The 62639-nt window shown below is 32.2% G+C and overlaps 5 protein-coding genes and 1 long non-coding RNA gene across 7 annotated transcripts; 2 read left to right on the top strand and 4 right to left on the bottom strand.

Moving 5' to 3' along the window:
- The first annotated feature begins 5672 nt into the window (after window positions 1–5672).
- LOC139518374 (uncharacterized) lies at window positions 5673–6977 on the top strand. Its single transcript, XR_011663323.1, has 2 exons — window positions 5673–5796; window positions 6679–6977. It is a non-coding gene; the product is annotated as an uncharacterized lncRNA (long non-coding RNA).
- Window positions 6978–8600: 1623 nt separating this feature from the next.
- On the bottom strand, window positions 8601–11209 carry LOC139518941 (neuronal acetylcholine receptor subunit alpha-9-like). Its single transcript, XM_071310634.1, has 3 exons — window positions 10675–11209; window positions 10003–10196; window positions 8601–9118 (listed from the first exon to the last, which is right to left on the bottom strand). Exons 1-3 carry the CDS (start codon window positions 11156–11158, stop codon window positions 8963–8965), a joined length of 834 nt encoding a protein of 277 aa, XP_071166735.1. The 5' UTR covers window positions 11159–11209; the 3' UTR covers window positions 8601–8962.
- A 2520-nt stretch (window positions 11210–13729) lies between these two features.
- LOC139518940 (neuronal acetylcholine receptor subunit alpha-10-like) lies at window positions 13730–25821 on the bottom strand. The gene is made up of 8 exons (XM_071310632.1): window positions 25647–25821; window positions 24297–24386; window positions 21147–21280; window positions 19631–19675; window positions 17733–17842; window positions 15804–16330; window positions 15132–15325; window positions 13730–14247 (listed from the first exon to the last, which is right to left on the bottom strand). The coding sequence occupies exons 1-8, from the start codon at window positions 25708–25710 to the stop codon at window positions 14092–14094; spliced, it is 1320 nt and encodes a 439-aa protein (XP_071166733.1). The 5' UTR covers window positions 25711–25821; the 3' UTR covers window positions 13730–14091.
- Window positions 25822–25878: 57 nt separating this feature from the next.
- LOC139518939 (neuronal acetylcholine receptor subunit alpha-10-like) lies at window positions 25879–34592 on the top strand. The gene is made up of 8 exons (XM_071310631.1): window positions 25879–26015; window positions 29551–29763; window positions 30432–30565; window positions 31248–31292; window positions 31508–31617; window positions 31934–32469; window positions 33197–33387; window positions 34300–34592. Exons 1-8 carry the CDS (start codon window positions 25967–25969, stop codon window positions 34492–34494), a joined length of 1473 nt encoding a protein of 490 aa, XP_071166732.1. The 5' UTR covers window positions 25879–25966; the 3' UTR covers window positions 34495–34592.
- An 812-nt stretch (window positions 34593–35404) lies between these two features.
- LOC139518666 (neuronal acetylcholine receptor subunit alpha-10-like) lies at window positions 35405–42010 on the bottom strand. The gene is made up of 7 exons (XM_071310138.1): window positions 41992–42010; window positions 41209–41351; window positions 40181–40225; window positions 39546–39655; window positions 38338–38873; window positions 37702–37892; window positions 35405–35956 (listed from the first exon to the last, which is right to left on the bottom strand). The coding sequence occupies exons 1-7, from the start codon at window positions 42008–42010 to the stop codon at window positions 35780–35782; spliced, it is 1221 nt and encodes a 406-aa protein (XP_071166239.1). The 3' UTR covers window positions 35405–35779.
- Window positions 42011–44997: 2987 nt separating this feature from the next.
- LOC139518373 (neuronal acetylcholine receptor subunit alpha-10-like) lies at window positions 44998–56495 on the bottom strand. 2 transcript variants are annotated; one of them, XM_071309928.1, is made up of 7 exons: window positions 56441–56495; window positions 51853–51992; window positions 51173–51217; window positions 48152–48261; window positions 46662–47197; window positions 46110–46297; window positions 44998–45172 (listed from the first exon to the last, which is right to left on the bottom strand). In XM_071309928.1, the coding sequence occupies exons 2-7, from the start codon at window positions 51883–51885 to the stop codon at window positions 45017–45019; spliced, it is 1068 nt and encodes a 355-aa protein (XP_071166029.1). In that variant the 5' UTR covers window positions 51886–51992; window positions 56441–56495; the 3' UTR covers window positions 44998–45016. The 2 variants fall into 2 exon arrangements, with proteins under 2 accessions (XP_071166029.1, XP_071166028.1); XM_071309927.1 differs by lacking the exon at window positions 56441–56495 and adding an exon at window positions 55524–55625.
- Window positions 56496–62639: the final 6144 nt, after the last annotated feature.

Below are 62639 nucleotides of genomic sequence, written 5' to 3'. Positions count from 1 at the left end.
TGTCTTCTAAAATAGAAATAAATATAATAAAAATATTAATCTCAATAAATAAAAATACCTTATTTTAAAGATTTGAGAAAAACAAATATGCTTAATGTTTAAAACTTAGACAAAAACTAGGCTATCAAAATAAAAATGTACTTCTTCAATCAAATGTAAATAATTTCCTTCTCATAAAACATTTCTGCAAAATTTTACATAGACATTTCTGAACTTGCTCGGATCTCATTATAAATATAAACTTATCGTCCATATGCATTGTTTCAAAATTCTCAATTAAATAATTACATTCACATTCAAGCTAACTTAAAGATCAAATAAGAGTGCTTTTTCACATATTTTTGGGGTTCTGTGCAGCACACGTTTGTGACATAATAAAATTTAACCAAATGGACAACCTACCTTGTAATGTTGACAGATTCCAGTCAGCAAACAAAAAAGAGGAGTCGGTCTTAAGGGTAAACAGCTGAAAAAGAAATTCAATGACAGTCGAGATAGAATTACCAATTGATTACTGTAACAGACGTATGGAGGTAAACTTACATCAAAAGAACTCGTATTGCTACTTATTTTGGACAAACGAAAGATAACTCATAAAAGTAAAATTACTTCTCGACTACTCTTGTTCACTGTTTAAAATGAAAAAAAAGATAAGGGTTATTCAGATGTTATGGTTCTATTAGAATTAAACAACAGGATCATAGATTTACCGTAACATATTTCTGTTTAGTTTTTTTTATATTTTTGTCGAAATTCCGGCTGTATTGCAACTTATTATTTTCCTTTATCTTTAAAAGAATTCAAGAAAGATTTATGCATATTAAATTTGTTCAAATCAACATGTATACATTTAGATTTACATTGCTTTATTAGACAGTTTAATCCAAAACTTCACATTGTAAACTTAAAAGACACATGTAAAGTGTTGAAGAATGCTTTTCCAATATGTTGTAGTTTTGAGTTTGTCACGGTTGTTACGTAGGTGGCTGTTTCATTGGCATATACGGGTCAGAGTACTCAGTTATCATTCTTTCATTTCTTTGTTGTTGTCAAGAACATATTAGTTCCTAGTTCGGACAGTGTTTAAGTTATAATAATGGCACATTATTTCATACGCTTTACAAAGGAGTAGGTTCAGTAAAACCCCTTTTCGGCCCAAAAATTTAGCAGTTTTAGAAAATTGTGAATATGTAATCGTTAAGATATTTATTGAAAAAAAGAATGCTTCTGCTACATAACTATGGGCTGTTTTTGACAATATAATGCACATATATCGAGTATTAGCATCATTAAGTCATACTAAATTACTGAAATTTTCACAATTTTTGCATTTTAGTAAAATTTTAGACGGTTTCCGTCTTAGATGAATGTGGCCGTATTCGTGTTCATCCATAATATTGAAATGTAAATTGTATTTGATGATTATACATAATATATATAAAGGTTGAGGATGAACACGGATGCGGCCACTTTAATTTTTGACAAAAAAATCTGAAAAGTGACGATTTTTAGCATATATTTGATAGATTTGTCATATTTATGCTTGAATCGAAGCGTTTTTAATGACTTAATCAGTTAAAATCTTGCACATAAACTAACTGAATCAATTAAAATAGACACTTTAGTGTTAAAAAAATGTCTAAAATTTTTCGTTAGATTCACTTAGAAATTAAGGCCGAAATCAGCCCTTACCGGACCTACTCCTTTCTATATATTTCATGCATGAAATATTGAATAAGGGGATAAAATTACAATCATGTTAAAAAAAATGGGTGATTTGTTCCAGTTCAAAAGGTCAAAAATTGGTTTGCCTGAAGATGTAAAGCAGAATTTTAGACCCCCTTAACATAGAATTGTTCATATTTTGAGTAAGAGCTGGTGGATTTTTCTACAACCTTGATTTTATTTTTCCCAATTGTAGTACACTTCACTGTAAATATATTTTTTTAGATAGAGCAAGTGCGATTCATTTGGTTAAATTTGAATGTATTGTCTAAACGAGATCAATTACGAAATAAGTGTGTTCTTGAATCATACCCCACCGTGACCTTTTATTCATATACACATGTATATTGCTGCTGTATTATATAACGATACGGTATCCTGCTGAACAAACCAAAAATAGGCGGATAACTGACTCGGTTCGTTCAACAAATAAAGTACAAGAAAAAGGGACATATTTTAAAATATACTTGTAAAAATTAATAAATATCACTGTCCCCGACTAAATATCATAACAAAACAATGCATACATGTACAGTACTACATAATTGAAATACTTATTTATTTTGTTAAAAAATGATATTACAAAGAAGAATGCTTAGACTGGTAAATAGTCGTGAAACGAAGAATAAATGGAAGAAACAAATCACAAACATAACTATATGTTTCATATATACATACCTTGTTCAACATTTTCGGTGTGTCTTCAACAAAATTATGACATAATTTGGCAAAATTTCGATTGATATAGTATTACTGAGCTTGGCCTCTTCATTAGTGATGAGACACAAAAGACTTTGAGTAATATCATTTCTTTGAAATCATAATTAAAATATTTATCATTCATGTCTTCATGTCTATATCTAGCTGTAAGCTTGGGTAGATTGGTTTGCGGCATAGTTTGATGATATCGACTGATTATTACCGAAAATTTATGATGACAATTAAAATTATTTTTAAACACGTGACAGTGTGATTATAGACTAAGTTATGATTTTTTTTCAAAATACGGTGAATGGCTAAAGATAAATGTAGAGCTTCAGGATATGGTCATTAAATAATAAATCAGTGAAAAAATGAAGAATATTCAAAGTTTTTGCCTTGAATCTAAATACAATACCCGATAAGAAACAATATACATATATCAATTAAATAAACAGACACATTTTACAGGCATCTTTGAATAGCATATTTTTTTCTTTGGAACAATTTTGGGAATAATGTTTAAATAATGAACTATCACATAACTTTCAACCTTATATTTATAATTTATATCGTACAAAGTTTATTAGAAAACAAGCCATGTATACTGGATTATAAATTCGATGGGCTGTGATAACCCGAATAATCCAGTCGTTATCTATCACTTTAGTCTACATTAACCTCTAAAGGTGAAGAGAATTGGAGACGGTAAGAGCTTGGATTATTCGAGTTCGGGCTGTGAATAAACAATATCATATTCATAGCTCTTACTTTTTACTTGTGTTAATTTTAATGTATAAACGATGTTAAACATAAGGCTATGAGATTTTTTATGGGAGTGGGTAGATTTACCCCTAACTTTGCACTTTAGGGAGATATGGGATGGAAACCATGTATTGTTAAACCATGGGCTTTCATATTTAGGACATGGTTACGATTAAATAAAATGTCTAATTGTTGACTTAATAAGAAAAAATTTCTTTGGAGTAATAATATCAGTTTTAATAAAAGAAAAAATTGGAACTGTATCTAGTGAATACAAAGTTTAAAGAACTTGATCTTAATCAGTAGTGTAATACTGAATGTATTTTATGCAAGTCTGTTATTAAGGATATTGAAAACAAACTATGTATTATGTACCAAAATAATTGGGGAGAGATCCGTTTGCGCCAAAAATGCGTCCTTTTGCGCCACAACTTATTTTCTTCAATGCTACGTTTGCGCCACCTGTTTTTAAATTACATGGTATCATTTGCGCCAAAAATAAAACATACGATTGCGCCAACTAGAAGAAAAATTACTTCCCTCCTTCTTTATTCTGACTTGGAACCGATAGTTTACCCGACAAATGTTTCCTTTACTGAGAAATACTTTCTTTTTACTGCTGCTGAATGGCTACCTCCCAATTTAATGTATGTAGTAGCTTGTAACTTTATCGTCCAAAAAGACAAATATTTTTAAGGATGAAATGCATAAAACAGTTCATTATGATTCCTGTGAAATGCTTCTGCTTCATAACTGATACGTCTTGTTGTAGATCGAGTTTCAGCCCATACGGATGATGGGAACAAAGCACTGTGTCATCAACATATATGTGGCTAAAACATAATCATCAAAAGCTTCTATTTTATTCTCTTTTGGCAGATATTGTATTAAATATTCAGCAAGGCAATATGTTTTTTCCCTCTCGGTACATGGACTGTCTATTGCAATTCGAGTCATTTCTCACCAGATGCTCATCTCCGAACATTTGATACTTTTTAAGCCAAAATAAGAATAAATTTTAATCACTAATATTTATGATAGATATGTGTATAGGCAAATTGGCGCAAATGAGTTCCGAATATTGGCGCAATTGATACATTTTGAAAACAAAATTTGGCGCAAATGATACCCCTGAAAAACAGTTATTGGCGCAAAAGGACTGCTGCCAATAATTGGCATTTAAATTTACTAGCTAATGAAAGCAATAAATTGCGTACTTACCGGTTATTTAAATCAAATTATTGTACAGAAAATATTTAAGTTTTAGTATGCCCGGTAAATATAGAAGTGCATATGCTAAATTTAGAGCAGGTATTGCTCCGATTAAAACTGAAACTGGCAGATATGAAGGTATAGATATAAATGAAAGGTTTTGTTTTAATTGTAGAAAAAATGATTGAATATAATTGAAGATGAAAAACATGTTTATTAGAATGCCCAGAATATACAGATTTGCGAACGATATTTTTTTAACAGTGTATGTAATATAGAAAGTAGTTTTAGTAATTTAAGTAATGAAGAACAGTTTTTATTTATGTTTCATGATGATAGAGTTTGTTATTTTACAGCCAAAATCTGCCATGAAGTACTATTTAAGAGAAAGTGTATTTTATACTCGTAATAAGTGTATATAATAATGAATGTTGTTTGTTTTCTTTTGTATAATTGTTTTTAATAGTATATTGTTTTATGCTAAGATATATTGATATATGTTATAGATGTAATATAAATGTATTTTAATCTGTGTTTTACAGTCTATCACAACTCTTTTTAGAGTGGCTCTTTTATAAATTGTTAATATTATATTGTGTTTTATATCAAATGTGTTAAAGAGGTGAGACTCTAATAAATTATTTGTTTGTTTGTTTGTTTGTTTGTGAAAATCATCGTTTGCTGGAAGAGACGGAAAGATGGCAAACCGTTTTCTGAAATAGTAATTGGGTGTCACTTTCATTTTTAATTCATAAGTCCTGCTAAACTCTGTATTTCAATTAAAGTTCTCGAATTTTTTTCTCAATTGTCCACCTGCAAAGTATTTTTAATTTGATCCGAATGATTTTTAGCGTAAACTCTAAGCACATCATGGAATTTGTCATAGCACACTTCATTTAGGGGTAACAATTTTAATGATTTTTTGACGAGGTATTATCTTTACTGTACAATCATGCCACTGTGTACATACTAATTTGATTTTTGTTCTAAGTTATTTTCATAGTTTCCTCAAAGCAAGTGTTAACGACTTTGTCATTACATAATGTATCATGCAATAGGATAGGATTTCGAAAAGGAGAGTGAATGAATTTGTGATCTTAAACTTTTAAAAATATTATTTAATTGAATTTCATTACAGTTCAGTTATAACGGTCATATGGTAGACAGAATGATTTATGTTAATATTCTTATGCATAATGATAATAAACATATCAATCAGTTATAGGTAGATTGTAGTGTTCGGACGTGGAATCAAAACAGATGGTCTGTGTATTCGATATCATTTCCTTCATACATGTACTAATATGTTACAGTAGACAAATCAAAATGTCAGTCTGCATAAAATGTTTATTTTTTCTCATCATTTTTATGGAACTTGATTTTTCATTGCAGCAGGTAAGAATGATAATTATAACAGCACAAGAAATGTGCCTGAACATCGTCATGCATGTACTATTAGTATATTATTTATACACACAATTCAAAAACTAAAACACTGGTCCTGCCTGTCAATTCCAGTCGACGATCAGGTGACATACAGTTGGCGCTTTACAACTAAATGAAAGATTCTATTTACATTTGATTTTATTTCAGTCAGGCCCGTAGCCAGGAATTTTTAAGGGGGGGGGGGGGGGGGGGGTCGTTGGACTCACAAACTCGACTTTAACAGTCACAATTCGAACAGAACATTGACTTTAACAGTGCTTATTTGTTTTCAAACTCTGATTGGCATGAATGTGTATTTAAAATTGAGAATGGAAATAGGAAATCTGTCAAAGAGACAACAACCCGACCATAGAGTAGACAACAGCCGAAGGCCATCCCCTAAGTCTCCGGGTACCCCTTGGGTGTATTTTCATACCAATCCCCTGCTCCTAACCATATTTGTGCAGTCAACCTTAGAACCTTTTAATTGACAGGTTGGTAAATCCCCCATGACAACAATTTCCTAATTTTCAAATAAAACACTAGTAAAACAGATTCGTTTTATTTTGTCCGTTCAAACACATATATTGTCAAGTTTATCACGCTATCAAATAATTTTGTGGATAAAAACAAATGAAAGCGACGACACGTTTAATGGAAACCTAAACAAACAATTACATGTATCATATGAACATGTATGTTGCTAAAATTCAACAAATAAACAAAATAAATACCAACAACTTACATGTATACATGCAATGCACATCTTTTAATTGATTGATTTATCATTGTTTGATGCTTACATGTATATCGTTCTAGTATTAAGTTGTTGCATTTTTGTTGTCATTTTAGGATGTTAGTTGTGACATACATGACAGAACAAATTCTTGTCCGGATGGGTTTTGTTGCGTTAGAGACCAGTTTCTTCCCCAATATGTGTACTGCAAGAAGATAGGTCAGCAAGGATCTCATTGTCGACATGTTCCAGATGAATCTGTGTGTAACTGTGACATTGGACTGACATGTGTTCCAAACTTAGACGTTCCTACGTTTGTCTCTATTTATGGCACGTGTCATAATTTAACAACAAAAACAAGGCAATAAAGAACAAATAGCGGTTAAATGCAGTCACGTTTGGATCTTACAAGAATCGAATAAGCCCCAGTCACACTGTCACGTTTTACTACGGTTTAACATGCTACGTTTTAACTACGTTTTGAATAAAAAATGTCCTGTTATTTTGAAAGATAGGTTTTAGTAGGTTTGTGCGACGTTATAACCACGTTTTGCTACGTTATATAATTAGGTGTAGTCCCACGTTTGATACGTTTCGATACGTAGTTAGCACGTTTTGTTACGTTCCGCTAAGCTTTGATATGTATTTACTAGGTTTCTACTTCGTCTCAATTTTCGCTACGTTTGTTGTTAAATTTTCAAAACATACGGGGCAGGTCCCATTTTGAACAAAGGATCACACTACGTTTCGATACGCTTTGTTACGTATATTCTCGTTTTGCTTCGCTGGCAAAACGTTGTAAAACGTAGCTCTTGAAACGTGACAGCGTGACTGGGACTGAAATCAAAATAACGCTTTTTGAAATTCGTGCGCCTGAAAACAAATTATTTTTTTACCTTCGTTATTAGTTTATTACCAATCAGAATTAAAAATATGAAAGCAAGAAACTCATAGGTACTGGAGAAGTTATGTACAAAAATAGACATACAGTAAATAACCAGATATTGGTCAATTTGATAGTTATTGCTATACATTTACGCTGTTCGTCTGTCGTCGACTGTCGCCATTTCACTTTCACAACAATCTTCTCCTCTGATACTCAATGACCAATTGAAACACAAGTTAGCCACAATTCGTCCTTGTGATATTCGATATAAGAAAATGTGTAAAGTTTATGTATTCCAGCCTGCCAACCGTAAATGATGTCAAGACTTAAGATGAACATAGAGCTAAAATGCACGTATTGTCTATTATCTTGGAAGCAGTTTTAATACGGTAAATCAAGTAGGGTAACCTCCTTGTGTAAATCTTTCAAGGCAGAAAAGTTCAGCATGATGTACTGTTTCTCCATTCGGAACAAATCTGAAACCTAATAGGAGCTAAGGGAGTTGCCAGTCAACTCTCTTAAGAATTGTTCTCCTTAATTGACGAATTTTACCCATATTGGGTTTTGTGCTAATTACCGGAAGAACTATTATAGACGAAGCGAAACTTTATCTAATATGACAAGCAAGTCAGACACGATCTACTAAGTGAATAAAGCGAAATCGGCAAATAGTATAGATAAAGAGAAACGTTGAAACAGCATAAATAATCATCAAAACACGATCCTCAAATAATACGCATACATGTATCTGTAATTTTCAATCTCTTCCTCATAGAAGCCTTTTTCCTTTAAAAATGATATTTTTTTTACATTTTTGGATGTCTTGCAAAACTAGAGTAAAGAAAAACTGTAAACCAGAAATAAAGCAAAAAGAGAACTTAAGTCATGCATCTGTAATGTAGGATTTTGGACATTTCAAAAGATTCAAATAGATTCCGACGAGTGAAAAGGTCATACTTTTTAGAGCCTGTAGTTTGTAAATAGAAATGTAGAACATTATCTTGTCCTATTGAATTTCACTGGACAACACAAAGACCATCATGTAGTCGAACTATTGGGCCTTCAGACGAATTTGTTCGGGCTTTATTAGAATACGGGTAATTTTGGCCCATCATCTTTTGTATACAGACTGGTAAAAAAGATACAAGTCGATTAGGGAGAATCATATTTTAATACAATGACTGTCTCATAATAATAAAGTATTTATGAGTTTTGCACATGTATATGATTTGAGGCAGCTCACGGTTTTTTTTTTTAAAGAAAACGTACACAAAAGTTACAAAAGACAATAACGATTATAGTATGAATATAATATAGCACTACATGAATACAAATTAAAGCACTATAGTTTTTACAGACAACAATTTGAAGAGTACAACTTTTGCATAACATTATACATTTACATAATTCGAAAATGAGAAAAACATATATATTTCGAACTGCATTTCATAATTTCCTGTGTTGAATTGTGGAAAGTATGTGATAGACGTGAAAAAGTATTTGATATATTCAAATTAATCACGCGATACCATTCCATCAAAGGTCACTAAACATCCGATTACAAACATCATCAGAAATATGAAAATACCGACTCTGTCAAGCACCGTGGATAAGTACATCCATAGCGTTATGCCTTCTGGTAGAGCTTCTTTCACCATTTTATCTTCGTCCTGAAATAAGAATATTGAACTATGAAACTTAAATTATTCATAGTATGGATTACAGAACAATAAAAATGATAAGATGTACTATCTGTACAACATAAGGGAAATTCATGTTTCAAAACATTTGCAGGTTTTACATTCCTAGAAAATGATAAGAACTATCAGCTTTGTTATTAAACTACATTATATAAAAACATGTAAACGAAATCATTTGAATATGTATTAATTTGTATCACATTGTCAATTAATACAAATAAAACCACTGACTAATTTAGCATTCAATTGGATTCAAATTGTCAAAATAAGCAAAGAAACATAGCAGATGAATTATTCACTTGCAAGGTTAAAACGAATTCAATTGCACGACGTCGCTACCTATTTATATTTATGTTAATGTTTCTATCGCTCCAGGGTTATGTGACTGTCGGAAGTATTCAGTGGTAATCCCAATTATTAATGAATAATCAATTATTAATCACCAAAGTTGATGAAAATGCGTCTAGATAAAATACACATGAAATTCTTATATAATTATCGAGTACATGATTTTTGTCTGTTTATTTCAAACTTTATACTGGAATTTGAATATACATTTTAGTATGTAATATATCAAATATGAGAATTTAAGTCATGTCGATAAACATATAAATTTGACAGCTTCTAACATTTTATATGCATCTTATTTAAAAACCTATCAAGGCTTTCGCCTTTACCATCACCACAGCATTCTGCATAAAAAGAAACATTTAGTAATAATCATTATTTTTACGTCAGTTTTAAATGGAAATAGCTGCGTAAAGCACTCCCATTATACAGACTCAACTGAAACTACAAAGTTTGAAAATAGCTCGAAAGACTAAATCAGAGAGAATGAGAGACAAATGTCTTACCTCCAATTGACCATCTTGAGAACAAGTACGTTGTAAACCTTGAGTTTGGACACCTGACACAAGAGCAAGAGGGTAAAGAATATATCTTTTCGTCCAGTTGGGCATATCCTTATCTTGGAAATGTACGCTTATAACCAGAACTTGCAGAAGACTTGCCACTCCACATAATATTAGAGTGAAACTCAGGAAGACAGCTGAAATACAAATCGTAATATTTGAACCAACAGAGTTCGGTAAGAGATCGCACTCGTAACCACACATGTCACAACATAATTGATCCTGTTTGTTTGTTGTGATTTATTCGAAATATGATAATTTAATTCACAAACCTATAAAAAGAGGTTAGCATGTTCCAGAAAAAAAATCTGTTCTAGAATATAGCTTGTATATTTTCATCATTTCAAAGTAGGATCTTAGTAAACATTAAAAAATGTGAAAAAATGAAAAGCAATTTGCTGATATAAATAAATTATAATTATTGCACATATTTGACACATCGCTTCCTTGTTTTAATAAATTGCTAAACACCTATAAATGTTAAAGATAATTTTGAAGCAGTCGCGAAAACAGAAATACTATACTGGGCTCTACAAAGCTTAACTTTGCCCATTATACACACTTTTTTTAGTCTCGTCATCTAAATGTATATAAAAAAAGTTTACGCATTCTTACATATCCATGGCGTAGAATCTGCAGAAGGTGGTAATTGGTCTGCTACAAGTACTTGGAATACAAATATTGCCAGCATAACTGTCAGTTGTAGCCCAACTTTCTCTCCCGATTCAACCGGAAGTAAAAATCCAAGCGCCGATATGAGAGTGATCAAAAGTGATGGTATTATGATATTAGTGACGTATGACGCTGGCTTTCGTCTGATGTGAACGTAAAAAGTCACGTCAGGATATGGCTCCGGGTAGAAAACTACATGTCTTACGATTGGAACACTTTCAACAACCCATTCCACGTGGTCTTTTATAGACGAAACATCGGCAAACTTTTTACTCGAAAATACATCTAGATCCGATCCTGAAAACAACACCCAGGATCCGAAAGTTAATAGACATATTTGAGTGTCATATGGAAACTTCAGAGCATCAACTTGACACACGGATTCTACTAAAGTGGGAAAATTATAATATACTGTTCCGTCAAACATTACTCTAGGTCTGTAGTCTTTAAAGCCATAAAACTCTTCAGCTACACTGTAAAATAAAATGTAAACTGTTAACACAGAAACATGCTTCGTCTTCTAGCAGTGACATTTAACAAACAAAAACACAACGAGTAAACAAACAAAAACAATAACAAAACAAATCAAACCAAATCAAATAAAAATAGAAAACTAATATTACAAAGTATGTGGATCGTGGACTGTAAGGTTTCACCGCGAAATAGTTTTCATGGAAACTGAAATTTATGATGAAACAATTGCATTTTACATACCATTGGCTTTCACTGTCTTTTTAAAGTCAGATTGATGCATGTAAATTGTTTTAAAAGCACACTTCATTTTTAAAAAGAGTAGAAAGTAATTTAAAGACACACAAAAGAAAATATGAGGTATGTATACGTCAATGAGACAGTATTCTAACGACAAAAGAAACCAATACCTGTATATATATCTAGAGGCAAAAGACAGTAACCAACAATAGACGGATGTTCTTTTACGTCTTTTGATCGTAAAAACAAGAAAAATGACAATCAATGAAATGTGTCATTTGGTTAAGGCCGTACGTTGACTTCCCGTTGTCTGGTTTTGTTTTAAGTCAGGTTGTTAAAGCCCCAGTCGCACTGTCACGTTCTACTACGGTTTAAAATGCTACATTTCAACCAAGTTTTGAATAAAAATGTCCCGTTATTTTGAAAGCTAGGTTTGTGCTACATTCTTACCACGTTTTGCTACGTATAAGAACGTGTAGAACCACGTTTCCACCACGCATTGATACGTTTCGATACGTAGTTGGCACATTTTTTACGTTTGTTGTTAAATTTTCAAAACATACAGGGCAAGTCCCGTTTTGAACAAACATTTTAAGGATCACTACGTTTCAATACGCTTCGTTACGTATATTCCCGTTTCGCTACGCTTTCAGAACGTAGTAAAACGTAACTCTTGAAACGTGAGTGTGACTGTGGCAACTGTCAAGTTTTACTACATTTTAAAATTCTACGTTTCAACTACGTTTTGAACAAACATGTCCCGTTATTTTGAAAACTAGGTTTTACTAGGTTTGTGCTACGTTCTTATCACGTTTTGCTACGTATTAGTACATGTACGTGTAGACCCACGATTTCACCACGCATTGATACGTTTCGATACGTAGTAAGCACGTTTTGTTGCGTTCCGCTAAGCTTTGATACGTATTTACTAGGTTTCTACTTCGTTTGAATTTTTGCACGGTTGTTGTTGAATTTTCAAAACATACGGGGCAGGTCCAGTTTTGAACAAAGGATCACTACGTTTCGATACGCTTTGTTACGTATATTCTCGTTTTGCTTCGCTGGCAAAACGTTGTAAAACGTAGCTCTTGAAACGTGACAGCGTGACTGGGACTGAAATCAAAATAACGCTTTTTGAAATACAAATTATTTTTTTACCTTCGTTATTAGTTTATTACCAATCAGAATTAAAAATATGAAAGCAAGAAACTCATAGGTACTGGAGAAGTTATGTACAAAAATAGACATACAGTAAATAACCAGATATTGGTCAATTTGATAGTTAACGCTGTTCGTCTGTCGTCGACTGTCGCCATTTCACTTTCACAACAATCTTCTCCTCTGATACTCAATGACCAGTTGAAACACAAGTTAGCCACAATTCGTCCTTGTGATATTCGATATAAGAAAATATGTCAAGTTTATGTATTCCAGCCTGCCAACCGTAACTGATGTCAAGACTCAAGATGAACATAGAGCTAAAATGCACGTATTGTCTATTATCTTGGAAGCAGTTTTAATACGGTAAATCAAGTAGGGTAACCTCCTTGTGTAAATCTTTCAAGGCAGAAAAGTTCAGCATGATGTACTGTTTCTCCATTCGGAACAAATCTGAAACCTAATAGGAGCTAAGGGAGTTGCCAGTCAACTCTCTTAAGAATTGTTCTCCTTAATTGACGAATTTTACCCATATTGGGTTTTGTGCTAATTACCGGAAGAACTATTATAGACGAAGCGAAACTTTATCTAATATGACAAGCAAGTCAGACACGATCTACTAAGTGAATAAAGCGAAATCGGCAAATAGTATAGATAAAGAGAAACGTTGAAACAGCATAAATAATCATCAAAACACGATCCTCAAATAATACGCATACATGTATCTGTAATTTTCAATCTCTTCCTCATAGAAGCCTTTTTCCTTTAAAAATGATATTTTTTTTACATTTTTGGATGTCTTGCAAAACTAGAGTAAAGAAAAACTGTAAACCAGAAATAAAGCAAAAAGAGAACTTAAGTCATGCATCTGTAATGTAGGATTTTGGACATTTCAAAAGATTCAAATAGATTCCGACGAGTGAAAAGGTCATACTTTTTAGAGCCTGTAGTTTGTAAATAGAAATGTAGAACATTATCTTGTCCTATTGAATTTCACTGGACAACACAAAGACCATCATGTAGTCGAACTATTGGGCCTTCAGACGAATTTGTTCGGGCTTTATTAGAATACGGGTAATTTTGGCCCATCATCTTTTGTATACAGACTGGTAAAAAAGATACAAGTCGATTAGGGAGAATCATATTTTAATACAATGACTGTCTCATAATAATAAAGTATTTATGAGTTTTGCACATGTATATGATTTGAGGCAGCTCACGGTTTTTTTTTTTAAAGAAAACGTACACAAAAGTTACAAAAGACAATAACGATTATAGTATGAATATAATATAGCACTACATGAATACAAATTAAAGCACTATAGTTTTTACAGACAACAATTTGAAGAGTACAACTTTTGCATAACATTATACATTTACATAATTCGAAAATGAGAAAAACATATATATTTCGAACTGCATTTCATAATTTCCTGTGTTGAATTGTGGAAAGTATGTGATAGACGTGAAAAAGTATTTGATATATTCAAATTAATCACGCGATACCATTCCATCAAAGGTCACTAAACATCCGATTACAAACATCATCAGAAATATGAAAATACCGACTCTGTCAAGCACCGTGGATAAGTACATCCATAGCGTTATGCCTTCTGGTAGAGCTTCTTTCACCATTTTATCTTCGTCCTGAAATAAGAATATTGAACTATGAAACTTAAATTATTCATAGTATGGATTACAGAACAATAAAAATGATAAGATGTACTATCTGTACAACATAAGGGAAATTCATGTTTCAAAACATTTGCAGGTTTTACATTCCTAGAAAATGATAAGAACTATCAGCTTTGTTATTAAACTACATTATATAAAAACATGTAAACGAAATCATTTGAATATGTATTAATTTGTATCACATTGTCAATTAATACAAATAAAACCACTGACTAATTTAGCATTCAATTGGATTCAAATTGTCAAAATAAGCAAAGAAACATAGCAGATGAATTATTCACTTGCAAGGTTAAAACGAATTCAATTGCACGACGTCGCTACCTATTTATATTTATGTTAATGTTTCTATCGCTCCAGGGTTATGTGACTGTCGGAAGTATTCAGTGGTAATCCCAATTATTAATGAATAATCAATTATTAATCACCAAAGTTGATGAAAATGCGTCTAGATAAAATACACATGAAATTCTTATATAATCATCGAGTACATGATTTTTGTCTGTTTATTTCAAACTTTATACTGGAATTTGAATATACATTTTAGTATGTAATATATCAAATATGAGAATTTAAGTCATGTCGATGAACATATAAATTTGACAGCTTCTAACATTTTATATGCATCTTATTTAAAAACCTATCAAGGCTTTCGCCTTTACCATCACCACAGCATTCTGCATAAAAAGAAACATTTAGTAATAATCATTATTTTTACGTCAGTTTTAAATGGAAATAGCTGCGTAAAGCACTCCCATTATACAGACTCAACTGAAACTACAAAGTTTGAAAATAGCTCGAAAGACTAAATCAGAGAGAATGAGAGACAAATGTCTTACCTCCAATTGACCATCTTGAGAACAAGTACGTTGTAAACCTTGAGTTTGGACACCTGACACAAGAGCAAGAGGGTAAAGAATATATCTTTTCGTCCAGTTGGGCATATCCTTATCTTGGAAATGTACGCTTATAACCAGAACTTGCAGAAGACTTGCCACTCCACATAATATTAGAGTGAAACTCAGGAAGACAGCTGAAATACAAATCGTAATATTTGAACCAACAGAGTTCGGTAAGAGATCGCACTCGTAACCACACATGTCACAACATAATTGATCCTGTTTGTTTGTTGTGATTTATTCGAAATATGGTAATTTAATTCACAAACCTATAAAAAGAGGTTAGCATGTTCCAGAAAAAAAATCTGTTCTAGAATATAGCTTGTATATTTTCATCATTTCAAAGTAGGATCTTAGTAAACATTAAAAAATGTGAAAAAATGAAAAGCAATTTGCTGATATAAATAAATTATAATTATTGCACATATTTGACACATCGCTTCCTTGTTTTAATAAATTGCTAAACACCTATAAATGTTAAAGATAATTTTGAAGCAGTCGCGAAAACAGAAATACTATACTGGGCTCTACAAAGCTTAACTTTGCCCATTATACACACTTTTTTTAGTCTCGTCATCTAAATGTATATAAAAAAAGTTTACGCATTCTTACATATCCATGGCGTAGAATCTGCAGAAGGTGGTAATTGGTCTGCTACAAGTACTTGGAATACAAATATTGCCAGCATAACTGTCAGTTGTAGCCCAACTTTCTCTCCCGATTCAACCGGAAGTAAAAATCCAAGCGCCGATATGAGAGTGATCAAAAGTGATGGTATTATGATATTAGTGACGTATGACGCTGGCTTTCGTCTGATGTGAACGTAAAAAGTCACGTCAGGATATGGCTCCGGGTAGAAAACTACATGTCTTACGATTGGAACACTTTCAACAACCCATTCCACGTGGTCTTTTATAGACGAAACATCGGCAAACTTTTTACTCGAAAATACATCTAGATCCGATCCTGAAAACACCCAGGATCCGAAAGTTAATAGACATATTTGAGTGTCATATGGAAACTTCAGAGCATCAACTTGACACACGGATTCTACTAAAGTGGGAAAATTATAATATACTGTTCCGTCAAACATTACTCTAGGTCTGTAGTCTTTAAAGCCATAAAACTCTTCAGCTACACTGTAAAATAAAATGTAAACTGTTAACACAGAAACATGCTTCGTCTTCTAGCAGTGACATTTAACAAACAAAAACACAACGAGTAAACAAACAAAAACAATAACAAAACAAATCAAACCAAATCAAATAAAAATAGAAAACTAATATTACAAAGTATGTGGATCGTGGACTGTAAGGTTTGACCGCGAAATAGTTTTCATGGAAACTGAAATTTATGATGAAACAATTGCATGTTACATACCATTGGCTTTCACTGTCTTTTTAAAGTCAGATTGATGCATGTAAATTGTTTTAAAAGCACACTTCATTTTTAAAAAGAGTAGAAAGTAATTTAAAGACACACAAAAGAAAATATGAGGTATGTATACGTCAATGAGACAGTATTCTAACGACAAAAGAAACCAATACCTGTATATATATCTAGAGGCAAAAGACAGTAACCAACAATAGACGGATGTTCTTTTACGTCTTTTGATCGTAAAAACAAGAAAAATGACAATCAATGAAATGTGTCATTTGGTTAAGGCCGTACGTTGACTTCCCGTTGTCTGGTTTTGTTTTAAGTCAGGTTGTTAAAGCCCCAGTCGCACTGTCACGTTCTACTACGGTTTAAAATGCTACATTTCAACCAAGTTTTGAATAAAAATGTCCCGTTATTTTGAAAGCTAGGTTTGTGCTACATTCTTACCACGTTTTGCTACGTATAAGAACGTGTAGAACCACGTTTCCACCACGCATTGATACCTTTCGATACGTAGTTGGCACATTTTTTACGTTTGTTGTTAAATTTTCAAAACATACAGGGCAAGTCCCGTTTTGAACAAACATTTTAAGGATCACTACGTTTCAATACGCTTCGTTACGTATATTCCCGTTTCGATACGCTTTCAGAACGTAGTAAAACGTAACTCTTGAAACGTGAGTGTGACTGTGGCAACTGTCAAGTTTTACTACATTTTAAAATTCTACGTTTCAACTACGTTTTGAACAAACATGTCCCGTTATTTTGAAAACTAGGTTTTACTAGGTTTGTGCTACGTTCTTATCACGTTTTGCTACGTATTAGTACATGTACGTGTAGACCCACGATTTCACCACGCATTGATACGTTTCGATACGTAGTAAGCACGTTTTGTTGCGTTCCGCTAAGCTTTGATACGTATTTACTAGGTTTCTACTTCGTTTGAATTTTTGCACGGTTGTTGTTGAATTTTCAAAACATACGGGGCAGGTCCAGTTTTGAACAAAGGATCACTACGTTTCGATACGCTTCGTTACGTATATTCCCGTTTTACGCTTTCAAAACATAGTAAAATGAAGCTCTTGAAACGTGACAGTGTGACTGGGACTTGATACATTAACATATACTCCGCATCTAATTGTATATACTTAGTAAACAAACCTTTCGTATAAGGTTAGATCTGGAGTCCATAACAAATCAAAAGGCAAAACAACTTCTGTGATGTTTCCAAAATCCTCAGGATTCCAGTATAATCTACAATCTGTCCATATCTGAAAAATGGCAAGGTCACCGTATCGTTATAAACCTAAATATCTGCATTGTACATGCTTTTGTGTTGTTCCTAGATAATACCTTGAAATCAGTATAATTATGTATTTTCAGAAGTGTAGTTTTATAATCTGTAGTGTGTGTTACTCTATCATGTTTGATAAATATTTGAAATATAAGATCATGATAACCCACATTAAAGTTTTAAAAAAGAGGCATAGCTGTCAGGGTTAATCTTTTGAGATGTTATGTGAACTTAATTTCAGAGTGGTCTTTGTTTTGTTCATCACATGCATTTATATTTTGTAAATACAAGATGAGGCTTAAAGTCATGCAAAATTATAACAAAGACAACGAACTCCTAGGTAAATTAAAACATGAATGTGTCCCTAGTACACGGATGCCCCATCCGCACTATCATTTTCTATGTTCAGTGGACCGTAAAAATGGGATAAAAACTCTAACTTGGCATTAAAATTGGAAAAATCATACCTTAGGGAACATTTGTACTAAGTTTCAACTACCTCGACCAAAAACTTTAACCTGAAGCGGGACAGACGGACAAACGAACGGACGAACGAACGCACTAACCAAAAAACATAATGCCCATAAATGGGGCATGAAAACAAGTAGTCTATAAAACTACTACAATCAAACTTAATCAACTTAAAAGGACGACGAGTGAAAAACAACTGTCATATTCCTGTTTCTGTACGGGTATTTGATAAAGAAAAAGGAGGATGTAACCTGGTTTTACGTAGCTTAACCTTCTCCTTGTATTAAAGAAAAAGGAGGATGTAACCTGGTTTTACGTAGCTTAACCTTCTCCTTGTATTAAAGAAAAAGGTGGATGTAACCTGGTTTTACGTAGCTTAACCTTCTCCTTGTATTAAAGAAAAAGGAGGATGTAACCTGGTTTTACGTAGCTTAACCTTCTCCTTGTATTAAAGAAAAAGGAGGATGTAACCTGGTTTTACGTAGCTTAACCTTCTCCTTGTATTAAAGAAAAAGGAGGATGTAACCTGGTTTTACGTAGCTTAACCTTCTCCTTGTATTAAAGAAAAAGGAGGATGTAACCTGGTTTTACGTAGATTAACCTTCTCCTTGTATTAAAGAAAAAGGTGGATGTAATCTGGTTTTACGTAGCTTAACCTTCTCCTTGTATTAAAGAAAAAGGAGGATGTAACCTGGTTTTACGTAGCTTAACCTTCTCCTTGTATTAAAGAAAAAGGAGGATGTAACCTGGTTTTACGTAGATTAACCTTCTCCTTGTATTAAAGAAAAAGGAGGATGTAACCTGGTTTTACGTAGCTTAACCTTCTCCTTGTATTAAAGAAAAAGGTGGATGTAATCTGGTTTTACGTAGCTTAACCTTCTCCTTGTATTAAAGAAAAAGGAGGATGTAACCTGGTTTTACGTAGCTTAACCTTCTCCTTGTATTAAAGAAAAAGGAGGATGTAACCTGGTTTTACGTAGCTTAACCTTCTCCTTGTATTAAAGAAAAAGGTGGATGTAACCTGGTTTTACGTAGCTTAACCTTCTCCTTGTATTAAAGAAAAAGGTGGATGTAACCTAGTTTTACGTAGCTTAACCTTCTCCTTGTATGGCAGTTATTTATAGTTCCCTTATATTGACTAAACTGTTTAAGCAAGCTAAACCGACATTATATGTTAATGTGGAAATAATTGGTTTACTACAGTCACAGATGTGTAAACATACATTACAGACATACAACACAACAGACATAAACAATCAAACAAACGTACAAATAAGCCTAACATTTGACTTACCAAGCGCATCCACATATTGAATTTCGCAATTTGTTCGGGTTCATCCTGCAAAGTATCATTGAAATAGTATTAGATTTTTACAAATAATTAAAAGGGATCAAATAACATTAAAAATGCAGCCAATGTCTCTTACACAATACATTTGACGAAAACAATCAGCTCACAAGGAATCTATAATATTGTCAAAAATATGACAATTCTTGTCCATTCGTTTTTTATGTGTTTTGTCATTTGAATAGACAACTTTCGAGTTCGATGCATTTCCGTCAAAAACTCTGGTTTTAGTGAACGTCATTTGTGCGTTTAGGGGCGTCGTCACTTCCATTCCAATGTTGAGCGAGTGGTTGGAAAACTATAATTCTATTGTACGAATTATACGACAAATTGAATTCTCAAAATTGACAATCAGCATTGATGTCATTAGGGAATTGTCATTAAGTACCTACAGAACAACCATTATTTCTAGTTTATCCTGCACAATGACGATCACCAAGACGCTTGATGAAAGTAAATAGTGCAGGGATACAGGCGACCCCCTCTATCTGGTAAATGACGTCATAAAGGCGCGTATAATTGACGAGATTTTTCCGGTGACGGATGAACTCGAAAGTAGTCTATTTGCCATGTGATTAGGGACTTTCCGATTTGATTTTCCTCTTAGTTCGGTATTTTTGTGATTTTACTTTTTAAACGAAGAGTTCGTCATGAAAAAGATATGAAGACATACCTGTTTTACCACTGATTAGTCCGTTTGTTGTTGCTACATTTATTTTATGTTTTAATGCACTTGAAAAACAACAGATGTCAATAATGGAAAAGTTTCTATTCGTGTTCGAATAACATGAGTTCGTATTCCTCAATCTTAACTGTTTATGGTTATATTTTGGGAGTTGTTGTTGGTCTTTTTCACGTTTCCCAATGTCTAGTTTGTCCTTTTCTATCTGGTTATCTCCGCCTTTGTCTCAGTACTAACCATGATAATGTTTTACGTATCTATTTTTAAAAATAGTGTCAGCCTTATTACTTGGATGTTAATAGTATAAAGAAAACACGTCCATTTTGTATTTTTAACAATGTATTTTCTTGTAACAGAAATAAAACGGTTATTTCTGCATAGCATACACTAGTTCCCACAGAAAGTAACCAAAAGTTAGCGTGCAATAAATTACGATATTGCTCTAATGCAATAAATCTTCAAAATTCATGACGTCAAATTCTTAGTTTAAACATTTTTTACTTACAAATATTATATTGCTATACAATAGAAGGGTTATTGCATGAATATTGGGGAATATTGTACCTCGTAGAACATATATTGCACTCGCAAGCGCTCGTGCAATATAAAATTCTACTCGGGACAATATTCCAAAATATTCATCCAATAACCATATAGATCTAATATTGCTTTGTTCTGCAAATATTACAACGGTGCATCAGTTAATACTAATTTTGATGAATATAAAGTCGATGATACTGAAACAACTATGAACTTTAAGAGGATGTATAATGTACTTACGAGTAATATGAGTTGTCTTACGGCCATTTTTATTTCTAATTGTACTTGCTCCCGTCCGGTACATTTCGGTAAGAGTGCTTGGTCATAATTGGTTAATATTGTTGCCGTTAAATTTGCTAACAAAGAGGCCTCACCTGGAATAATGGAATTTTATGTTTAAGTCCATATAAACGTATGAAAGCCTTTTTATGTTCTGTATAATATATTTGTTTGTAACTTGTTGACATGATGTTATTAAGAAGTCAGCCAGTAATACTATACAGTACTGTTACAGTAGTTAATTTTCCCGACTGCAGTGAATATTCTGAATTGGTTGAATTATGAAACTGACTGGGAAGGAGTTTTATTACATTGGTTGCAATGAATTACATTGATTTCCCAGTTAAATAAAAACCGATAATTTCACATGTGAAATAAACGTGGTTATTTCACTCTCTGACGTCATACAACAATAGGCGATGTCAAGACGTCGATAACGTCTGATCAAAACAAATTGTCAATGCGTAGGAAAAAGATATAGTTCCTTACATTTTCTACATTAATTTCATAAAAAAAAAGCCATTTGCCAATGTAATAAAAAGAATGACTAATCGCCGTATTTGAATATCAAAAATAAGACAACTTGTGACCGAACGCCGCTATGGATTAAACTCAACTTGTGACCGAACGCCGCTATGGATTAAACTCGTGCTGCGCACTCGTTTAATCCATGCGTCGTTCGGTCACGCGTTGTCTTATTTTTGATATTCAAATACGGCGATTAGTTATACTATAAATAATCACTTCCACTTCTCGGAAAAATGTTAATAATATATTATGATTTCTGAAATTATAATCAAATGTTGACAAGTGAAAGAATGTTACTTTAGAAAAAGAGACAAAACTTAATTCTACAATAAAAAAATTTGGTGAATTTACTGTCTTCTGATTGGTTAAAAGTATTACTTTTATTTTCAATGTTGTCAATTTTTATGGCGACACGCCCACTCTGACGTTGTGTATTCATACGCCAACATGTGTGTACGTTGTTATTGTTAAAATAAATAATATAAAAAGTTCTTTGAGCCTTATTTTTGATCGAAATTTATTTATAATGAATGACAATAAAACCATAAAATTATTTTTTGACTTTGACATTGAATAATCCGCGAAGCAATAAATCCAAAAATAAATAATAGCCATTCAATTATTAAATATAATGATACATTTTACTTAATATATTGGCCTATATAGAATCGATAAATCTTTAATATTTCAATTTTCATTTCTTTTTAAAGTTAATGTCTCTTTTGTCTATCTTCTGTTGTACACCCCCTCCCAAAAAAAAACAAGAGTGCACAAATTGAAATTCTCGCCTTCTTTACTTATCATTGATATTATGTTGATAGTCCTAAGTATAAAGCTTTATTACAACTGTCGCATAAACTTAACATTAACCAAGATAGCTAATTAATTAAACAAAGACCAATGAACCATGAAAATGAGGTCAAGGTCAGATGAACCATGCCAGGCAGACATGTACAGCTAACAAAGCTTCCATACAACAAATATAGTTGACCTATTACTTATAGTTTAAGAAAAATAGACCAAAACACAAAAACTTAACACTGTGCAATGAACCGTGCAATTGAGGTCATGGTCAAATAAAACCAGATCATAATATATTTCCATACACCAAATATAGTTGACCTTTGGCATATAATATTAGATAAAAAGACCAAAACTTAAAAACTTAACTTTGACCACTGAACCATGAAAATGAGGTCAAGGTCAGATGACATCTGCCCGCTAGACATGTACACCTTACAATCATTCCATACAACAAATATCGTAGACCTATTGCATAAAGTAAGAGAAAAACAGACAAAAACACAAAAACTTAACTATAACCACTGAACCATGAAAATGAGGTCAAGGTCAGATGACACCTGCCAGTTGGACATGTACACCTTCCAGTCCTTCCATACACCAAATATATTAGTCCTAATGCTTATAGTATCTGAGATATGGACTTGACCACCAAAACTTAACCTTGTTCACTGATCCATGAAATGAGGTCGAGGTCAAGTGAAAACTGTCTGACGGGCATGAGGACCTTGCAAGGTACGCACATACCAAATATAGTTATTCTATTACTTATAATAAGAGAATTCAACATTACAAAAATTCTGAACTTTTTTTTCAAGTGGTCACTGAACCATGAATATGAGGTCAAGGACATTGGACATGTGACTGACGGAAACTTCGTAACATGAGGCATCTATATACAAAGTATGAAGCATCCAGGTCTCTCACCTTCTAAAATATAAACCTTTTAAGAAGTCAGCTAACGCCGCCGCCGCCGCCGCCGGATCACTATCCCCACGTCCTCAATCTGTTGTATATTGTTGATAATATTTGGATTTATTTTACGTCACATTAAAATGCCATATTTTGATTGGCTAAGACGAGGATGTTAATTTACTGCTCCAATGTACAATGTACATGGCTGAGCGGGTGACAATTTTTTTAGTTACCCTCTCGTCCAGACCAATCAAAAATCGGTAATTTAAAGGACGATAAATTGAATTTACATCAAGTAATTAAAAATACTAGTTCTACGTTTTGGCTCAGATCTTATTATTTGACGTAACGTTGTTATGTAAATATTTCACGTTATAGAAAACACTTTTAAATAAAATTGATCTGTAAAAGACAATAATTATATGACATTCAGTATACTATAATAAATTAAATAACACATAGCTGAGAGGGTGATTGCCACCGATCGAAAAAGCATTGTCAACCTTGGCTTTGCCGCGGTTGACAATGTTTTCTCGGGGTACCAATCTGCTATATATCACCCTCTCAGCTATGTGTTATTTATTAAATGTGATGTTTTATTTCAATTTTTCTGTATTACAAATGTTATCAAACATTAATTTGTGGATTGAGGCAATTCAGTATGTAGACATCTGATGTCGACGTGACCAATGTCAATTGAGGATTTTACCGTAAAATTTAGCAAAGTAATTGTTTATTCAAATAAAAAATTGCGTTATTAATATTTTAAGGTTGTTACGCTTCTTTTTCTTAAACTTTTTTATATGAATAAATAATATATGAGGAAATAGACGCTTTAAACAGTGATTTGTGTCAATCATACAGTACCGTTGATATTTGCTGTGTTTGTAGAAGAGTCGTCACTTTTAGATGCTCTATCATTCTTTTCCTTGTTCAATAACTTCTGATCTGTTAAATCTAAAATTAGATAACATTTTCTTAGTCCACTTCAACAGATCTGTAAAACCTATAATCAATGCGTTCGAGACGTTTTGCTGAATTTATCTTCACCAGAAAGACTCAAAGCCGAATATTTAAAAGCCAAGGATGCATTAGGACCAAACATGTTGAAGAGCTATAAACCAAAAAAGGACATAAGAAAATAACTTAATCCATCTGATGCCAACTTTGCCTGAGGAAGTGTCTGTATAATTTAAAAATCTATAAACGGACAGTTTTAGATAGTTGGTTATAAATCATGGCAGTACCAAAGTACTGTCTACTGGGCTGATGATATCCTCGGGCCTACAGAAAGTAATCCTCAAAAAGTTGATGGTATTCGGTAACTAAAGAAGAAGAAGAAGAAGAATGATAGTCCACCAGCAAATTAAAGGTATCGACATCGCATACACCAACAGCGTATTCTCAAAGACTAACACAGATACATGTACCACCTCTCCCCAGTATCAACTAGGGAATGGAGCACTTTATCGGAAAAAGCCACAACTTCAGCTACACTAGAAGAGTTCAAGGCCAGTATCATTGGCAATCATACCACATCTTCTTTTTTATGTTACCATCCTGTCAGAGGCCTTGTCAGGAGCTTATCACATCATAAACTCTAAATATCTTAGATGAACATAGTTTTAATTTGTAAATAGATATTGCAAATACCAGCTACTGTTAGATTTGATAATGGAAGAGGAAACTTTGTTAAGGTCTTGTGTTTAAACCAGTCGGATCACTTTCAAGTTTCGCTTTTTGCGACAGAAGTCTCAGGCTCAAAACAAAAACTGAAAATAGCCAAAAGCAGAACTGCTTTAGTATACAAAATATAAAAGCAATTTTTGATAAATATGTTGAAAATTTTGAGAATTTGATAGAAATGTTATAATGAGTTTATTAAAACTATAAAATTTGCATACAAATTATTATAACGCTTAATGTCTGTGCATAACAAAACAGACTTTCATAAATATAGGAAGATGTGGTATGAGTGCCAATGAGACAGCTCGCAATCCAAGTCACAATTTATAAAAGTAAACCATTATAGGTCAATGTACGGTTTTCAACACGGAGCCTTGGCCCACACCGAACAGCACTTATAGTAAGTAGGCGACTTCTTCCGTAATTCCAACCGGTGTAGGAGCATTCGGATGAGACAGATAAATTATATATACAATATTAAAAAATAACAGAAGAGGTAAATTGCAAATATGACAAATAATTATTACTTACCGATTTTCAACAAAAATATAAACGCCAATATTGCTATGCTTGCCAAATTCTGTTTGATAAACATAGTTAGTTTGTCACAGTTTAATTTCGCTGCAAACTTCAGAACCTGTTGTAAATTTGCCAGTGAGTCCCGAGTACTTTTAAAATCCAAGACTTAGAAATGATATATGTAGCTTTAACTGATTGACTAATGTTCAAAGGTTGACCAAGAAACCAATTAAACCTGAGGCACATTGACTGTAAAGTGTGTGTTGAACATTACTCTACAAATCTTAAAGGTCACAAAACAAGTTTATATAATTTTTCATTGTGAAGAAGCAATGTTTTCGAGAAAAGTTTTTCTTGCTTTCTATGTTTTGATGTTACAAGGTAAGATTTTTTTGTATACACATTTAATAATTCATATTTTAGTTTATTATAATTTTATACGCCGGCGAAAATTGAAAAAAAACCAATCCAGTCTCTAACGTTGTCAAAGGGGATAGCACTTTTTGCGTTATATCTATCTATACTATTAAACGAGAAGACCTCATTTTTGGTGTCGCTTCTCTTCTTTCCACAATAAATTAATCAACACGACTCTGTGTCCTATATGTACAGTGCATAGTCGCATTTGTCATCCATTCATATGATTATTCAGATTGAGTTATTTTTGGAGAAAAACGAGAAAAAAGGCATCCGGATATTGTCCCGTCATTGGACGAAATTTTAAGTCAGATTATACTTCCGGTTTGCGTTTTTCTGTATACTTTGAACAAACAAATAGTACGAATAAAGTGTATTTTAATTCTGTACAGAGTTTATTAAATGGAGAGGGTCTGTATACTATGTCAATTGACCACCATGGATCGATTACTAAACTAATAATTGAAAGTAAATACACTTTATTTATATAGTAATATACAGATAAGCGCTAAAACTATTCATGTGAACTTTTGATACCTTCTTCTGAAACTCTCCATTCATTAAATATTTTACAAAATTCATTGATTACAAAAATAAAGATGTGGTATGATTGCCATGTTGAGACAACTCTCCACAAGAGACCAAAATGACACAGAAATTAACGACTATAGGTCACCGTACGGCCTTCAACAACGAGCAAAGCCCATAACGCATACTCGGCTTTAAAAGGCCCCGAAATGACGATGTAAAAAAATTCAAACGAGAAAACTAGCGGCCTTATTTATGTACAAAAAGGAACGAAAAACAAATATGTAACACACAAACAAACGACAACCACTGAACTACAGGCTCCTTACTTAAATGTTCATAACATACTAAATGTATGTTCATATTGAAATTGATAGAAAACCAAAAATTGGGAATTTTGGAAATGAAGGAGGAGGTATAAAACTTCTAACAACACTTTACATACTTTTAACTCCGCTCTGAATGCCCGCGATTTCGCGGGTGTGTTCTAGTAATACTAAAATGACGAGGTCCAATTTGTCAGCCGTCATCACGTAAAAACGATGAATCAAAGAATTCAACTTTATATATAACTAATATAGTACAATGCTGTTGATTAAAAATTGCACCACTCCAGATCCTTTTGTTTTCCACATAATTAATATTGCCAATAATTAAGAAGTTCCGGGTCGAATCCGATACCGATACCAATAGTATATTAACCTGTTACCTATTACCTTATCTGTACGTTCCGCATCTGACAGGCGCACCACCAAACGCTGTACTTTGGATTTTGCTATATTCACGGTTTGTCATCACAGGGTTGACACTACTTAATTTGATCATTGTTACATTGTTTCCGATTTTAGTATTTTAATCAATATGACTTTCTAAGACGACAATACGAATAATAAAAATCTGGACTTAACTTGAAATAAGGCGTATAGGTACAGCATGTACAGTTTTCAATTTGTTAGCCGGAATGACGTAAAACAGCAAATCAAAGAACTCAACTTTATTTATAACTCATAAAGGGCAATGCTGTTAATTAAATAATACTCCTTTCCAGGCCTTTTTGTTTTCCAAATAAAATTAATAATACCAATAATTGATAAGTTCTAGGTCGACGGGTTCAAAAAGAAAGATTGTGAAAGCAGAGAAAACTCTTTCTAAGATGACAATACGAATAATAAAAATCTGGACTTAAAATAAGGCGTATAGGTACAGCATGTACAGTTTTCAATTTGTTAGCCGGAATGACGTAAAACAGCAAATCAAAGAATTCAACTTTATTTATAACTCATAAAGGCCAATGCTGTTAATTAAATTATACTCCTTTCCAGGCCCTTTTGTCTTCCAAATAAAATTAATAATACCAATAATTGATAAGTTCTAGGTCGACGGGTTCAAAAAGAAAGATGGTGAAAGCAGAGAAAACTGTGCATCTTTAGACTTATAATCGGCATGACTTTATCAAATGACAATACCAATACTAAAATAAGGCTTACGCATAGTTATATTCTTTAATTCAGTCACAGACCCGCGATATCACGGGTGTGTTCTAGTATATATATAAGAATATTTGAGCCATATATGAGAGACAACTCATAATAAAACTTAACATGAAAAATGACTCAATACAACCATTAACCTTCTCGAATATTAAGACGATTGATTTTTTTTTAGTATGTCTTGCGGCTTATTTGATACTTCATTTTAATTTGTTTTCTGAACAGCTTTATGTGAATTACAGTAAAATGAAAACCAAAACCAAAACCATACTGTCCTACATTCTACACAAGTACATTTGTGACTGACTGCGTTTCCACTGAAATTGAGAATACTTGAATATCTTGGAAAAGTACAACATACACGGTCACAATGTCCATCATTTCCCAAAACAGGAAATGTTATACATGTATTTACAATTTTTCAGCACAACAAGTGCTCGTACAAGTAATTCACCATACGTACTAGCATAGTCTTCATATAAATAGAGAGAGTCAGAGATTATAAAGCTCTTTCCTGATTTTTTTTCTAATTTAGTGGCAAAGAACTAACAATAAAAATAAAATGAAATATAAAATATGTAAATCTATTAACCTTATTATTCTCATTCTAATCCTTAGGTCAATATGTGCATGTAGTTTAACACAACTGGTGACTTTGCGTTTAACTTAGCTTAATTCATCTCGGTACTATAGTTTCTCTGAGTTATGTCACACTCTATGCTTAGGTTAATTTGTTTAGGCGCAGGATTGGAATTCTTTAGGGCTAAATGTATCTTAGAATTGCCCTGAACTCTTTTAAACACTCTTATTATACCCGCTGTTCTTTCGTATCTCTCTGTCTTTGTTGGTGGCATGAAGGAGATCTGAAGTTCTATTGTGATGTTTTGTTTCTCCAGCTGTCTTTTTATTTCTTCTCTTTCCTGGTGTTATCTCGTACGATTAAGTAGGAAGTGTTCTGTGCTTTCTTCTTCACCACACTCGAAGTATGGCGTAAGGGATTGGCCTATCTGATGGCGGTATTTATTTATTTTATTGTAGCCTGTTATAAATTGTCCTGGTTTTCCTTATAACTGGATTTTGATAATTAAGTGGATGGGTCTTACCTACAATATAGGAACTAATTCATGTAGTTGTCTCCCAGTTTCACTTCTAGTCCATCTAATTTGCCATTTAAGTTTTGTTGACATCTTAACTGCACTTTTCACATCTGACATTGTTATGACGTTGTACTGGTCCTGAAGACTTGGGGCCTTCTGTGATGCATCTTTTGCTAATAGGTCCGCTAGTTTGTTCCCGGCTATAAAACTCTGACCTGGGATCCAAGATAGGGTAGTTTGTATGCCGCCTCTCATGGGGAGTCCTAATGCTTTCTTTATTGTCTGGGATAGTGTCGAGGTAGTTGGTTGTATTTTAGTTGAGTGTCAAAAGACCAACAAAAGGGGTGACAAATTTTATTAGGATATAATTTACCTTTCTTGCAGCATTATCAACAGCCGATGAAAATACTTCGACAAATTCTTGCATGACGACTGAAACTTCAACTGATGCCAAAACGTCTACGTATACAACTGATGTCAAAACGTCTACGTATTTGACGTCAACTGCTCCAATGACAACCACTCGAATGAATTCAAATAACAGTGTAAATCTAGAAGACAATGAAACAGAAGATCAAGCTTCGTTTAATTTCCGAGGTAAATTAATCGTATTTTAGTGTGAGGTAAATTTTCTCGGGAACGGGACTGTTAATGTTCATGCATCAATGATTGTCGAATCAGAATCTATGCTGTTAGACTATCAGTCTGGAGGTATTGGCCACATTTCACAAAAAAATTACGCGAAAAATATACTCGAAAGTAGTAAAATGTTTAGTATAACTTACGATCGATATTATTGTAAGATTTTTGTGTAAAAAGAGGCCCTGCGCGATTTTAATAGTGTATTTCGATCGAAAATTTTCGGTTTATAAAAACAGTGTTTTCCTCAAAATTAAATTTTGCAACAACCCAATGTGACGTTCACAATATTTAGCTTTTATGCTTCTGTTTTGCTCATATCATTATAACATGAATCTGTACAATCTCGAACATTTATCCCCAAAAAATAAAGCGAACAGAGCAAACTATTTATTTATGCATACAATTTCTTCAATTTCTCAAATCCTACTCTTGTTTAGCCATCGACAAATATAGGAAGCACAAAATTTTATCATTCAGGCAAAGTTGGACCTCAAGTAGCAAATAATTACGAATCCAAGGTTGCATTTATTTATTATATGTGAGTGTTTTTGATGAAGGTTAACCCCAAAAATGCAATTCGGAAACACAATTTAAAAATTAAATTACTAAATGTCTTTATGTAGGTATGGACGCCGGTTATACAAATTTGTCACTTGATATCGGAGACAACTATGAATCAAGCGTGATTCCATACTGTGAAGGGTCAGATAAGGTCACTGTTACCATAGACATGGTAATACGTCAGCTGATCAATTTGGTAAGTTAATGTTCAATACCATACAATAAGCTATTTTTAAAACGTTCTTAATACTAGTATGTTGAAAGCAAATAAAAAAACAAATACAGGAACCAACAATATCCACTGAGATACAGACTCTTGATAAATGGGACATGCACAAAACGAATGTGGTAGGGTATAATATGAGCGTTCAATCGCCCCCCCCCCCCTTCTTTACCTTAGAAGGTTTTTAGAACTTTTATATTCTGTCGTAGAAGTATTGCATGTTTTCATACATAATTTATTTATAAAAATAATAAACTTACCTCTGGAAATGATGCTAACAAAACAACCAGAAGCAAAGTTAAGAAGGAATATTATTCATAATTTACATTGTTTGGATTGTCGGAAATAGCCAGTACCAAATTTAAATTTGATGACCAGGCAAAATGAATTACCAGTACATGATTATTCAACTCTTGAGAATGATACACTTGCAATAGCCAGGTGTGGTATTCTAATATCAATTACATAATAAAAAAAAGGATATAGCACAAAAAGCAAAGGAACAGCGCTTTTATTGCTTTTCGTCATATCAAAGTCACAGTGCTTCAACACGGAGCAAACAAAAAATTGCCCAGTCTCGCTTACCTGTGTACATTGTAATTTCACGAAAGGCAAAACTATAATAGCTCTACCTTTATTGTTTTCTTTGTTGTAGGACGAACCAGAACAAATATTAGTACTCAGTGCATGGATGCGATGGGTAACTATATAATTGTTTTTCTGAGCAGTAGATAGATAGTGAAAAAAGAAACAGCAAAATAACAAAGAGCAACCATATAAAACAAATAAGCCTGTCTGATGTGTTTCCTTTTTTTAATCATTTATATTATTTCCATTATTGACTTAAATGCAAATTAAACCTCTTCATTTTAATTAATACATGTATTTACTACACAACCTTCATCATTCACACAGGGCTGGTTTGACTGTAATTTGGTTTGGAACGTAACAGACTATAACGGTACAAATAAAATTATTTTACCCATAGAATCTGTGTGGATGCCAGATATCACCCTGTATGAAAGGTACGTATCTTTTTTCTACTTAAACTTGCTTTTTTTTTTTTACAATTATTACTTAAATTTATAAAATGAGAATACTAATAGTATCTTAAGTTGCATTCCAATTATATCAAACGCATTTCGTCATTAATGCCAACAGTGTATAAAAATTATGTTCATGATACTGCCAACTCTGTAGATAAGCCGATTGCAAACGTGAAAAAATTTTCCAACCTCAAAAAAGAAATTAGCTTGTTAAACTAATTGGATATCTAGAAATGTTACTTGTGTTCTCTTACTTATACACTTAGATTGCAATGTAAAATGTTGTATTTTTCAGTGTTGCTGAGGAGTTTTTTGGATTGCTTGATTACAGAGCTATAATTCATAGCGATGGTACTGTGAAATATACGTTTCCCACAAAACTAGAAACATTTTGTCAGTTGGATGTGTCTCGATTTCCTTTTGATTCACAAATATGCACGTTAACATTTGGTTCATGGGTTCATAATGGATTCGAAATCGATGTCACATCACTGGTTGGTAAGGTGGACCTGTCCCAAACTAAAGAAAACGCAGAGTGGACTATCACTAAAGGTGAAATCGTCCGCCATGAAGTTATTTATGGATGTTGCCCAGAACCGTACCCGGATGTGACTGTTTATGTTTATATGAAAAGGAAACCAACCGGTTATGTAATAAACATTATCATCCCGTCAATGCTGGTTACGTCTATTGCCATTTTAGGGTTTATACTTCCGGTTGACTCTGGAGAGAAAATAGGATTACAACTGACTGTTATGTTGACCATTTCCGTTTTTCAGATGTTGGTTGCTGAGAAATTACCACCTTCTGCTGACGTTGAACCTTTGATATGTATGTAGTTCTTTTTTTTTTCTTTTGTGCTGATTTAACGTCCTAGGCTCGGCTTCCTCTGTCAAATGAAAACCTGCCTGCCAAGGCCACACAAAGTGACAAGCTTGCTGACTTTATTGTCAACTGTATATGTGAGCTTTGTGTGTGTAATTTTATTGTATATGACAAGACAATCAAAAGCAGAAAGTACAAAATATTTAAATAAAGTCTCTAAGTGAAATATAACATTACAAACATTCATTCTAAAAGACTGACAAGAGACTATTTTATATATTTTTTTGTTTATACATAATCTTCAACATTCTTTAAGAAAGAATATTTATTTTAACCATTATGTTAATTCGTGATTAAAGTGTGTAAATAGACTCATCATATCTCTATATATATATAATATATAATACTCCTCGTCTAAACATCAACCCAACAATGTTAGATCTGTAAATTTGCTTTCGCAAATTTTTGGTTCTTCCCTCGCCGGGATTCGAACCCATGCTACTGTGATATCGTGACACCAAATCGCCTGCACTGCTGCCGTCCCGCTAGACCACACGACCACCTGGGCTCTTAAATATATATATATAAGGTTTAAAATTATGTAAGATAGACACACGTTTCGTATGCAAACGACTCATCAGTGACGCTCCAATAAAAAAAAATCTAAAAATGCCAAATACAGTTCATGGTTTATACTTTTAACTTTCAAAGCAATGTTTTCCCTTTGTTTCAGCAACGTTCCTGAAATTTACACTTGTATTAAGTGGTGGATCAACTCTAATGCAGGTCTTGGTTTTGAATGTTTATTATAAAGGACACAACAAAATGCCAAAGACGATCAAGTATTATATCTTACAGCCTCTGTCAGTTTTAACGCTGGTTCCAATACCAGGAATGAAAAACCATATCTGTAAATCTAAACCAGTAAGTGTTTTTTAGTTGTTATTTGTTGTTTTCTTTCTTTTTTTCTTTTTTCTTTTTTTTTTATCTCTAACAAGTGTTCAGTATGTATTTATTTAAGGAATGACTGCAATATTTTTTCTGTCTACGAAGAAATTACATAAAAAAAAATTGGTGCACACTGAATAACGCGCGTAGTGGGTTATTTAACAGTGTGCACCACATTTTTTTATGTTATTTCGAATTTAATTCTAAATTCCATTTTAAACCGTAGAAAACCATAAAAAAACGTTAATGACGTCACGATCACATGACTAAATTATGTCTATGGGCTGATAACAAAATAACGTCAGAATCAGAAGACGCGTTACATCCAAAATTAAATTATATAGAATTGAACACTTGTTTGGTGTTTTTTTTTTTACATTATCAGTAGTGGAAGCAATTTAAGTGTCCTTTTTTTGATTTTTGAAATGAATAAAATCAGATATTTGCGGAAGCCCGTATAGTTCCTTGGTATTCGAGATCACTTCATTTGTTTTAAAACATTTAATCTGAAAACACAAAATTACGACAAAAGTTGGACAGAGTGAGTGGAAGCAGTGAGTATCATTTCTACGTGGAATCAATTGCAATATGGAATCTGAAGAAGTTAGCATAATGAAGACAAGATAGTTATAGTAAAATATTTATTACAATTATTTTTTATTTAGTCAAGATGTATAATATTTGTATATCATAGGATATAAACTCCATTGCAGATTGACATAGTTTGTAATTCATTACAAGGAAGATAACTTAAAAGAGTTCTACCGTGATTTTCTTTTCTTGCTTCAGAACATATTCAGTGATCAACGCTAATATAAGCACTGAACAAATCACTTAGTAACGATATTGAAAAATACAATAACATGATTATTCATATTTTTCTTTAAGGATACACAGCTGGTAAAACTATTCCATGGAATGACTGGTCGTAAATCGCCATCAGACGACATAACGATGGAACCAAATGACCCTGACCTATGGATGTACCTGTCTGTCATACTTGACAGATTAGGCTTTGGCTTGTTTGTTCTTGTTTTGATTAGTGGTACAGCCCATATTTTTGTGCGTATGAATACAGAATAATCCTGATCGGAGGGTGAAAAAGACAAATTGTAAATTGTACATACGTATTGCGTGTATCTTAAAATCAAAATTATTATTTTCAAGATTTCAGAAGAAAACGTGTCTTTGAGTTTCATTTCAACTCTCATGTTATGGAGAAATTGTTTTACCGTCACTTTTTACAGAATAAGGTTGTGTTTCAAATAGCATTGACTATGCAAAAATAACACTTTACAAAATTATGATTTATTCCGCTATAAAAACAGGTACCGTACATAAAAACTTTGATATCGATTTCAGTATGAATCTCGGACGGAACATTTTGGTTTTAATCTCTCAAGCATTTATATTCCGGGTTACTTGAACTTATGCATGGTCTCAATAGAACATGTACCGGATGAAATTTATTCCAAATCAGTAAATTTTACGATTAGTTATGTTTCTTGAAATACAATTAGGGAAATAAGCAAATTAAACATCATATGATACAGGCCAAACACTGAACTCTTTGAAAATTTGAAGATACTACCAAGTGAACAATTTCATGGAAAGAACCAAAATAAAGGATCATATAAATAAACATTAATGATGTGTAAACGTCAAAAAAATATTAAATATAACACGTTAATCAGGCACATGAGATCGGTTCAGTTTATGACGGGGTTCGTGTTGTTCAGTAAGCAGTTTTCTCAGATGTGTTTTGCATACTTATCTACATGTATTATTTTTTTTAATTATTTTGATCGTTTTTTTTTTCCTTTCTTGTTATCGTATTGTCAGTTTGTTTTCGGCTTATCAGTTTGGATATTCTTCTGACGCCTCTCTCTTGAAGAATTGTGATGTATTTAGGTTTACGTTAGTTCAATATGAAGGTCCTAAACGATAAACTTTTAATATGTATCATACAAATGAAATTGCCCCCCAAAAAACATCTTCATTTGAGCCTTTGTGTTTTAATTATTCGTTTAACTTACTTGGAAGTATTTTTCATATACACATGCAATCCGATAAGCATTGCAATTACATGATTAGTAAGTACATTGTACAATGATTTAAACATTCCAAATAATCATTCATTTAAAATTATCTATCTATATATAAAATTGAGAATAGGAATGTTGAATGTGTCAAAGAGACAACAACCGATAAAACAGCAGAAAAAAGCCGAAGGCCACCAATGGGTCTTCAACATACGAAAATCCACACCCGGAGGCGTGTTTATCTGGCCAAGCCACTAGCTCATATATATTTTATCATATACGTTAGGTTATTGCATACATGTTTTATATAAAAGTTTCTGTAATCCTCATTCAGACTCCGCGTTTGTGATGTTTCCGAATACAACAATACAACCAATCATCAAGGTCGAGGATAATGCTGCTAGTCCAAGTCTATCTATAGCGTTTGAAAAACATTTCCATATTGTAGCATTGTCAGAAGTTTCTGTTTCCAGTTTTCCTTTAGTCATTTTTTCGACATCATCCTAAAAAATAAAAAAAAAACAAGGTAAAGCTATTTTGCAGTATTTTGGGTCACTGCTTATTGTTAGTTTCGATTTGTTTGAACAGTCCAGTCTGTCGATATCTTCTTTAGTGTTGTAATGCAGAATAAACACTAATTTTAAAACTTTGCATAGCCAAAAAGGTAAAACAAAAATATCAAACTCCAAATCCAATAAAAAAAAAAGGGAGAGTCCACAAAAAGTGACAAAATAAAACGCTCACCTATCAAGCAATGGAATAAGTAACAACACAAATGAGGTATTCATTTTGATATTGACATTTTCTTAAGAAAAATGGTGGGGTTAATCTGGTTTTATAGCTAGCTAAACGTCCCACTTGTATGGCATTGATGTATCGTTTGTTTTATTGACAAAACTGGGTGAGCAACCCAAACAGACATAATAGGTTGATGTGACGATAAATTTGTTCCAGTAGCCAAAACTGTGACAACATACAACACAATTGACAACTATCTAAGAAATTCAAACACACATACAAATAAATCTTACAAATACGCCAAAAAAAAAAGGCAAAGTAGATAGTAAATTTTAACTGACAATGACGTCTATTGCCAACAATCAAAGTGCTGAAGTACTGAACATCGAATGACCGCATGTTCTGGTGGATAGTCCCAGTCGCTTGTCTCAGAAAAAAATTACATCTCTTATACCCGAAAGTTAGGTTAAGGTACCATAGATATATTTTTTTTCCGATACAAGTTCCTGTGTGGATGATGAATTATAAATTACAGGGAATTCTACCTCACCGTAATAACTATTATATTGTAGTGATATGATAATGTTTTATCAGTATACTCTTGTTTGTTTTTATAAATTAAATTAATATTTGTATGACAGTTATATATAATTTTCATCCATTTGTATATCATTCTATTCTACTATGCTAATGACAGTGCAGTGCAAGTGCATGGTGGACACTCTTTTGGTTAGATTTGAGTAGGCATTCATATTTTCCCACGTTAGTTGCAAAGGTTCTTGAGATATTCTTCCGCATGTGTTAACACAACTTTTCGGTTTTTTTAATATGCTATTATATATTTCTCATGATAAATTTTTATATATTTTCATTTCATTTTTCTATGTTCTTAAAAATTATTTTCATAAATATTTATTGATGAAATCAAAAATATTAACAAGCGACAAGAATGTAAATTGCACTCGATAATATCTGCATAATTATACGGTTACCAGTCAAAAACGAAAACCGCGTGTGTAGAAATGTCTGAGGCAACGATACTACAGAATACCCTCATGTTCATCCGATGTTAAAACACCCGAATTACAAATGTCTGAAGAAACTTTACAAGGTTTGAGTAACATTAAAGTTGCAGGCGAATATATAAAACGATCCGGAGGATGAAGTTTATTTTTGATAGTTTTTTTTTAATCTATCAATATATTTTAAAAAGATATAAAAAAAAAAACCACAGTCAGTATTAATATAGGATCGTAGCTTACTTTTTAATTCTTTCACTGTTTGAAATAAAATAGCCACTATTCCCTGACTGTATCAGAATACAGTTTTGTCAATTATTCTTTCGAAATTATCGCAAGAGAAATATCATACTAATGTCTAGATCCAAGACCTTTTATTTATTTTCCCGCCAAAAGCTATTAAGGCAACGGTCGTTAGAAATCTAAGCTAAAAATCAATTATTCATTATCCTGTCCATGATACAATTCAAATGAGAAAAAAAAAGAAATACCTTTTTCGCACAGCAGTTGGTTCTTTCCACGCCGGGTAGAGTAACAAACGTTATAAGACATGCGGGTGTTATCACGCCCTTCATTAGCCAGTTTGGAATGTCTTTTTGACCACGATAGAACACATTGATTACAACTCCCTGGAGTATGGTTGACACGCCAGATAATCCAAGAATAAAGTTGAAGAAAATCACTTGAACAAAACATAAATAGGGTTAATATTTAACAGATGACATTATTAATTCCACCTATACGTGTTGAAAGATGACCTGTGCTTTAATATAGAGAAAACACGCGAGCACTCTTACTTTAGACAAACCCGTTAACTAGTTCCGAGATTCGTCGTGTAAGTTTTCTTAGACAAATTTCTTTTTTTTTATATTTCAATTGCCAAAAAAATACATAACTTTTGATTTTATAATGTATACGTGATATTGCTTTTGTTCTAACCCGACAATTCATATTCCGTCTCTATTTAAATAATTAAAAATGCTAAACAAAAGCCAAACAGTCCTATCGAAATTATTAATTATTTACTTTCTGTATATATGTAAATATTTCATGTGTTCGTTATGTAAACCGTAAATATGTATTTTTAAATGACACATATTTTATCATGGCTATAATACAATACTAACCGATCCATGGTGTTGCTTCAGCTGACGGAGGAAGTTTATCCGCTACAAGAAGCTGGAAAACAGACATTGCTAACATAACGGTTATCACTAGCGATACTTTCTCACCGGAACTAACCGGAAGTATAAATCCAAGGGCCACTAATATCGTAATCATAATCGACGGTATAATTATATTCGTCACGTAGAAAGCTGGTTTTCTTTTCAGATAAAAGTAGAATGTAACATCTGGATATGGTTCTGGGCAGCATCCATAATAAACAACGTGTCGTTCTACGGTTAGTTGCGGAACCTCCCATTCAACGTTTTGTTTCATTGATGATAAATCGACAGCACTTGATCTTGGAGAAAAGTCTAGAGAAAATCCATGATAAGCCCAAGAACCAAAAATCAACTCACATTTTTGTGAATCGAAAGGGAAGTTTGCAACATCAATTGGACACAAGGCTTCAATAACTGTTGGGAAGTTGTAATATACTGATCCATCATTGTAAATAGTTGGTCTGAAATCTGCTAATCCAAAGAACTCTGATGAAATACTGAAACGGAAGTTGACAGTGTTTTCCATCAAAACAAATAATCATAAAATTTTACCCTGTTTTATGTACACATGTGCATGCATTTCAAATAAAAATCCCAAAAGTCAAAATAATAGTAAGTGGTAAAAATACAAACAATGTAAAGGTTTTATCTGTTCATATAAATTTTTGTGTATTTTTATTTTAATATATTGATCTGATAGTGCTACACTTTGTAAAATTAGTTCATTGATTTAAAAAGCAATATGTTATAATAGATAATGCATTTTTAAAGAGTGTTCTTGAAGTATAACACACCAAGGGCTGTCAGGCTTGGTCAAATGAAAGAAGGGATGTTTTTATTTGTGCAATCCTGACACGCGAAACGGAATGCCATCAAGTTTATAGAGAAATTTCACGTTCGTTAGTGCAACGTTTGCATAAAGTTTGCAAAAGGTATGAGTTTAATTGAATATATTTTATAAATATACACTAAGAAAATTGTAAAATAATCGTAGGTATAAGGTACTATGCTATATTTTTATACAACTGAGCCGACAACGAAAATCACATCGCCCCTTGCATTTGAATTAAATGGGTAAAACATTTACTGCATTGAAATAGTACCGTATGTAAAGCTGTAGAGGCATTTACGTCATGACTGTGAAACTTTCAGTTAGGACTGTATTTTACCTGTCATAAAGGGTTAAGTCGGGCACCCATATCTTTTTATAAGGTACGATTATATTAGTTATTCCATCGAAATCATTTGGATCCCATTGAAGAAGGCAATCATTCCATTTCTGAAACATTCATATATTATTATTAATCAAAGCGACACTGCATTTATAATGAATATGGAACATAATTCAAAAATTTACAAGAATTATTTCAACTTAGGAGTAATATGTGTTTTTATTTTCATGGCATTTCATTGCTTTGACCTATAATTGTTTATTTTTACAAATTATGACTTGATTTAGAACTGTTGGCATTGGCATTCATACCACATCTTTTTATATTTAATAATAAGAAGAAAATTATCATCAAAGATGCCAACATACCATACCATATATTTCATTTTCATGCGATGCACGTGATACTTAAATTATATATACACTTTGTCGATCCCTCCTTTTATTTATTTAATAAGTACAATCAGCCATGTGTAAATGCTAGAGCCATGTATCGGTCAAATATTGAATTGTGTTGTTGTTAAGTTTACAAGGGTGAAAGTATTTATCATGTTAAAGTGTTAACCGATTTCCAAAAATGTTTCCATTCATGCCCAAACGATTTGAAATGCTCATAGTTAGAACAAAACATACCAGACGTATCCATAAATTAAGCTTTATAACTTGGTTAGGCTCGTCCTGTAAAACAAGTGAATAATCTTTACAGATATTATAAGATAAAACGGGAGTAAGCCACGTTTAATGTTTAGTATACCAAGTCAGTCTATCTCTGTTATTTGCTCTCTGTTATATTCTCTTTTTGTTTGTTGATCATTGTTTTGGAAGTCGGGTGTTGATGGATTGTTTGATCTGCTCTATTGCTCAATATTTTAGTAAATTTAGTAAAATAGACTGCAATAATATATAAAAGCCATAGTAGTATACCGCTGTTCAATAGTCATAAATCGATTAAGCGAAAACAACTCCGGGTTACAAACTAAAACCGAGGGAAACACACCAACTGGAATAGGAAAACAATAGAAAACAGAAAAAACTGAACTGCAACAAAAGTAAAGAAAAAACACAACATACATAGAAACGGGCTATATTTGCTAACACTTGCCATATTTAGGAATAGGTACAGGTCGTTTTAAGAAAAAATACTATGTTGAACCTGGTTTTATAGCTAACCAAAGCTCCTGCTTATATGGCAATGTTAAGAATACGTTAAAATACTAACACTGCGTGGCAGGAATACAGTACAAGTTTTAAATAAACGTAAGTACATTGAGGACAGAGAAATACATAAATGAACGATATAATAGTGCATTACAACATGTAAACTGAAAATCAATAACGGACATCTGCCATGAATTTACGACATTACACAAGGACACCACAAACGAAGTATAATCTGTTGAGATATGAATGATTATTATTCCTCTTTGATTGACTAGCTTATTGAAAGTGTATTTTAACCTAGAAATCTGCATCGATTTGCTTTAGAAATCGGTCTGAAGCTATCATTTCGTTTGATGTGTTTTACCATTAATTTTGATAAGGGACTTTCCGTTTTTCCTCAGAGCTCAGTATTTCTGTGATTTTACTTTTTTTCGATGTCTGTTTGGCTTCATTTAACACTACTCTACAAACTATCAGAAGTAGCCTGTTATATAACATACCAATTCTATAACTTGTCGCAGTGCAATGCCTAGAGTAGCATTAACTTGTGTAGTCCCATTACATACTGGTCTTAAGCTGCTATCATAGTCTGCAAATATCACATCACTGACATTCTTCACAGGGCTTGTAGTACAAAAAACAGCTAGAAATACAAAAATACGATGAGTGTTTCAACATGATCTAAATCATTCTCTGATGCAAAACCTCTACGAGTGACTTATTTAGGGACGAAAGACATGTAGGTAGTAGCAACAGGATCAATCACGCTGGAATTCCAAAACATTTTTTTAATTTTTTTATCTATTGTATGCATTGTATATATATGGTCTGTTCAATGGTAACATTTGGAAAACCATCATCGTAGGCAAGGTCATAGACAGTTTAAATTATTTATAAATTTAAACATTCATGAACATTGTTATATAACAACGCTTAATATATGGGATATGGTTTGATATAATTTATACTGGTGCATAGATAAAAAAAAAATTCACAGGAAATCAAATAAAGGTAATTAGAAAATTAATGAACTAGAAAATAATAAGGATAACGTATGTTGTCGAGTAAATGCACGTTGCTTTTAATAAGACCTATACATTTTGTGCATATTTATGTGAAAGAGAGTTAGAAGATAACGTTGTGACATTTAAAACAAACATACAAGTGGAAGGGAAACCGATTATGGCATTGCAAAATTGACAACGTAAAGTTGAATAAGACCACAAAACAATACATAAACGGGTTTGATGTATTCGTACTGATCACAGCTTAACACAACTCACTCACTTTTTGGACAATCATCATGGAAATCCCCGATGAATTGAATGCTTTGTTAGCAGCCATGAAGTTGACTGGAAAAGAACCTGCCTGGAAGTTCTCGGCAAGTACTGACCAGGTGACAGTACAGTTGACGTGGACCAAGGCTAAGGAACAAGAGGTATCCTCCAGTAAAGCCAAGCCGGTCCTGAAAAACAGTAAACCACCATCCACCAGGAGAAGGTACGCCAAGCGTTACAACCAGTGGGTGCAGGCAAAAAGCTCTGCTGCAACATCGGCTGAGGTCATACCACACACCACCAAGGTAGACCAGAACCAACAGACAGAAGCCAAACCAGCACGAGAGGGAAGCAGGGAGATAGTACCCACAAAATATCAAGGGGAACCTGAGGGCATTTTCATCAAGACGGACACTGTCATCAGTCCGTACAACCCCAGGAAGGCATGCCATCGCCAATACTATCTCCAGCCAACTAAAGACAGAGGCAAGCGATGTCGGATCGACTATGACGAGGGATTCGACCTAGATGATCCCGAGTTGCTCCGGACACCACCTCACACATCGCCACTATTGATGCCATCTCCAGAGGCAATTACAACAGCACTTATGTTCTTGGAACGGCCAGATACACCTTATCACACTCCTAGAAACAAAGTAAAAGCTAAACGGTCAACTGAATCAGAACCAGACAATAAGTAGAAAGTCCGCAATATCCAGACAGGATAGTCGGATAGAAAAACCCACATATCATCAACATAAACGGGTTAAATGTGAGCAAAACGAACCTCACCAAAATATTGGTGTGATCTCAAATTACAATCGAGTAAAAAAAGATCGAATCGTATTTAGTAAATAATATATTTGGTCTTTAGTGACACCGACATTCCATGACGGTCAACCATCAATGTTTAATAAAGTCATCCTATTGATAACGCTTGATACTCATTTCGATAATTATTGAAAATCTGCTTTGTTCTATTGTTCGGTTTTTCAAGGCTGGTTCTTTTAAGTATTTAAAACATTTGAAAACTCTTAATAACCTGATCTTAATTAAGGTAATAGACATTTTTATAATTAAAAGGTAGTACCAATTTCATTCTACTTTCAAAAAGTACTTCAATATTTAACTAAAATACTTCGGGTTTCAAATTTTATTTTTTAGTTTATATCTGACCAATTTGAAATATAACTTTGACAGAATTTGCAAAATGGTAGTATCGATACAAAAAATGTACAATGAGAACTTAGTATCATTGTTTGGTATTGTTGTGTTTACTTCTGTGAGAAATCCAGGTCTCTGCTACATTAAGGTAACATTCATTTAAGGTTGGTGCAGTCTATTTCTATTTCCAAAACAAAAACAGAAAGAAAAAGATACGTATTCATTTTAAATGTCCAGACAGCAAATACTGAATTAGACCAACGTGCAGTATTGAAAATAATGAGACAAAGTGACCAGAAAGTAATTTAGTTAATTGTACACGCAGGAATTTGAACCTTAATTATTCAGAACATAATTTAAATTCACACCACACAATCATCATTAAGTATCGAGTAACTAAAGGAGAAATTACTGGGCGAGACAAAGAAACTGAGACAGTTTTTTTTTATCAAGAATAAATCAACTCAATCTCAACAAAAAAAACCCAGGGATGTTCAAATTGACAAATATATTTACTTAATAAGAGACTATGCCTTCCAACTTGAAAGTAGTGTAAAATAGAACATTTTGAAACGGACCTGTCTGCATTTTCAAGCGTCTTGACACAGACAATTCAGTACAGTAGATATTGCCCGGTAAATGTAATTATGGTCTCAGGCTTTTACCTAGGTTTTGTTGAGAGACAACTGAGCTTTGAAGTATTTTATTCATAATATCAAACAACTAATGAGAAAAAATAAAAAAAACTAGTAGTCAAATGTGAAGATTGCTTAAGCTAATTAATTATATGAGAACCCGAGCGGTAAAGAACGTTTACGATCTGCATAAGGTATGCGAATAACAAACTGAAACAACATAATCACGGTTAATTGTCTTTTGCTCACCAAAATTTTATGCAGACCATAACAATTTTCTGATTATCGTAAGATGAAACAACTGACACGCATGCTTTGTTGTAAGCCACAAAGTTGTCTTGATAGATACAAGTGACTGGAATGGAGTGTCACACTATAACATACTAATGGAATCATCAAAATCATTTGGTAACTTTTATGTTCTAATTTTAATATACAAGGCTTCTTCCTGACGATATCGTTTTTTAGCCCCACTTACCTAGAGAGAACATGTGTCTTCTGTGTTACATTTAACCGCACTAGTCTCTGTACCAACTACCCAGCAACATTAATTGCAATGGATTTACTGCAGTAAAATATTGCACGTTTTCGAGACATTTTCTCGATATCATATTCTGTGTTTGTTATACTTTACTTTTATAACTTAATTCCTTATACAAGAGATGGTTTAGTTTAGTGTATGCTGTGGATTGAAGGAAGAGGGCATACAACACATTACTAAATCTGCTCTGCCACAGACTATCTTTCGGTAGTCTGTTAATTTTGGATGAACCTATAGTGTTGCGTCACATTAATATAGATCAAACTTGATTAAATCATATTTTATATTTATATACAATTACGGGACATTACCAATTTGTATTACAGACAGTGATCAGGTTCACAAAACAACTGTAAGTATAGTCCTGCGTGTTGTACTTAAGATTCTTATAAGAGTTGTCTTAGGAGATATTCACAAAAGTATATCATAGGTTTTAACCTCATGCTTAGTACCACTCTTACCATCGAGTCATACGACTACTATTACGAACACACTTAAGATACATTTACGCTAGCAATGCTACTTTTATTTTCCGAAAGCATACGTATTGGAAACTTCTTTTATAAAAAAACCCACATCGCCTGCAATGGAACCATGTTCAGACGTTCTTTGATTGATACATATTTATTGTCATGAAAACTATATACATTCTTAGAATTATCAAAAAAAAAAGACCTGTTGTCATACATTGTTATGATGTTATTTGTCCAAATACACAGCCACATCCTACAGTTACAGTGAATACAAATAAAAGTATGCCAAGTCTGTCTATTGCAACAGAAAAACACTTCCATAAAGCCGTATTAGTCGGTTCTTTGTCTTTCTCGAAAATATCTTCAACTTTGTTCTGCAAAACATCAGAAAAGAAATTAATCTGCTTATCAATTATATATGTACTAAATTCAAAGTGCAAAGTGGAAATCAACCATTTCTCTATTATATTGAATTATCACCATACAATGTTGATGTGCTATTCATGGATCCTACAACATGCTTATCCACGCCAAATTCAGGCATGTACGTATTTTTAATAATAACAAAAACCTATACATTGACCTTAAGGAGCATTATCAACGAGCTGCAAAAAAAAAATGAAAATGTGATTTTTTAGGGGTTCAATCATAATTAAAAATGAAATTGTGTAACAATAATTCACTTTAGAAGACAGTTTGGTTTAATTTTGTCAAAATAAGAAAGATTAATTGAAACCGTATTCATATGACCTCCAATTTAACCCTTTAGCTAGAGACGGTTTACGCATGAATTCTCTGTTTTCGGTTATTAAAAGGAAAATATTGTCATTATTGATGTGTAACAAAGGTAAACAATTTGATTGGCTCATGCGATAAAAAAAACCTCATTCTCATACAGGTAAAAATGACGATTAAAATTTATTTTAAACCTATAATATGAAATCAAACGGACCAGAAAAATCCAATTGCACGAGTTTGCTATCTATTAATATTAATATTTATGTTGATATCGAGTTATCTTAGTACCGTCGGCAGTATTCGGAGGTCACCTCGATTAAATGGCGTCTAGACTAAAATGCACATGACATGCTGATATGAATTATCAACTCCATGCATTGTTAATCGCTTCTTTTAGACTTTTTATAATTTGAGTATACGTTTGTTATCAATCAAATATGAGAATTTGATTCAAATCGGTGAATATGAGTTTGACAGCTTATGTCTCTTTAATGTCTCTGTCTAAATTATTTAACCAGGCGGCATTTCAATATGAATTTAACATGTCCAGTACTTTTGATCAACTTGAATTACCTTTTGGCGACAGTTTGGTGAACTGTATCCCGGAATCTGAACCATTGTAATGAAACATAGTGGTACTATAATATACTTTGCCATCCACGCTGACACAATCTTCTCACCACGGTAATAAGTATTGATAACAGCTACCTGTATCATTGTGGAAACGGCAGACATCCCGAGAATAAAATTGAAGAAAAACACTGAAAAAGAGATGAATAACCAACAATATTGACAACTAACAGCTTGATAACACAGAACAAAACAATTTTAAAGCCAAGGATGTTTAAGCGCAGAAACACGAGAAGAGCTATATGACTAACAAAGACATAAATTGAAGGCCGTACGGTGACCTATAGTTGTTAATTTGTGTGTGATTTTGGTATCTTGTTGAGAGTTGTCTCATTTGCAAACCTACCACATCTTCTTTTTTTATATGAAAATTAGACTGGACCTATAAAAAATATGAAAATACCCTATTTTTAGGTGAAATTCAAGATTATCTTATACTGCATCAGTATTTAACCGTTATTATGAAACTGTGGTGATAACATTAGAATAACTTACTTAACCAAGGTGTTGCGTCAGCGGATGGTGGTAGCTTGTCTGCTACAAGTAACTGGAAAACTGACAAGGATAGCATGATTGTGATGACTAAAGATGCCTTTTCACCAGATTCTACCGGCAGAAAATAGCCAAGGATAGCCAGCACGGTAATTATCACTGACGGTATAATTATGTTTGTTACATAATATGCTGGTTTACGTTGCAAGTAAATATAAAATGTAATATCTGGATACGGTTCTGGACAGCATCCGTATTTAAGAACATGTCTTTCAACGTCAACATTTGAAATTATCCATTCAACATTCTTCTTCATAGATGATAAATCACCAGGATTGTTTCTTGGCTGAATGTCAAGCTGCAACCCATGGTATACCCATGAACCAAAGACTAGAGGACACATCTGAGAATCAAACGGAAAGCTGGTAACGTCTATAGGACAAATAGATTCAATAAGCGTTGGGAAGTTGTAGTAGACTGTTCCATCTTGATAGACAATAGCTTTATAACTCTTCATACCTGAAAGTTCTATGGTGATACTTAAATAAAAGAAAAAAGACATAGGTAAAAACCCTATAAATCGCATTCGACTAATTTATGTCTCTTTTTAAATATTCAATTCCTTTAAGTACGCTTTTAATTCTTACCGCAATCATACATGAACTTCTTGTGTTTATATATTTCATATTTATTGAAAGACATTAATGTAATCGACTACAGTAGTATGTGTTACATTGTTGAGATGCCGAATTTTAGCCGTAATCAGACGTAATTAGTCTAAATCACGTCCTTCATTCACGTCCGCTTACTTAAAAGAACGTCTCTTTTTGATTTGGCTTATTTATCACATATACCCAAACAATAGTCCATGACTCAAAGTTTAAAATGTTTAATAATGTCAACACTGCGTGATGCATAATATATTCACTTGAAAACTTGTAACGTATTTTTTAAAACGCGACGTGTGTCACATGTGAAGCACCCATCTCAACGAACAGATATCAAGCTAAGTTGTTGGTGTTGTTCATGGTGTACAATCCACAGTTTTTATGAAGCGTTTTATAGACTCGTTTGTCTTTTGTTGTGTTTCTGGGGTTTGTTACGTGACATCGTCATTTCCTTCGATTTAAGAGTTATAAATGACTCTTTGGTATCTACAGCGATGTTTTTGTAACATGATTTATATACGACATTCAGTATAACATGGATATCTCTATATATAAATATATCCGATTTTGAAAGGGTGGACAATTGAACATCTAACAGTTTTTTTCTTCTTTCTCTCATATTAAGAACAACACACAGTTAATATATATGACAAGATTGCATACTATTCCGAGCTGACAACCTTAATCTTGTTCTTTAAGGTAAAGCACTGGGCTCAAGGCAGACAACAAATGCAAATGCAAACATTCTGTTACTATATACTACCAAGGCGGTTAAAATATATATGACAAGTAGTGTTATGAACGGTGATGACCACAAGATAATACCTGTCAAAAAGTGTAACATCTGGCACCCATATCCTTTTGATCGGCACAATAATATATTGGGTATTATTGAAGTCGCTAGCATTCCATTGTAATAAACAGTCATTCCATTTCTAAAAATAATATTCAAAGGTTACTGTTTACAAGAAATAAAATTGAAATAATGGATGTTTTTTATTATAATGACTTGCTCTTATAAAATGTGGTCAGATTTATATAAATAAATGTTCAATAAAGACTGGCGTTGACTCATTATTAGTAAGTGGATAATCTCATTCCATAAAACAGTCCAAACGTTTCTGGTTACGTTCCCCCAGAACTAGAAATTGAAGAAACAACAGACACGGCTTCATTCGCCTTATTTTTTAACCTATACCTCGAATTGACATTTACGGTCATCTCAGTACCAGAATCTATGAAAAACAAGACGATTTTTATTTGAAATTATCTATTTCCCCTTGTGTTGATCTCTTAACACTAAAACGAAGACTTATACATTTTGAAATCATGTGTTCTTAAAACAATTTTTTTCTAAAAAAAATCAACCAGGTTTAATCCACTCTTTTTTACATACGGAAATGTGTTTACCAAGTCAGGAATATGACAGTTGCTTACCATTCGTTAGATGTGTTTGACCTTTTTTAACCAGAATATATAATAGATTTGGCGACGCGTAGCGGAGACAGTAAAACGGAGATTTCATTGCGACCGTCAAATCAAAATTGACGGTGGCAACTCTTCAACTACAGTACTGTTATTCCGATTCTAATGCATTACAAAAAGAAAAAATCAATAAAACTTGAAAAAATGTCTAAATTTGTCAAATAACAAACAATCCGCGAAACTTCATGAACGATTTTGGCACAAAGACGTCATGGCTAAACATGACGTCATACAAATGAAAACTTACAAACTGGAGGTTGTAGTAATCGAACATTTGTTGATTCATCAATTCAAAATGGCGGGTCCCTCCTTAGTTACTCCTGGTCAACTGTGGATTTGACGGCAACTTTTAGCCAATGAAAAAAGTTGTTACATCCAAATTGCATTAGAATTAAGGAATAACAGTACTGTATGTGGTTTTTTTTTCATTCATATTGCCAAGTTTAGCATTCAATGTTTTGTTATAACTATGTGTGGGCTTAAATTTTATCTAAATCATTGTATTAATATGTTCGTCGTCATAGTATTATTCTATTGAAGGTAAATTTCAAATGATTTTGTGAAGTAATCTCTTTGGAATTTTTTTTTATATATATTTAACTTAATATCATCAAATTTCCAAAACACACAAAAATAAAGTATAAAGCCACTGAATTCTGCGTTTAAACAAACAGATTGAGTTCATGATATGTCTTGTTTTAATCATAAAACAACTTTGAAGTGTTAGATTCGACAAACAAATTTAAAATTGCATTGAAGTAGGTGCATGACAACTAAGGAATTCTCTTGGGATTTATGCATATTTGCATCAACCTAACAACATTAGGTTCAATAAACTTAGTGATTAATGTCAATTATCATAAACAATAATGGAAATATACAATATACCGCATGACAGTGTACAGAACTAGTAACCGATATATTATAGTATTTAAAATATCTATTCAACAACTAATAGAAATTGTGTTTACTTATTTCAAACAAAACACAGCATTTGTAGGTAATAATTGAACAAAGGAACCATAAACTTAAATGTTATTGATTAACTAGTTGGGCAAAATTGATCGCGTAAAACTACAAGTTTATAACAATAAGTTATAATTGTGCTTTTGTATAATTTCATCTTTGTGTCCAGTTTTAATTAGAACTTAATTTCCCGCAAATATCATAAGTGAAAAAAACAAATGTAATTTACTAGTAAGTGAAAAATCCATAATTTTTAGAATGTTAAGCCAAATGCAAAAATCTTTCTTGACATGACAACAAGCTATCTATTATGCTAAAAATTTTGTGTTCTAACAATATAATTTTATATAATAAAGTCTTAAAAGCAAATCAACTGGTATATATTCTATAACGATATGAGGTGTATAAGTCAATAAGATGCAATCCCAATACAAACTAGATCCAGAGAATTAAGTTGAGATTCATGATTTAAAAGCAGGATACAATAGAAATTGTAACAGTTGCGATCGTGAATGGGACATGAAAATACCCGCTTCCTTAAAAGAGGAACATTATGCATACAATGTATTTCTTAGTTATCACAGTTGATTTGAATTAATTCACGATAATGATATTGAGTAACGAGGTCGAAAGTTTTATAACATCAGTTGTAGCCGATATTGACATTGACTATATAAAGACATAGTATTACATACATATTGACTTTTTTGAATATTTGTATCATTGGCAGTAAAATTACGATAGCTTCTTATTCATTACTTTTAAAATAGTCACATGGCATACATAATTACGTTTTAGCAAACCATCAAAAACGTTACTAACTGATAGAAAAATATGGACTTTTTGTGGCAGGGCCTTAATTTCGTGTGAATCTTTTATTGCATAGCTTTTTTGTGGACTTATTGTCAATATATAAATAAGTAATACATATATTTTCTCTTTAAATGTTTGACTAAGTCGGTTTTTATATTGTTTTCTATTATTATTTTGTTGTTGGAATATGTGTGATTATTTCCTTGCATGGTTTGTTTATCTACGAACAAAGTAAACGTACATGTATGACACCTATCTCCATGTGCACGTGAAACGTTTTTTAAATATCTTCTTTTTACTTTTGTCTATATTGTCTTACATGTGTCATGTCCTAATATAGCTCGCTATGTGATATTGGTTTTGTTCATTGTTGAAGGTCATACGATGAACCAATAGTCGAAACTTCTATGTCTCTAGTGGAAAATTGTCTCAATGGCATTAACGCCAACTCTTCTCTTTTCTATATTTGTCACGCATCTTCGTGAAGCCTAAAAAGTATAGGCAGTGAAATTACTTGAAACCTTTGCCTATTATAATTACTACTACTAACTATAAGGTATTTATTAAACATTTGTAACTTACCAATCGTACCCATAAGTTTAACTTCACTACTTGATTTGGTTCATCCTTTTAAAGAGAAATATAAGATATTATTGGCGTTTAAAAATTAAAATGATTCGAAACAAAAAGTTCTATTCCAAATGGTATGAAATGTTATTTTCTATTTCTTTATGGTCTGACCTCACATCATTGTTGTAGCTCTCATAAAATTTCGTAAAACTTAGAATGTATTCTACACGGATCTTCAAGAGCAGTAGAATACAATTGTTCATTCTCGATCCGCTAAACGTCTGCTATATCTTTTTTTTTAGCAAATGCATGAATGTTGTTAAATGAATTGACTTTGAAAACACAAATTTCAGTTTCATTGACTTATTAACTTCAAAATACTTGGTCAAGTTCGCAAGTATCTGTACTAAGTCATGATTATAACAGTTGTTTTTCATTTGTTTAACGTTCGATTTTGTTAATATTTTGTAAATACTTTTATTTCGCGTGGTTTGCATAAATTCTGGTGCTTTTAAAAATAAGACCAGAATATCAAATGAGATTGTTTAACGAACCGACAAAGAGTCTTACACATCTTGATCGTTACAGTCTAAAAGAAGGGCGAAAGATACCAGAGGGACAGTCAAGCTCATAGATCGGAAACAAACTGACATGATGAGAAACCATGATGTATAAATGATGAAAAAACATACCAAACCTATCAGTTGTCTAACAGCTACGCCCATTGTTAGATTTACTTGTGTAATCCCGTCACATACTGGTCGGAGTCCTGTGTCGTAGTCAGTAAATAAATACTCAGATATCTGCTTTGAATAACTGCTACAACTCACATCTAAAAATTGTAAAAAGTTAGATACAGTCAAAAGTTTACTACTTATTGAAATGCTTTATTGAATTCAAATTCGTTCCATGATTTAAGTTTTCCTGGAAATATCTAGACTTTTTGATCAGGAGACTTAGTAATTTCAATTCAAACTTAGGTTTGGTGATAAAAATAAAAGGAGGGGTAGTAGTTGGTGTTTAGAACTTACGAGTGAAAATATATACCTGTAACACTGGCAATCATACCACATCTTCTTTTGTATATGTATATACCCAAGACGTTGTTTCGATTTAATTATGGTGGTGTAAAATTAGTGAGAAAATCTGATGTTTGTCTCCTGTGTAATTTTACTGAATTTTCTGCGGTTCGCCATCACGTCTTTCCATTACGCATGCTGATAGACCTGGGGTCAAGCTGTGACCTGCTTTTCAATTGTCTACAATCTTTGACTTATAATTGCATGTATTAAACATGGACATATGTGTCTCTTCGGATCAATGAGCCTCCGGCAGTCAGTGGCCTAGGTTAATGTCAATAAAAATCAATTTTCAAAACGATTTAAAATTTCTAAGGTACTCTATTTTAGATTAAGTCGGTCCATGACGTTAATTCCTAATTTCTCTCTCCTAATCTTACTTCGACTCATTTATCACATCAATTTTTTATTGGTTGACAAGTTGTGCGACAAGAAAATGGAAATTAATAGCAGTAATTATATACACTATTCCATATTAATTTCAATTTGTTGCGATAAAGTAAACAATCTTAAATATCATAATCCTCCAGGGTCCTTAAAATATTAGATTTATACTATTATGATAAGTTACAATCAGTTTAGGATCTAGTTATACAGACTTTACATGTAACCAATTTGGCCAGTTATCTCGGTTTACTCAATATTGCACAAAATAAAATGTATCTTTTCAATCATTTTGTATAGTTCGTTCAGTGTATTCAATCTAATTACTTTACGCGAATATGTTAGTCTATACATTAAAATTGTTTTGTCTTTGTATATTTATAATAAAATTAGAAGGTACATGTAACACTTCAGTTCAGTCATTATTTTTCTTATAATTTGAAACTATTTTTTGCATTTAATAGATAAATATATAAGCTTATTCCTATATTGCATTGTATTGAAAAGAAAACATGATCATACAAGGTTCAGTGGCTTTTTTCATAAAAAAAATTACTCGTAAGTCATACACATTTCAGTATAACTCACGATAAATTTTTATCGTAAGATTGTTTGTCAAAAAAAATGGAAGGCCTTTAAATAGAGACAACTTTGCTGAATCGGAACTGTTTTCAAACCATGCAATATCAAACTGCCAATAGGTGTATTGAGAAATTTTTTAGAATAAAATTGTTTGTTAAGGAATGTGTCATTATTAAGCTGTGGTTTTTTTTATAGCACAGAGTGATTTTTTTTTTCATTTAAAATTGAATAAATTTTCTAATGTATAAAATAATAACATCTAATTTTCACCTTTTAAAATGACGAACTGTTACATCTCACTTAAATGTTAGGGCTAATTAGGAACCGGATTTTAAAAACAAAAGTGTTGTTTGATAAAGACAGATAAGATCCCACTTGAAACAGGACGAAATATCTTTCAAAGGGACATTGGCATTGATTCTTAGAGATGATTGAGAAGTAAGTGAATGTCTAATAGTGACATAGATTAAATTGTCTTTTTTTTAGAAAAACTAATTATACAGCAACTATCACAAAAAGACATATCAGGCTATCGTGTAATTATATTATTTATAATACATTTGTATATTACAGTTCATTAAACTAAATGTTTTTGAATGAGGTTTGCAATTTAAAGAAAACGACTCTAAACGATATAAAAAATCCTAGAATGATTATGAAAAATACAAGATATCCCAAATGTTTCAAATCACCCTCGAAAAGACTTTAAAAATTAACTGTTTAAGAGAGCTATGAACAATATTGTATTTGTTACTATTCCTCTTATTGATTAATAAATTAAAGTAAAACCTTGGGGTTTTCCCTCAACAGAGGCGGATCAAGGGGGATGTTGAAGACCCCTTCACTGATTTGAACATTAATTATTTTTATTTTTAGCATATGATCATTCAAAAATGTTTATATTTTAAAAATAAAACCGTCCCATTTCCAAAATCCTAGATCCACCCTCTTCAATATTGTAAAATCATTGAATGTGCTCAGTATCACTGTCCTATCGAACACACTTATTCGACTTACTTTCAAGTCATAACGATCATTCTTTGATATGGTTTGTTACTGGTTCTTATCTATTATGATTTGTGTTATCTGTTCAATCGTTATTTAAGGCTCACTTGATTTCCCAAAACGGATTTTTGTTATATGTTGGTACTTCTATGTACGTTTTGTTTGTCCATTGACCGACATTGAAAAGGAGGAGATCGGTTGAGACTTTACAACAATTTTTGAACGCCTTGACATATTCATATGTCAGTCCCAAGTTATGATACTAGTCATAGGTTGTCCGTATAAATCAATATCTTATCGTATTGTTATTTTTTCTTAAATAAAGAATTTGTTGTTGATGTCTGATTATATGGTGCAGAATTATTTGTTAACATCTGTTTATTGTTGAAGACTGTATCTTCTTCGTACTTAATTTGTCCTTTTTAACTTTTTTGGATTGGTGAGTCTTTTGTAGACGAAACGCGCGTCTGGCGTAAATACAAAATTTAATCCTTGTATCTATGATGAGTTTATTTACAACTACTAGGTCGATGACACTGCTGGTGGAGTTTTAATTCCCCGAGGGTATCACAAGCCCAGTAGTCAGCACTTCTGTGCTGGTATGAATTGTCTTTGATATGGTCATATTTATAAATACACTGTTAACAAACATTTTGAATTTTTGAAATACTAAGGCTTTATTACCTCAGGAATAGATTACTTTAGCTGTATTTGGCAAACGTTTAGGAATTTTGGTCCTCAATGCTCTTCAACTTCGTACTTTTTTTTTGCGTTTTTAACTTTTTTAGATTCAAGGGTAACTGATGAGTCTTTTGTAGACGAAACTCGCATCTGGCGTAAATGCAAAATTTAATCCTGGTATCTATGATGAGTTTATTTGCATTCTGGATGTTTCTGTTTGTTATTTAATTCTGGCTTATGTCACACTTTCATGCACGAAATTCATAAAAAAAACTTTGAAAATTACCACATCGCTTATTGTTATCAGTTTAAAAAAATAATCATGTTGTCTATGGAGCACATTATAATTTCTAAAATGTGTACATATTAATGTGAAAGCAAATAGTGTTAAAACTGTTCCTTATAGTAACAATAATGATTATAAAGATAAAACAATAACAACATGTATGACATAAGAAATACTAGAAATGTATAAAAATATCATGAACACACCCACAGATACACAAATTATAAAAAATAACTATATATATATAAAAGAAAATAAAACAACAAAAACATGAATAAAAAAGTTACAAATTTAAGATATGTACTTGTAGTAACCGTGCAACACTTATTTAAATAAAATTACTAACCTGATAATGAAAACATGAACGCCACATGGTAAAAAATATAGCAAACTAAAGATTTCATATCAGATATTTTCTTCGTTATGGCCAATAGAGTCTAAGAGAAATTAAGGAACAGCACTGTTAAATATCGATATGGAAAGCAAATATAAATATGCATATTAAAGTAAAAGTAACACATAAATAATTAAGAAACGATTTCCAATAATTCATTAAGGAATTTAAACTAACATTGTTGGCGGTATTTGTCATTCAATACATTTCAGAACTGAAATACCAGATATAAATATTTGAAATTTACTTTTAAAAATTTAAACATTGTTTATCATGTCAGACAGACTTCAGATCCAGAAACAGTAAATGGGCGATGTCAAAGATTTGTTTTAGATTTCCTTTTAACCTGGAAAGGCTTTGAGTTAACTGTTTACATATAACTGAATTTAAATAAGAAAAGAGATCAACGACTTCGTTTTTTGGTGTGTTGGTAATTGAAAGTGCAGTTCTTAATATAACATCAGCAGAGCAGTGAAATCTTTTTTAAATACGAACATAGAAACAGAATAGTTGATAAATATGTATAAAACAAAAGAATTTGGTGACCGTCTTAACAAAATTTCATTGTTACATGTATCAATTGGAACTAATATTCTATTAGACAATCCATTGATTTGTTTTGCATTTTCTTCAAATGTGAAAAGTTTTAAAATGTATTGAGAAAAACAGTATTTCAAGAAAAAGAAAAAAAAAATCATTGAATTTTCGAGTTGAAGTAAACTACAAAAGTAATTAAAAAATGATGCTAAATATTATCAAACGATTATGATCACTCATTTCATACCATTCAACCTTAAGACATCCTCTAGTATCAACTTGATAATAAATCATTAACAGTTATATGTATGTACTCAATAAGCAGTACTTACTGTTTGTTGTGTCACTATCACTGGAACTTTCGAAGTAGTCCTTTCATAAAAACAAGCACGCGACAAAAAAGATTGCGAATAGACCATCACGTGAAAAAGTGCACGAAATATTACGAATAACAATTATACATTCATCGCAATGTACATAATTTGTTTATTTATTTCTATCATTTCTATTGACAAGATAATTGAATAACATTCACTCTTATAATATGATATGGCCAGAAGTACGACGAGTGTGGTTGCATGCAACCTTGACTACCCATGAGGTGTAGCTGGGTCGTCAGAAGCAGTATATAATCGGCAATAAAGAACCTTATTGTGAAGATCAACTTGTTTAATCCACCATTGTCTACTAAGAAAATACCTGTACCAAGTAAAGAGTATGACAGTTGATTTCCATTCGTTTGATGTGTTTGACCTTTTGATTTTCCCATTTGATTAGGGACTTTCCTTCATCAATTTTTGGAACTCAGAATTTTTGTGATTTTACTTTTTGCACAAATGAATGCTTTTTGTGTCACTCGCTTGATGTTTCGTCAATTAAAAGGTTAACAGCTTCATTATTTTTTATATACATTATCACAATAAACAACATCGTCATCATAAGTGTGTTTAAATATTAAAATTTACATCTTATATTCAAACAGATGACGATGATGAGACGATAATGGCGACTGTGTACAATGTAACAGGCCAATACGAGAGATAAAACTCTTCCCGAATGTATTATTCCAACCATATAACGACTCATTCCGCAAGCTTACCAGAACAGCATTTTGTTTGTTTGGTTTGACCACGCCGGGAATCCAACTCAAAACCTTACACGCTACACTAACCCCAATGAGATGATACTGCTATATTAAATTATGCTTTAATTCAGTTGGTTTTGAATAAATGTATAAGAGGTATCTTTTTGCTTGTCAAATAATCAATCACTCAAAATTTAAAAAAAAATATACACAAAATAATTTTTACAACATTTGACTTCAGTGTTATACAGCACGTTCAAATAATAAACTCTTTGCGGTTAAAGCGTCGGAAATGTTTATTGGATGAAAACTTGGGAGCATCTCATGCAAGCCATATAATACCAAAAAAAGGCATGTCTTCACAATGATATGATCAAAACATTTGTATTTTTATCTCAAAATTCAATAACAGACTGGTCATATCACGCAGTATATTTTTATCTAGCAAACTTGTGACACAGGGCGAAATCTCGAGGATAATGGTAAGATATGTTATAAACCCTATTCAGTAGTATTCATGGACAAGGACAAGATAATTAAGTCATTTTGACTTGTGCATTGTACATTTCTGTATTGAGCAGAACAATAAATAACCGGAAGTTTTTTTTTCAAAATGAGATGAAGAAGAAAAAATAATACAACTAAGACATTTTTCTTTTGTTTTATTGAGATCTATAATTGTTAAACTCCTTTTAATTAATTTTACTCTACGTCTGAGTAAGGCGAGGGTATTGTTTGATAACATGGACAGAAAGATTTCTTAGTTGTGTTAGTGTTGCGTATCTTTTTCATCCACTTCAATGCATTTCCTATAATTTTGTTTTCACTTTATTCTATTTTGAACTAATGAAATGACCGTACGAAGGTTATTTATCAATTATTATATTGATCTACAATAAGGCCAACAACGAATGACAATTATTAAGTGTAAATGAACTCATCATAAACGTTAACAAGATCATCAAACCATAATGAAATAAATAATTTATCAAATATTGGCCTCTATTCCGTAATTGTATGTGTAAGAATCTTATAGTTAATGAAACAATTTCATTAATACTAGTATATTTAATAAAAATAAATTTAATCATAACCAAATAGAAATTGTTCAAATGCAATAATTTCCTATGTTCCTGCTTCTGTTTTTGATAGGTTTCCAAAACTTTTTCTATTTTCTTTTCTTTTTTTTTAATTAGAAAAACAGAAGGTTGGGATGTACAAAACATCTTTTTTTTAATATAAAATGGTGACATGTGGCAAAGTAACAGTTCTGATCTTGTATAATACAACCCCCTTTTCCATTTCTATGCCATTTATAGTGTACCACCCTTAACTTTTATTTACTTATTTAGTCTCGTCGTGAATATGCATGACATAATCGACACCAGACATTAAGCAAGCAACATTTAAATTAAGATTATTTGGTTGTATAACTTTTAATTGCGTTGAAGATTGATTATGCTTCTTTTCTGGAGTTGTGTTTTGATGTATAAAACGTAGTACTTATATCTGAATTCTTACTCGATTTATGCCTTTCCTGACATGTTAATTTTTTAATTTATAAACGTGTGGTTTTGATTTTAGCTCAACATTGGTCGAAATTCGATTATGACGTCAACATTTTTTTGTGTGCAAATATAATGCACACCACATCTTTTTATTTTTATAATAATTATTATTTTCTTTAATAACTGGATTTTCAAAGAAAAAAATGAAAGATATATATAATTTTTTTTAGTATTTCTCTAGATTTCATTACTGTCTATACTGTATGCTTTTTATGTTAGTGAGACAACCTGATAGGAGCAAACAAATGTATATCAACTGTCGTCAACTAGAGAACTTACCTGAAAACAGTAGGAAAGCTAACCCTACAGAACTTTTTATCTTTATTTGCTGAAGTTGCATTATAAGGGGTCCAATCTTCATTATATTCCACAGTAAATCATTTTTGTTTGTCTATACTTTGTTATTATACAAAATATTATTCCTGCAATGTTTAAAATTTATTCGAAATCGTAACTTCAATATGTTTGTTTTAAATGACGTGTTGTTTATAGAGAAGATCTTACAGTTTATAGTTACGAATGTAAAAACGAGAGTTGAAAGGTAACGCAAAGTAAGTTAATGTATTAAAATGACCGAAATATATGCGATATTTTTTCAAAAGATTTTAAATGTATCAATCACTAAAGACCAATAAACAAAAGTTTAAAATATCCCTATTAAGTGATAGAATATCATCTTTAACCGAATTTTCATTATAGTAATTTTGATAATTTTAAGTTTTAATATCACTTTTGTGTCAGTGTCTGAAAACTGATATCTAATAATTATGTATTGTGATGTATATGTAACAACACAAAGTGCATATGCATTAAAACATTTAGAACATTGTTGCAATTATACACCTGTCAAGTCAAGAAACAAAAATAACCAGCAATTGAACTTTATGCAAAACAAATTTGCAAATACGAAATGGTATTTCGAATCTCCTCCTTAAACGCAAGGAATCGTCGGTTTTTATTTCAAAATTTGAGTATACTTTATTTATCAGTGTCTTATAATTTTGATTTCCTTTGTTTCAATCTTCGTCGTTTTGATTTTGTTGACTTATTGTTTGTTTATTGAGTTGTGTTTAGGTTCTTTGTTTATTTTAACGAACAAAAATCATTCAGAAGAAATTTGAACTGTAATAAATAAACAACTGTAACATAAGAAACGATACCATATAATTCGTACATATGACTACCGCTGGAAAATTGATAGTATATCGTATTACTGATAACGTACATACCAGCCAATATAAAGACTCTTACATTCATGCCATATATTTCGTCGTGAATCAACCCTTCAATTCTATATTTTAATCTTTTTAATTAGAGGCGATATACTTTGTATTCGATTACTACTTAATAAGAGGGTTATTTTTTTTTAACATAATTTATGTCTTAAATATTTTTCTCTAATCAAAATCAGACATTTTACTACTATAGTTTTTAAACACACAAATGGTTAAGGATGACACCGTATTAACATACAAAAAATGGAAATTTGCCTTTATCTGTAAATTTGAATATTTCCTAATTTTATTGTTAACAAAACAAATACGAAGATGAACATATATGGCTATCAACCAGAAACCAAAGAGCGAATTGTCGAGAATACCAACAACTATAATGGACGGTAAGGCATGCAACAATGAACAAAACCCATATCGTAAATTAACCTCCATGGGTAAAAGGCCACGACATGACACATAAAGGCACCAGTAGTATACCGCTATTCAAAGTGAAATAATTCAAAAGTGAATGGGCTTGGTTTTAGAACGTTTTGCAACAATCTTTTACTTGAAACAATTCATAAAAATAACATGCACGAGTTGTTTTCTCCGGCTTATTCTTCAAACCTTCGAGATCTTTGGATTTTTCTCGAGATTACCACTCATGAGATATTAATTCTTAACAATAAGACTTTATACATTTATTTTATTTTGTTACAAGTACTTTTAAATTAATTCAATATTGAAACATATTTGCTGTAGGAATGATATTTGATCAAATTATGTGAATATATTGTAGTTAGATATATTATGTACAATGTAAATAGTTTAAATTCTTTTATAAATAAAGACAGAAAATTAATAAGTTGCCAAAACACTCCACAAAATAAGGTTCACTTCAATGTAATATCAATAAATATTGTTGCAAGTTTATTTCATACTGGATGTTTATATAAGGAATCTGACATATTGTTTAGACACTTGTCTTTTGTTTAAAACTGAATGTTGTTGTCTGAGTGTCGTTTCTTTATTTTGTCGTCTGGTTGCTGTCTTCTTTAGGGAAATGTTGGCGTGTTTTCGTCTAAAACAAAATAGTCTGCTCTTGAACTGAATGAAGAAGAAAAAAATAGTCTAGTCAAGCAAAAAAAACTTAACCTCCTTTGACGATAAATGGTTGCTCCCTTTGGTACATTTCAAAACATCTCCTTTTATTGATACTTAAAGTCTTAGATGTACCATTGCTGAAAGCACTGTAGTAATATCTTATTTGTCTTTTGTAGATTTATTGTCAACTAAATGCTTAATGCCAATTTAAGCATGCACAATTGAGAAAACCTTCTACAGATTTGTTCTTACTATATAAATATTTTAGAAAACCAGATAGACAAAACTAAATCAGAAATGCCACATCGGTCAAAAGACAAGTTTGCCTTAATGAATTGTAGTGTTTATTTTATATTTGCTCCGTTAAATTTCTGAGATATTTTTTTAAGTTATATCCTTTAATAATGCGACAATTCAATTGAGAAATGGTACCTTCCACGGCAAAGTCCACAAGCAGGGGGAAAATCTAGTTGAAATATAAGTAAGGCGATGATTCAAGTATGCATGACGTGTGTAAAAGAGAAGCAGAAGTTATCAAAAAGCTATTCAAACTCATTAGTAGAAGATAAACTAACATTATACTGACAAAAACCGAAAACGACAAAAAAACAAACAACAACCTACAAACCATAACCATAACATAAAAAACAAAAGACTGAGCAACACAAATACCACTAAAAACGGAAGAGTAATCATGCGTAGCAGAAAGTTTAGCAGATCATGCTTCACATTTGTTACTGAAACAATAAACATGTATGTACTACAATAAGTAAAATAACGGTTAAAATCATATGAAACTACAAATTAAAAAAAAATTGCATAAATGGCTTGTTTGTATTATAAACCTTGGGTACATATACTTTTTTCTCAAGAAAATTCCAGCAAACAATTCGTCGACATGTTTTCCGTATGCAGAGTGGCCTTTCTCGTAAAAATCCGGTGATCGTAGTACGCAAGTGCGAATGGAAAACAAAACATAAACATCAAGATAAACTATATATTATGGTACCTGTAATACACGTGCTTACCTGAATATTAATGCTTCTTTGTTGATTGTTTACAATCGTTAAACTTCGGCTTCAAAACACGACCATTAATTAGCTGCCATATTTTCATTACAACACTGACCGATTGAAATATTTATTGAATATTTATTGACGATTATACGAAATTTATGCAAAACAAATGATAAAATCGTGAACAAAAGATAATGTTTATGATATATATATAAAAAAAATATGTGTTATAATTGCAAATGAGACATATGTATAGTAAGGTTCAAGAATTTGATTAACATTATTTTTCACCGGTCAATCGTTTCATATGGCTTTAAAGATAAATACAAATCATGCAGCTGTCTAAGGGAGTAGCTAAAATGGCATAACAATTATTAGTCTTATATTTTAGAACACAAAATACAGCACAGTTACATTAACAATAAATACAAAATTAACCACAATATGTTTAATATTCTCTTTTGAAGGTCAATAGATCACATTGTTTATTTGAAATGAAATCAGCTGGGCATGTAAATTTATAAAAGTAGGAGTATTTTCATGTC

This window comes from Mytilus edulis, chromosome 4, assembly GCF_963676685.1.
Source record: "Mytilus edulis chromosome 4, xbMytEdul2.2, whole genome shotgun sequence".
Lineage (NCBI taxonomy): Eukaryota > Metazoa > Mollusca > Bivalvia > Mytilida > Mytilidae > Mytilus > Mytilus edulis.
Note: the sequence above shows the minus strand (reverse complement) of the source record. Positions and strands in the feature narration are given on the sequence as shown.

Bases quoted from the DNA above. Each gene is read 5' to 3' on its own strand.
- LOC139518941 (XM_071310634.1), bottom strand. From the start codon at position 11,158: ATGTTTGACGGAACAGTATATTATAATTTTCCCACTTTAGTAGAATCC. The intron at 10,197-10,674 runs GTAAGAATGCGT...TTTGTATTTCAG, and splicing joins AGATTCTACGCCATGGATAT to CTGTCTTCCTGAGTTTCACT. The intron at 9,119-10,002 runs GTAAGACATTTG...TTCTTATTTCAG, and splicing joins CTCAAGATGGTCAATTGGAG to GACGAAGATAAAATGGTGAA.
- LOC139518940 (XM_071310632.1), bottom strand. From the start codon at position 25,710: ATGTTTATCAAACAGAATTTGGCAAGCATAGCAATATTGGCGTTTATA. The intron at 21,281-24,296 runs GTACTGTATGAT...CCATTATTCCAG, and splicing joins AAACACAGCAAATATCAACG to GTGAGGCCTCTTTGTTAGCA. The intron at 16,331-17,732 runs GTTTGTTTACTA...TTTATTTTACAG, and splicing joins GATCTAACCTTATACGAAAG to TGTAGCTGAAGAGTTTTATG.
- LOC139518939 (XM_071310631.1), top strand. From the start codon at position 25,967: ATGTTTTCGAGAAAAGTTTTTCTTGCTTTCTATGTTTTGATGTTACAA. The intron at 30,566-31,247 runs GTAAGTTAATGT...TCTTTGTTGTAG, and splicing joins TACGTCAGCTGATCAATTTG to GACGAACCAGAACAAATATT. The intron at 32,470-33,196 runs GTATGTAGTTCT...CCTTTGTTTCAG, and splicing joins TGACGTTGAACCTTTGATAT to CAACGTTCCTGAAATTTACA.
- LOC139518666 (XM_071310138.1), bottom strand. The intron at 39,656-40,180 runs GTATGTTTTGTT...TGAATGTTTCAG, and splicing joins TTAATTTATGGATACGTCTG to AAATGGAATGATTGCCTTCT. The intron at 38,874-39,545 runs GTAAAATACAGT...CTTCCGTTTCAG, and splicing joins GACTTAACCCTTTATGACAG to TATTTCATCAGAGTTCTTTG.
- LOC139518373 (XM_071309927.1), bottom strand. From the start codon at position 55,581: ATGAAATCTTTAGTTTGCTATATTTTTTACCATGTGGCGTTCATGTTT. The intron at 48,262-51,172 runs GTAAGTTACAAA...TATTATTTTTAG, and splicing joins TAAACTTATGGGTACGATTG to AAATGGAATGACTGTTTATT. The intron at 46,298-46,661 runs GTAAGTTATTCT...TCTCTTTTTCAG, and splicing joins TGACGCAACACCTTGGTTAA to TGTTTTTCTTCAATTTTATT.